This window comes from Peromyscus eremicus, chromosome 1, assembly GCF_949786415.1.
Source record: "Peromyscus eremicus chromosome 1, PerEre_H2_v1, whole genome shotgun sequence".
NCBI lineage: Eukaryota > Metazoa > Chordata > Mammalia > Rodentia > Cricetidae > Peromyscus > Peromyscus eremicus.
Genome location: NC_081416.1, coordinates 181,768,165 through 181,829,112, shown reverse-complemented (window position 1 = coordinate 181,829,112; position 60,948 = coordinate 181,768,165). Strand labels below are relative to the sequence as shown.

The 60,948-nt window shown below is 51.0% G+C and overlaps 4 protein-coding genes across 13 annotated transcripts; 2 read left to right on the top strand and 2 right to left on the bottom strand.

Moving 5' to 3' along the window:
• Positions 1–5,764: 5,764 nt before the first annotated feature.
• On the top strand, positions 5,765–24,533 carry Ttyh1 (tweety family member 1). 4 transcript variants are annotated; one of them, XM_059282375.1, is made up of 14 exons: positions 5,765–6,005; positions 8,842–9,020; positions 11,035–11,146; positions 11,922–12,142; positions 14,790–14,885; positions 16,001–16,073; positions 16,367–16,442; positions 17,696–17,751; positions 17,948–18,040; positions 18,446–18,538; positions 22,122–22,264; positions 22,398–22,443; positions 22,567–22,642; positions 23,349–24,533. In XM_059282375.1, the coding sequence occupies exons 1-13, from the start codon at positions 5,880–5,882 to the stop codon at positions 22,603–22,605; spliced, it is 1,353 nt and encodes a 450-aa protein (XP_059138358.1). In that variant the 5' UTR covers positions 5,765–5,879; the 3' UTR covers positions 22,606–22,642; positions 23,349–24,533. The 4 variants fall into 4 exon arrangements, with proteins under 4 accessions (XP_059138358.1, XP_059138350.1, XP_059138343.1 ...); XM_059282367.1 differs by lacking the exon at positions 23,349–24,533 and adding an exon at positions 22,765–23,135; XM_059282360.1 differs by having other exon boundaries at positions 5,766–6,005; positions 23,237–24,533.
• A 1,210-nt stretch (positions 24,534–25,743) lies between these two features.
• Positions 25,744–36,956, top strand: Leng8 (leukocyte receptor cluster member 8). 7 transcript variants are annotated; one of them, XM_059282308.1, is made up of 17 exons: positions 25,745–25,892; positions 27,503–27,595; positions 28,164–28,335; positions 28,664–28,771; positions 29,751–29,861; positions 30,606–30,858; positions 31,069–31,210; positions 31,430–31,633; positions 31,861–31,911; positions 32,021–32,299; positions 32,390–32,530; positions 32,649–32,934; positions 33,363–33,464; positions 33,549–33,617; positions 33,716–33,845; positions 33,927–34,134; positions 35,711–36,956. In XM_059282308.1, exons 2-17 carry the CDS (start codon positions 27,558–27,560, stop codon positions 35,871–35,873), a joined length of 2,457 nt encoding a protein of 818 aa, XP_059138291.1. In that variant the 5' UTR covers positions 25,745–25,892; positions 27,503–27,557; the 3' UTR covers positions 35,874–36,956. The 7 variants fall into 7 exon arrangements, with proteins under 7 accessions (XP_059138282.1, XP_059138291.1, XP_059138307.1 ...); XM_059282324.1 differs by lacking the exon at positions 31,861–31,911; XM_059282284.1 differs by having other exon boundaries at positions 33,927–35,828.
• A 1-nt stretch (position 36,957) lies between these two features.
• On the bottom strand, positions 36,958–39,085 carry Leng9 (leukocyte receptor cluster member 9). Its single transcript, XM_059282350.1, has one exon. The coding sequence runs from the start codon at positions 38,464–38,466 to the stop codon at positions 37,000–37,002; it is 1,467 nt and encodes a 488-aa protein (XP_059138333.1). The 5' UTR covers positions 38,467–39,085; the 3' UTR covers positions 36,958–36,999.
• Positions 39,086–40,321: 1,236 nt separating this feature from the next.
• Cdc42ep5 (CDC42 effector protein 5) lies at positions 40,322–40,777 on the bottom strand. Its single transcript, XM_059253780.1, has one exon. It carries the CDS (start codon positions 40,775–40,777, stop codon positions 40,322–40,324), a length of 456 nt encoding a protein of 151 aa, XP_059109763.1.
• Positions 40,778–60,948: the final 20,171 nt, after the last annotated feature.

The window sequence follows — 60,948 nt, the reverse complement described above, 5'->3', positions numbered from 1 at the left end:
TTTTTTTTTTTTTTTTTTTTTAATTCAGGTTGCTTTTTAAGTAATATTTTACTTTTAGAATTTCCGATGCAAGGCAAGTCGCCAAGGACTGAGTTCCTGTACTTCTTTCCCAGATCCCCTCCTGTTATCAACTTCACATTCCTAAGATACTTTGTCCCAGCTAAGGAGCCACATGGTCACATTGTTGCTAACTGTAGTTCACACTGTACTCGGATTCCCTTTGCTTTGACTTAATGTCACCCTTCTGACCCAGGATCCTGTTACATTTGTCCCTCCGATCTCCTTAGGCCCTTCTTGGCCTTGGTAGTTTCTCAGGCTTTTTTTGCTTTCACTAACCTTGACAGCTTGGAGAATTCTGGTTAAGGATTTTTGTAAAATGTTCTTCATTCAGTTGGAAGTGTGTGTGTGTGTGTGTGTGTGTGTGTGTGTGTATGAATGATGTGCATGAATGGCTGTATGCATGTTCACATATGTGAGGGTTCTTGTGCATGAATGTGCACATACATGTGGGGGGTCAGGGTTGACAACAGTTATCTTCCTCTATCTCTCTTCACTTTATTGAGGCAGGCAGGGTCTCTCACTTCATGCAGACTTTGAAGACTTCGTTAGCCACCTATTCCCAGAGATCCCCTGTCTCTGCTTCCCAAGACCTGATACTAGAGATGGGCCACCATTCTTCCATAGCTTACCAGAGACGTATTTCCCCCAAGGCTAAGCACCACCCCCAAACAGCGCCACCAACTGGAAACTCAGTATTCAAATGCCCAAGACTATGGATGATATTTATCGTTTAAATAACCACAGACATGGAGCCGCTCTCTTAATTACTGGTGACATTGACCTAGGTCACTGGTTGAGGAAGCACTTGTCAAGTTTCTCAACTTTAAAGTGATTTCTTTTCGTTTCTCCTTTCCAAAATTGTATACTTTAGAGAGGAGTCAATGAATTCAGCCCATTCTTTGGGGCTGGGGACTTTGTGTCGTCCATCTAGTCTTTGAATGGAGGCTTGTTATGGTGTATGGTCAGCTTGTCAGGGGCCACATCATTAAAGAAAATGGACTCTCCTTCTCTTAGCAGCCTTGAAATGTCAATAGCTGCTCAATGAGTGGTGGCAACATTCCCTCCTCCACACTGGGACTTTGTCTGGCTGGAGCTCTAACAGGTTTCATTCACGATGTCACAATCTCCATGGATTCATAAGTGCATCTGCCACATTGTGTCTGGGGAACAACATTTACTTAACTTATTCACCACATCTGGCTCTTAACAGTCTTCCTGCCTCTTCTGAAAAGACCCCTGAGCCTTTGAAGGAGGGGTGTGATATGAATATCCACAGTATTTTGCTCTCTGCACAATGACCATTTGAGGGTTTCTATGTTAATTGCTATCTACTGCAAGAAGAAGCTTCTCTGATGAGAGATGAGAGGTTCTCTGATCTACGGGTATGGTAATAAATCATTCTGTTAATATTATGCCCATTTGGCAGAACATTATTGGATTCTCCTTTGGAGCCTATGACCTATCTAGCACAGATTCTTGACCTCTTTAATAGTGCTAGGTATGGGTGACATGTCATCCGCTGTGGATAGACATGCACACTATTTCCAGCCCTGGATTATTTTATATATATATATATATATATATATATATATATATATATATATATATATACAGCTTTAGACACTCTTTCATAGTTCTTATGGTAGATGGATGTCCTCATTTTTCCTGAATAAATAAATACGTAAGAGTAGACTTGCCAGGTCCAGGTGTAGGAGTTCTGAAAAGAAACAGCACAAATGAGATGGATGAGTGGTGGATGGATAGGTAGGTAGATAGATACAGAAATAGGTAGAGAGACAGACCCCATTCCTGGTACCAAATTCTGTATTAGTTACATTTGTTGTTGTGATAAAATGCCATGTCCAAGGCAACTTACAGAAGGAAAAAGTTCTTTGAGCTTGGGATTCTAGAGGGAGAAACTATAACGCTGCAGGGGGCGGGGATGCACAGCAGCAGGAAGCTGGGGCAGGAAGCTGAGAGACTACATTTCAACTGCAAGCCTGGAACAGAGACAGCAAACTGAAAGTTGCATGAGGCTAAAACTCTCAACGTCTGGCCCCTGTGATGTACTACCTCCAACAAGGCACCACCTCCTAAAGGTTCCAGACCCTCCCCGAAACAGTACCACTAACTGGGACCAAGTGTTCAAGACCATGAACCTATGAGGGGACATTGCTCAAAGCATCACACAGATACACTAGATAGATAGATAGATAGATAGATAGATAGATAGATAGATACATACATACATACATACATACATACATACATACATACATACAAAAATAGATTGAAGGAAATTTATTTTGAGAATTGACTCAAACAACCACACACGCAAGTGAGAAGTGACAATTTGATGTCCTCTCTGGAGACCCAGGGAAGCCAGAGGTTGATTTCACCTTGAGTCTGAAGGCCAGAGAATCAGGTACTTAAGTGTTCTACAGCAGGAGAAGAGGATGTTACAGGTGTGGAAGAGAATGCGAATTTACTCTGTCCTAACCCTCAATAGATTTGGGGGTACACAAATCTTACATCTATATGATGGGTTAAAAATCTAATCTCCAACAACTGCTCTGAGACACACCTAACGTGAATAAAGAAATAAGGTTGTGCCAGCAATGTGTGTATCCCCCCAACCCAGTCAAGTTAGCACATAGAATTAACCACTCTGCCATCTGGACTCACACCAGGTAGCTCAGCTGTGAGGCCTGGTCCAAGCTGTCAGTCATTTGAGTCTGGGCTTGAAGGTCACCCACATGCAGGAAGAGCCATTTCCCCAGTGTCTTCTGTATCCATAGGCAACCATTCCTTTCCACCACACATTCAAATACAGTGTTTATTTAAATGGTTATTAGCGTTTATTCATTGTACACAGCAATGGGTTTCACAATATTTTAATTCACAAATATATACATACATATACAATTATGATCTAGGTCCACATATGACAGAAAAGATGCAATAATGGTCCTTGTAAGTCTGGCTTATTTCACTTAAAAAGATGATCTCCAGTTCCATATAATTTCTTGCAAATAATAACTTATTCTTCTTTACAGCTTTATAAGATTCTCTTGTGTACACAGATCACATTTTCTTTATTCGTTCATCTGCTGATGGACACCCAGGCTGATTCTGTCACTTGACAACTATACATAGTGCTGCACTAAACCCAGATGTGTAGGTATCTCTGTGGTACACTGACTTAAATTCCCCGCCCCCCCCCCCCTTTTTTTGTTTTTCGAGACAGGGTTTCTCTGTGTAGCTTTGCACCTTTCCTGGAACTCACTCTGTAGACCAGGCTGGCCTCAAACTCATAGAGATCCACCTGCCTCTGCCTCCCAAGTGCTGGGATTAAAGGCGTGCACCACCACCACCCAGCAAATTTTTCCCTTTTTCTAAAGTTACATACTATACTTACAGTCAGTTTCTTCTTTGCCTTACCTATTACATGAACTTGAGTAGCTACTATGCATATGAGACTGTGTCATTTGCTTTAGGACACAGAGCAGTGCCTGAACGCATAGCAGGCACCCTGTTCTGTGTATGAGGCATGTAAGAAAATGAATCATAGTTGATTCTATTTAGTGAGGACCTACTATGTGCCAGAAACAGGATGCAGAACTTTATGATATCTTCAGGAACCTGGTTAGCCAGCAAGGCTCCTAGAGTCTAGGTTGAGTTTCTCAGCCGAGACCTGCTCTCACCTTCTGTTAGGAAGGGCTGGGCAGGAGGGCTCCCTGGAGGAGGCACATGACTACCTCTCCCGGGCTTCTCTCCCACTTCTCTGGCTCAGCATTACCATGCCCCCCTCTTCCTCTGCTTGCCCCTTGCATGCCAGTGAGGCACAGCGTCTGGCTAGACCAGAGCTTGCAGACCAGCCAGCACCAACCCACAGACAGGTTTTATTTGGCCCACACAGTCATTTTTTTTATTTGAATTCATTTTAACATTTAAAAGCTGAGGGATTTTTGCTTTAAAAATATCCAGATTTCTGTCTTCGTTTGGAAATTTGGAACATCTGGTGAGGCTGGGTTCCTCTTCCCATATGGCCAGCATTGGCTGAAACTAAATGGCACTGACCACGTGGTCAAAGCCAGCTTCTCTACACCCAGCCTGAATTAACGCCTGTGGAACCCGAGGTCATTTGGGAATGGTGTCCCCATCTGGGGACTCTAGAATGTCACATGGACCATCTGGGAATAATCTCTCCATATCTCTTCCTGATGAAACAGACAGGGTACAATGCTAGGTAGAAGTCAGGCCAACAGACCTATAGCAGAAGGTACCACAAAACTCTGATATAGCCGGGCAGTGGTGGCGCACGCCTTTAATCCCAGCACTCGGGAGGCAGAGGCAGGCGGATCTCTGTGAGTTCGAGGCCAGGCTGGGCTACCAAGTGAGTTCCAGGAAAGGCGCAAAGCTACACAGAGAAACACTGTCTTGAAAAAACAAACAAACAAACAAAAAAAAACCACTCTGATATAATAGGACAGGTGTCTCGAGTTGAATCAATACAGGATAAAGCAATTCCCCAAAGAGGCTGCCTTCCGGGACCAAACCACACACTCAAGAGGCAGAGAGACGGAGGCAAATGGAGGAGAGAGGCAGACAGAGAAGCAATCCTCTCCCTCCCTCTCTCTCTCTCTCTCTCTCTCTCTCTCTCTCTCTCTCTCTCTCTCTCTCTCTCTCTCTCTCTCTCCCTCTCCTATTGCTACCCCTTTCCTACCAACTGGACCAAAATGTAGGGATGGGATAGGTGGATTACCTTTCACTCCCTCCATCTCATTCCCCTGACCAGAAAGAAACATTACTGGGTATTTCAGGGGCAAAGACTAGCCCTTTTCCACACCAAGAGGTACCCTTGAGTAGCACCCTGGGAATATTAGTTCTAGGTCACACAGTGAAGGCCTGGGTGATGATGTCATGGTGCTCAGGTCCCCTCCAGGGTCTCTATATCCCCTTCCTCGTCTATCTGTGTGACTTTAGTGACTTCCTATGAGACCCAAACAAGTATTTTGTCTAGAAGATACCTTATAAACTTTAAAGTGAATGGCAAGGGGTGAGGGTCACTGTATAGACTGAAACAGTTTGGAGGAAGTTTCAAAGACCTGGGAAGCCACCTAATACAGATGGGATGAGTTCCTATACGGATAACAGGAGTCCTTACAATTAGTCTTTACAGCATATGCAGGTCTTTAAACACATTCTGGAAGGGTCTGTCCACACAGGAAGGCTTCTATCTAAAGACGGTTCGTATACAGATTAGGACATAGTGGGAGGCGGGGGGAGAGGACTTTTATCCAAGCACAAGCGTTCTTTACAGCAGAGAATGTCTTTAGAAAAGTGAGAAATTGTCATTGGCGCGCCTGGCTATTACCTGCAAAATGCTGCTCAAATACTAATGACCTTTACACCAAGGTGAAGGTTTTACGTAAGGATAAAGAGCTTGTGTGCTTCAAAGAGAAATCACAGTATCCTGGCTCTTGCACGTACGGGGACAAGGAAGGCTAATCGGTTTTGTTCTCAGCACAACCCAGCCCCTGGATACCACTGACTTGAGCAAAGACCCTGCACCTGCTCAGGCAGCAGGTGGGAGCCCGGGAGAGGGCGGAGCAACGGGGCCCACTGCTCCCGCCGCATTGCCTCCGGTGGCCGCCAGGGGCAGCACCGAGACACCTGCCGCACCTCCCCCTCCCCAATCTCCACCCCCCGCCCTCCGGGCTCCTGCTCCCGGGAGCCCCGCAAACCCCGCTCCGCCCGCGCCCCGCACAGCACCGAGGCTCCCAGCCCGGTCCGCCCAGCTGCCCCACCCCGGGGCCATGGGGGCACCCCCGGGCTACCGACCCTCTGCATGGGTGCATCTCCTCCACCAGCTGCCCCGTGCCGACTTCCAGCTCCGACCGGTGCCCAGCGGTTTTGCGCCCCGCGACCAAGAGTACCAGCAGGTGGGATGACAAACAGGGGCCAGGTCCCCGGGGAGCAGGAGGCTGGGTCACAGTTCCTGCGTCTTGGGGGCTGGAGACCCGGCCTGCGTTTGGGGGTACAAGAGCAAGATTAGCGGTAGAGAGCTCATACCTTAAGGTTCCTCCCTCGGACGTGCGCTGGGGATGCAGACCCCTCTCTCCAGAAATAAGAGGAAGCCAGGAGCCTGGACCCCCAAGAGTCCTAAATGGGAGGAGATGAGGCCCCAGCATTTGGGTTCCTGAGACCTGCCTTGGAAGCCAGTCTCCAGGGTCATCTAAGGAAAGATCTGCTCCTGAGGTGCTAGGCGAGAAGGACCCCGCCCCCACAGGATCCCAGCTAGTAAATATGTCCCAGATAAGGGGGTACCCAAGAGAGAGGACCGAGAGCGGGAAGGCTGGGGCGGCAGCTGAGGTCTGGGACAGGGATTGATATCCTCAAATAGGGATGAGAGATTTTAGGGCTTGGGCTGGGGAATGAGGTGAGGTGAGATAAGGATTCAGGGTGCTTTCGGCCTGTCCCAGGACAGAAGACGCTGTCAGGGCGCCAGAGAGGATCGGGTGGAGATGAGGTTAGGTTTGGGGCTACTGAAGACGACAGGCCTGGGTCCCAGGAGGGTGAGGCTGGTGGTGGAACCTCACAGAAGCTGGGTCCCCAGGGAAAGGGGCCCAGCTGTAGCTCTGGGTTGGGGGGTGGCTGTCCCCTGACCCAGTTTAATTCAAGTCCTTGACTTTGAGATTAATGAGAAAAGCTTGGCTGAGCTGGGGCCTTGGGGGGGGGGGCTGGGGCTGGGAGTCAGCCCTGCCCTCCCCCCAAGTCCGAACCTCTGCGGCTGTTCAGGGTGGCTTCTGGGAAAGGGGCACAGGGTTGGGAGAGCTTCGAGGGAGGGGGGTGTTCCCAGAAAAGCAGCAAGGGGGAACGTGTGCTGTGTGCTTGCTATTTGGGTCATGGCTGGCAAAGCCTGAGCGCCTCCTCCCTGCCTACTCCACCCGCCCCCTCTCCCCTCCAAACGGGGACCGCCATCCCCTCGCCCACAGCCACTTACACAATCACAGCCTCCAGCCGGTGGGTCCACCCACTCCCAAACAGACTCACGGGGCTTATGGCTCTGGAGAGCTCCTCAGCCACGAGGATTCCCCCGTGGGCCCCCAGCACCACCACAGACGCTTAGAACAGTTTGCTCAACCTGATCCTCAGCAGCCAGAGTCAACGCTGGGGCACACACGGTCCCATCCCGGGGACATTCTTCTTCGTAGAAATGACACACTACGAGGGACTCTGGGACAGGACCTTCAGGATCACAGGCCCAGTCACATATACACAGCACCCTCATGTGTACACCACCACACACACAGGCACCTTCATACACACATACACATCTACCCCCCCACACACAAACTCAAACTCACCCCAAGTCACACATACACTCACATAGTCCACCCAACACCCCTCACTGATTGAAGAAGCTATGTTTAGAAAACATTAATGCCCACAAGCATTCTCTTGCACACAGACATGCAGCATGATATACACAAACACCTCATACTCACACTCCATATGCCCTCCTCTGGTGGAAGGCAAATTCACAGCCACATAAACACTGCACACACTTGTCACTTTCACAGGTGATGTGGAGGACAGGGAGATAGGCTATGGTTTAGGGACCGTAGTCCCTGGGATTGCAGGGCTGTGATTCCAGACCTCATACTGCCCCTGTCCTGCTGTGTGGCTCCAGGTAAATCCTGTCCAGCTCTGGGCCTCGGAGAAGACACGTGACGCAGGTCTCCTGAAAGACCCTACCACATGCAGAGGAGCCCACAATTCTATAATTGACTGAAACACGGCCTCGCTCTGTAGTCCAGGCTGGCTGGAGTTTATGTAACAGGGAATGGCCTGAAAATATGGCGATCTTCCTGCCATAGCCTCCAGAAGGCTGGGGTTACAGGGGTGTAGTACCATACCTAGCTCAGAGCCACTCTGTGCTGCAAGGTGTTCGCAGCTGTTAACATCCCTTTGCCTCTTTCCTTTCCTCCATTCTTTGGGTCTCAGTACACACTGCCCTGTCAGTCTCCTTTCTTCTATAGTTCTTTCTCTATATGGTTCTTGCTCTCTATGTGTCTCTTCATCTCTCTGTCTGTTTCTCTTTCTCCCGCTCTCTCCCCTGTCTCTGGTTTGATCCCTCTGGTGTTTTGTGTGTCTCATCTCTACCCCCCTCTTTCTTGTCTTTGACTCTGAGCCTTGTGTACATGTGTCACCACACACACACACACACACACACACACACACACACAGCTGTCACAGCACCCTGTCCCCAGCCCCAGCCCTCGGGTGACAGACTCAACTGCAGTGGGTGTGTGAGCTCAGCTCAGGAGCAGGAGGGAGAGGCGGTAAAGAAGGCAGCCTCTCCTGCTCTCCTGAAGTATGGAAATGGGAGCCTTCCTGCCCCTTCCTGCTGTACAGTTCAGAGGGAACCTCAGGAAGTCCTTGGGACGTGTTGCGTTCCGATTGCCTGGTCGCAGTGAGGAGGAAATCAAGGTTCAGAGAGAGGGGTCCCTTTTGAGGCCACACAACCTGGGAAGAACTGTCCAGGGCTGGAACCCAAAACCTGGGTCCCCTACTTGGATGCGGCCTCCAGCAACCTAGCCCTAAATTCTGGATGGGCTTCAGCTGTTAATCTGAGAGAGAATAGGTATCTCATCTTTTTCCACAACCTGAACACTATCAAGGACTGGGCTTTGCCCCCATCCGTGCAGCTGAGGAGGAACTTCTTGTCTGGGACATGAAAGTGCTCTCTGAGGCTTCTCATCACTCCCTCCTCAGGCCCTGCTGCTGGTGGCAGCCTTGGCTGGGCTGGGTTTGGGCCTGAGCCTCATCTTCATCGCTGTCTACCTCATCCGCTTCTGCTGCTGCAGGCCCCCGGAACCCCCTGGGGCCAAGAGTCCCCCACCAGGAGGAGGCTGTGTCATCTGGAGCTGCATTGCTGCCCTTCTCGTGGGCTGGTAATGGGGCCCCAGGGTGGGTGGGGAGCGCGGGGGGGGGGGGGCAGAGCTCTCTACACTTGCAGTCAGCCTTCCTCATGATACCTTGGGGTGTGGGTGCAGTCAGGGGAGAGAATCCCTGGGCACTGCCTGTCTGCTTGGTGAGTGGAGGGTTAGAGGATTAAGGAGGACTAAGCAGCCAGCCTGAGAGTAGAATTGAAAGCCTGGGACAGGTTTGGGGTTTTCAGTGGTTCCCTCACTACTCAGGGGAGTGAGATATTCTCTCTAGACTTCAGTTTCCACATCTTGAAAGTGGGTTTTGCAGTGCTGCCCGGACCCCAGTTACACGGAGAGAGTGCACAGCTCCTGGGTCCAGGGGGTGTCCTCTGTGTTAACACTGATCAAAGAGTTACTCATTCACTGAGCTCATTCACTCAACAACTGAGCATAACTCCCGTGTGCCAGACACTGACCATGCCAGCCTGGGCACTCTGCGACTGGAGCCACAGTTCCAGTCAGGGAAACAACAGGCCTTCCAGGGTCACCAGCAGCAGCAGCACCTGCTCAGCCCACACCCAAGCTAGGTCTGAGTCTGTCTCGTGATAAGAGCTGTGCTCAAGCTGGCCACACCTGGTTCTGAATGAGGGAAGCTCGGGGAGGAAGAGAAAATGACTTTTTAAGCCCACCCAGTTTAAGAGGCAAGTGGAGATTCAGGCTCATGGAGAAAGAAACCCTCCCTACCTGCACCCCCCACCCCAGGACCCTCCATAGGAACTTCAGTGAACTTGACAGCAAGATTGCTGACCCCGAGTCCAGCTCCTCCTAGGTCATGGCTAGTTAGCTGACTTATGTCACCTATGAGAGGACTAAGGATTTGAGGGGGTTGAGACCTGCTGGGGACCTCATGCGTGGTCATCAGGAGCCCTATAGGAATGTGGTGTCCCCTCCAGCCAGCTGGGGGTATGGCCTGGAGTAGTCACCCCAGTCTGGGCTCTGGGCCACTCTTCCTCGTTGTAGGAAGAAGAGGGTGTGTGTTTGGGAGGATACGGGGGCTGGGCGCCCTATATCCAAGATGTTTTCTCATCAGGCTTTCCAGAATGGGGGTGGATGGGGGAAGCTGACAAAGACCCAGTGGGGGAGAGACACAGCCCCAGCCCCCTCAGAGCCTGGGAACAAGAGGAGCTTTGTAGGGTTCTGAACAATGGGGCAGGGGCAGTAGGCTCCCATCCAAGGGATGGGGTGGGGGCCTGTTTAGCCCAAGGCTGGGAACTGTGAGGGCATCAGGCTCTCGCCCCCTCCAGTGCGAGGCACAGACTCAGGGAGGAAAGTGGGTCCCCATATTCAAGCTCCACAATGGAAGTCTGTGTGTTGGCTGGGCCGGGGCAGGGGCCCAGCTCCTGGCCTGGCCTCCAGCCCTCTCTCCCACATTCTCTTACTCCTCTTCCAGCTGGCCAGATGCCTGGATCCCTGGGCAGCATAGGGGAAGGCTGAGAGCTCCAGGCACAATGTCTTTTACAAAAGAATAGGGGCTAGGGACCTTGTGCTCCTAAGAACCCTGAGGAGGCAGGGGCAAGGACCACCTGGGCTAGGAAGAGACAGGTGTGGATGGCCTAATGACTCCTAAGACAAGGCTGTGAATGCGGGCTGTTTTGGCAAAGGATGCAGGAGTGGGTTGTGAGCTGATCGTAATTAGGAATTGATAACCTTTTATCCAGGGCTAGGCAGAAACCAGGGTTCCATTCTGGGGAGGTGCGAGTTAAATCTGGGGGGCTCCTTCTTTTCCTCCACTCCACCCACCATTAGCATCACAATGACGTCTCTCCAGCTGGGGGAGTGAGGTCTTCAGGTTACCTTGGCAACTGGTGGAGGCCAACCTTGAGCTGTTCTTTTTCCCACGGAGGGTGAACCAATAGGGTGGATGCAGAGATTGGATAGGCAAATGAAGCAAAGAGGAGGATGCGTGCCGTGTGGAGGCATGGTGCCTGCCCTCCAGGGTCTGAGACGGCTTGGTATTTCTTCTTCCTTCTTCTCTCAGTGCGGGCATTGGCATTGGTTTCTATGGCAACAGCGAGACCAGCGACGGGGTGTCCCAGCTCAGCTCAGCACTGCTGCATGCCAACCACACGCTCAGCACCATTGATGACTTGGTGAGGGGGCCAGCCACTGGCCAGACTGCAGACTCATACCCCAATTGGTCTCCCCATGGGATCGTGGTCCCCTGCTGAGGAACAAAAGGAGCCAAAATCAAAGCAGATCCCAGACCAGAAACCTAATCCCCAGATGCAGAACTTCAAACTCAGACCTGCAGACCTTAGGCCCTATGCTCAACCCCAATGCTGCCACCTGGAGCTGGATCTAGAAGATTCAGGCACAGAGAGTGAAGACTCAGATCAAGGCCTAGGCCTGCACTTCAGTTTATATCCCAAGCCAGAGACAAAACACCAAGGACACCAGTCCCTGTCTTCAGGCTAGAGCCAAGGCTACAGACCCTACACTTGGCCCAAATGCAAGCTCAGGGATCCCCCACTGGGAGATCTTGTACCCTAGGATTCCAGAGCTCAGGGCTGAGATGCATGCGCGTGTTGCAGTTTGGTGCCTACTTGTGGAGAGCCAAGGAATCAGATTTGAGACCCCAGACTCAAAAAGGCAGATGCAGACTTCAGACTTAAGACTCACTCTTCCATTTTGACCTAATTTCAATGCTGGGGTTAGAATCTTTACCTTGCCCTCAAGCCCCTGACCAACTAGAGCAGATGACAGGACCTGGGAGTCCTTTTCCCCAGTCTTCAGATGCCCCAGAACCCCAGATCTCTGGCAACTCACACTCCTCATCCCTGCTTCACCCCGAGACCCCATCCTTCAGCCTCAACCCCAGGCTGTGGAGAAGGTTACCCCGGGCCTGAGACCATGTCCTCTCCCCAGGTGCTGGAAACAGTGGAGAGGCTGGGTGAGGCAGTAAGGACCGAGCTGACCACCCTGGAGGAAGTACTGTCAGAACGCGTGGAGCTGGTGGCCGCCACCCGGGGAGCCCGGAGGCAGGCGGAGGCTGCAGCTCAGCACCTGCAAGGACTGGCCTTCTGGCAAGGAGTGTCCCTCAGCCCAGTGCAGGTGGCTGAAGATGTGACTTTTGTGGAGGAGTACAGGTAGGGAAAGGACTTCCCTGTTGTTTTAAGCATCATAGTCTCAACTAGGCCCTGGGGGTGTGTGTGTGGGACAGTATCTGGAGACAGTTTTATTTGTCCCACTAGTTGGAAGAGAAGCTACTGTCACTTGGCAGGTGGAGGCAGGGATGCTATTCAGCATCCTGTAGGCCAGCCCCACTGTGGAGAATTACCCAGTTGTGAATATAAGACCAGGCTGATAAACCCAGCTCTGTGGATGGGTCCAGAGATTGAGGGCCCATCCTCATACTTACATACCCCCTCAATGATCTCTCATTCATTCACTCACTCAGCCGTCCCTTGACTCATTCATTCAGCAAATCCATCACGTAACACACAGTAGTAACTAGACTAATCAAGTAGCAAACCTTAGATTTATCTAAAATGAGATTATCTGGGAGGCAATGTGTTCACTGTACTGTGTTCACTGTGCAACTACTTAACATCTGGAGAGAGACGGTGCAAATGATTAGGAACCTCAGCTTTAAGAGACCATTCTGTATATGTACAGGCTTAAACAGGTTTCTTTCCCTGCCTTGGCCTTGGTTTTCCCACCTTAAAGTGAGTCCTTTCATGCATAGCTCAAAATGCCCTGTGGAAAGTTAGTTGATAACCTTGAGTGTCTGAAACAAAGAACACACAGTGACTGATGAATTAGTCAAGTACAGATATGCCAAGCAGAGGAATGGCACAGGAAATGCCACCCAGGAAGGACTCTGCTTAGCCAGGAGAGCAATGGGAAACAGGCCTGTTATCTCAACTGCTCTGGAGGCTGAGCTAAAGGGTTGAAAACTCAAGGCCTGCTTGGGCTGCGGAGTAATTTCAAGGCCAGTCTGAATAACTTAGTGAGACATTGTTTCAAACCAAAGAGTCAAAACAAGGCGGAGGCTATGGATAATGGAAGAATATTTGCCTAGAATTGACTGGTGAGAGACTGAGAGTGTATCTCGGTGGTAAAACACCTGCCTGGAATCTCCCTGTGAGGGGCTGAGGGTGTGGCTCAGTGGTAGAGCCCCTGCCTGGAGTCCACCCGTGAGTAAAGCTCCGGTGGTAGAGTCCATGCCTAGAATTCCCCAATGAGGAGTTGTTTTTGTGGCTCTGGTAGAACATTTACCTAGAATCCAATCCTGAGGGGCTGGGAAACATGACTTGGTTAGAGCTGCCTGCCTAGCATGTGTGAGGTTTTACGTTCACAGAGGCATCAACAGGTCTCGGGGCCAGGGGTGGGGGTGGGGGTGGGGGTGGGGAGGAGTGACTAGAGAGATGGCTCAGTGGTTAAGGGTACTTGCTGCTCTTATAGAGGACCCAGGTTCGGTTCCCAGCACTCACATGGCAGCTCACAGCCATCTGTAACTCCAGTTCCCCGGGATCCAACACCCTCTTCTGACCTCTGCAGACACCAAGTAGACGCACATACATGTAGGTAAAGCAAACACATTTCCTGTGAGGTGGGTCTTGAGAGCTTTGGAGCAGATAAAATAGTAAGGGGCTTGTCTGGGGACAGGCAGGCAGTTGATGTCCGAGTGTTTGGAAGGGCCATGCTAAAAGGTGACACTGGAGGGCAAGAACAAGCTGTGAAGCCCTCTGAGGCCGCCATCGATCTCAGCAGCCCGCAAGACCAAGCTTTATCCACTCACAGTTATTTCATTACTTCTTGTGTTCAGCTAACAACCCCGAGTCTCCTGTTCCCAAGCAGGGAAGCTGGGCTCTTTGGTACCAGCACACTGGGGCTGAAACAATCCCAGCAGAGGGTGCATGCTGGGGATCAAACAGTGGGAGGCAGTCAGGCCTAGGTCCAAGGGCCACAGGTTCTATGTCAAGGTCAAACCTAGGATCCCAAGAGTCTGGTCGGGGAGGTGGAGGTGACTGTGAAAATGATGCTCAGCAGATGCTCTGTGAACGTGTCTGGTATTAGAGGGGCCCAGCAAATGCACTGGGGCCATGCATGGAGGCATGGCCAGGGGCAAGGTCTCAGAGAGTGCAAACCACAGTCCCATGGGGACTGCTGAGAACGGCACTTTATTGAGCATTTGCAATGTGCCGAGCACTGAGTTTGGGCCTTCCGTGCATCTCCCTCTGCAGTCCTGGTGTGTTACTTATTTAATTACATATTATGGAGCATTCAAAGCCTCCCCTGGATGGTGATTTAGCTAACATTAACTTCACCCACAAGCCCACTCTCCTAAGACCTTTACATGTGTCCATTCATTCACCTGATATCAGATTGTGAAGTTGATCCTGATATGCCACTCAGGTTACTAGTAGGGAAACTGAGGCAAATAGGTTACATGGCTAATTGAGTAATTGAGACCTAGACATCATACCTCTGAAGTGTGCAATAAGGTCCCAGGTAACTGACACCCTATAGTGCTGGCTCAAGGATCCTATTCAGAGAGGCCACTGCCCATGTCCACGACCACAGAACTTCTGTGTGATTTGGTCAGGGTAGGTCCCAGGTGCTTCAACTCCAGAACCTATGCAACAGAGCACTCCGAAGAGTCTTGTGAGCCATGTACCATTTCACCAATGAACTTCACGGAGCAGCAGAGAGGCTGCAGGATCAGGTTGGGGTGAACCTGAGGTCCTGCTGGCCTCCAGAGGTCCACAGCCTTGGCCCTTCTTCCTGCAGGTGGCTGGCCTACGTCCTCCTGCTGCTCTTGGTGCTTCTGGTTTGTCTCTTCACCCTCCTGGGCCTGGCGAAGCAGAGCAAGTGGCTGGTGGTTGTGTGAGTAGAGCGTGTTGCACAGGGGAGGGGAATGGCGGGTTTCCAGCATGCAACATTGCTAAAGTCATGGGAAAGACAAAGATTGTGTTTGCTGTAGGCTGGGGGTGAGTGGGAGCGGGGCGACATGCCAGATGCTTTCTCCCTTGGTTTCCACAACAAACCCACGGAGGGAGTGCCACCAGGTTGTCTATATGGCAGGTGAGGGACCTGAGCTAATGTGGGGACACCTAGGACCCACGTTCTTACTGAACAGTTCTCTGTGTGCCAGATACCATTCTTAGGACTTCATGGAACTCTCACATTGCGCCTCCCAGGGAGGTAGGCATTGACCTCTGTTAACAGTGGGAGGTGGTGGAAGTCCACTGGGGCTAGATCAGGGCCACACAACAGTCAGGATGCACTGTGGTAGGGCTCAAGTCCAGCCTGCCCATCATGGGAAGAGCCCATCCTCCTCCTCCTCCCTTGGTGCCTACTGTCTGTGGACTCCTCCTGGGAGAGATGCCCAACGACTGCATCTAAGCCCTCATCAAGGCTTGGAGACTGATAGATCACACCGTGTTGAGCAATATGTGACTGGGGGCCAGGTCTTCCAGTTTACAACAGCCGTCAACCTCCCCTACCATTCCATGACTCAGAATTATCTTACCCCTCACAACCCTGGACATAAGTCAAGACTTAAATAAGCTAAGCTCGGAATTTCAGAAATCAACTCTGGAACACTCCCCATACCTTGTGGCTTAGAGGTTGAGAAGATGGCTAAATAAAATGGGCTGTGGACGGGCCTGGGAGCTAGCTAAGTACCTACTGGACCCTGGACAATAACATCCCAGGAAATTCAGCCCATGGGTGGACAGCTGCCTCCTAGGGTCCAGGAACAGCTGGGATAATGGCTGCTGACCTGCCAACCAAGACCTTCCCCTCTCCTTTTCCAACTGAACAGATGTTCTATCTGACGTCAGTCTGGGCCTTACCCCACCCTTTACTCCCGTGCCTCTGCCTCTAATCCTCTAGGCTACAGAGGTTGGTGGGTACTGGGGAGGGCTGTGATTGGATGTGGGGTGTAGAAAGAGGCAAGGCTGATTGAGAGACCTGAGTCCAGCCACCTCCCCCTCTAGGATGACCGCCATGAGTCTCCTGGTGCTTGTCCTGAGCTGGGGTTCTATGGGCCTAGAGGCTGCCACAGCTGTGGTAAGTATGGGGCTCTGGATTCAGGTGTTTTGAATCCTGGGGTGGATGTGACCTAATTAATGCCACAAATCCTAAGGCTTGGGAAACATGATCACAGTTCTGAGGTTTCAGCCTTATTTGCTAGGTCCTGAGAGAGCGGAGGCTGGGGTCTGGATTAGACTCCTCAGTCTGAGGAGAGCTAGAATCTGGATCCCTGGGTTTGAGGGAGGAGGATTGGAGCCTGGACCTCTGAGTTTTGTGGAAATATGAAATTGGACATTTCTGGTCTGATCCCTTCCTGCTTCCTTCACCAGGGCCTCAGTGACTTCTGCTCCAACCCAGACACCTATGTGCTGAACCTGACCCAGGAGGAGACAGGGCTCAGCTCAGGTGATTCCCATAAATCCCTGCTGTCCTCTACACTCCCTGCCACCCACTAGTGCCTAGTGGTAGAGTGCAGAAGCATCTACCAATCCTGGCAGGATGGTAAAAGGGTAGGATCAAAATGCCTGTGAGTGTGAGGGGAGGGGGCCATGGGCCTCAGTGATAGGAGGGTGTGACTGTGGGAGAATGTGGGGGACCTGCCCCCACTTTTTCCCCTAGGGTACTCTTGAGCAGGGAGAAGTGAGAAATACTTAGATAGAAATATAGAGGAGAGAGACAGAAACACAGGATAGCCTTGGGAGAGCCTGGGTCAAAACCCACCAGCCCCTTCTTTCTCTTCTAAAGGGCTATTTATAGAAATGCCAAGGGGTGGAGCAAAAGACCTCCCCCCAGCACAGCCAAGTACAGACCCTTCCAAATACCTAGTGACCACGCATGTGGTCAAGCCACCCCCTAATGCAGCCCTGCTGTGTAAAGCAAGCTCAGATCTCACTAAGAAACCTCTGTGGACCCCAACAGGAGAACAGGGAAGCATAATTAGGTCAGTTGAATCTGCTCCCAGATGTGGGTGAAGCAGAAGGGATGAAAGTATGGGGTGTGACATTGCCCACCTATAATCCCAGCAATTAGGAGGCTGAGGCATAAGTTCAAGGGCAGCCTGAGCTATGTAGACCTTGTTGCACCCTGTTCTAAAACAAAGCAAAAACAGAATGGAGTTGGAGATGTCGCTCAGTTGGTAGAGTACTTGCCTTGCATGCCCAAAGCTTTACCTTTGATTCCCAGCAACACATAAAACTTAGCACAGCGGCTTGTGCCTAAAATCTCAGCACTCAGGAAGTGCAGGAAGAAAGGTCAGAAGTTCAAGGTGATCCTCAGCTACATAGCAAGTTCAAGGCTGCTTTGGGCTGCAGGACTCTTGTCTCAAAACAACAGCAGCAAACTGAACAACAACACAAGAAAGAAGAGGAGGAGGGAAGGAAAGGAAAGCGGGGAAGGGGAGAGAATGGAAGGAAGGGGGAGAGTAAGGGGAGGGAAGGAACGGAAGGGAAGAAGGGAGGGAAGGAAGGAGGGGGAAGAGGAGGGAGGGAGGGAGAAGGGAGGAAAAGGAACGGATAGGAGAGTGACTAGCAGGTCTTTGAGACCCCAAGAAAGTTCCAAACTGGGTGGGGAATGTCCCCTGGGCTATGGCCCTCCAGATTTGCCCAGGGAGAGCCTGGGCCCAGGCTCATAGCCTGCTCCTTTCTCTCCCCCCACTTCAGACATCCTCAACTATTATTTCCTGTGCAACCAGGCGGTCTCCAACCCCTTCCAACAGGTTAGGACTATGGGCAAAAGAAATGGGAATTGAGGAGATGGCTAACGTGAAGCCTCAAGGGCATATGATGGGCTGTACTCCTGGGTTCCATGGGAGGTGGAGGGTGCCACGGCCCAGAGTTGTGTATTCTAGTGGACAGACAGATGGCATCATGGATACCCTGACCTGAGTGTTCCTCTCTCTTATCTCCCTGCAGAGGCTGACCCTGTCCCAGCGAGCTCTAGCCAGCATCCACTCCCAGCTGCAGGGCCTGGAGCGGGAAGCTGTGCCTCAGTTTCCTGCAGCACAGGTTAGGTCAATGGATGGTACCAGCCCGAGGGGAGAGAGGGCTGAGCCTGGTGAACCTATGGGATGCTGGGCCTGCTCATATGACGGGACAGGTTGGCTTGGGTCAGATAGGCACTTGGAGCTGGCCCTTCTCCAGGTAGGCAGGGTCTCCTGTTGTGTGTAGAGTCTATGGAAAGGGGCGGGGCAATAGTGCTGAGCAGGTCTCTGGGCCAGAGCCTACAGGAAGGGGTGGAGGCAACCGAAGCGGACATGGAGGTGAGGGAGGCTCTGGAGTGCTGCTGAACCTCTGCAAAGGGGAGAGAGGGGATGGTCCCTTTGGGAAGTGGGGCTCCTGAGTTGAGGTCAGGGCATACTTTGCGGGGTAGCAAAAGGACTGTGTAACTGTGTTCGTTCCCTCCCACAACAGAAGCCCTTGTTATCCTTGGAGGAGACGCTGAATGTGACAGAGGGAAGCTTCCACCAGTTGGTGGCGCTGTTGCACTGCCGCAGTCTGCACAAGGTGCGCTCCTGTGTGCTTGCTGGCCTGCATGCTGTCTGTTCTCCCGCCCCTTCTTTCTCTCCTCTCCTTACCCCTCTCCCTCCCCTCTGCTGCTCTCTCTCTTTCTCATCCTCTCTCCTTCCTCCCATGTTTTTCATCTTTCACCTTCCCTTCTTCTCCTTGAAAGCTGCTCAGCCTCTTAAGCCCTGGAATGAGAGCCTGGGCAGGCTCCCAGTTCCCAGGGTTGAATGCTCGTTCATGGACCTCTGGATGTGAAAGGGGCAGGGGAAAAAAGGGCAGGGCCGCCTGTTCAAGGCCCCCCATGGGCTCAGCTGTGAGCTGTGTGGCCTCAAGGGCCAGCCAGTATCTCTGAGTCTCCGTTTTCCCACCTTTACACCTTTGAAGGAACGATCATGAGCACTGCAAAGACTCTCACCCTTATAACATCGAGTTGTTCTAAATAGACCTAACTGCTTTCCTTGCTCACAGTCTCCCACAGTGTGTGTGTGTGTGTGTGTGTGTGTGTGTGTGTGTGTGTGTGCGCGTGTGTGTGTAGGGGTTCATGTAGCCCAGGCTTGCTTCAGACTAGCTGTTATAGCAGAGGATGACCCTAAGTGTTGATCGTTTTGCCCACACCTCCCTCCTGAGTGCTGAGATTGCAGGTGTATGCCATCGCACACCTTAGGAAGTACTGAGAATGGAACTCAAGGCTTCGTGCATTTCAAGCCAGCACTCCCTCAACCTGGCTACGTCCCCAGCCTCCAGTCTTTTTAAAAGGTATTTTTCATTTTGAGGCAGAGTCTCATTAAATTACCCAGATACGGCTTGGATTCCCCATCTCCTGGCTTCAGCCTCCCCACTAGCTGGGATGGCAAGATCTTCCAGACCCAGCAGGGACTGTTATTAGATATACTTTTCAAACCCAGAGACTAGGAGAAGACACTAGAAGAAGTGGTTTGCCCAGAGGGCAAGGAGCTCATGGAAGGGTACTGAGCTGCTTCTGGTCTGCACTTCTAAGCATGGCCTGTCTGTCCCCTTCTGCTTTTGAAACATTTTGACCCATCCACCACCCAAGGGCTCACAGCAGATCAGATCTGCAGGACAGATGCTTCTTCACCACCTTCTGGTTATCTGTCTACCTTGGAGTTAGCATACAGATTCAGCAGAGAGATTCCTCTCTACAAGGAGACCCTAGCAACACCTGGGAGGTCCTTGTCCCAAAGCACTGTTTGCTGGGTATCCAAAGTCTGAAATTAATGTGGAATCCTGCCCCAGGGTACCAAAAAGCGAGCAATGGGGCACTGAGTAGGTGTCCGAGAAGGACCAGGGAAGGGTCCTTGCTTGTTTATACAGTGGCATGCTGGGACCCCAACCCTGTTTTATGACTCATGCAGATGCTGAGCTCCAACACTGGTTCCACGATGACTGTGAAGGGAGAGATGAGGAGTCGGAGTCTGTTCCCACCATCCATAAGCCACATGACCCTGGGCCTTGGTTTCCCATATAGGCCTTTTTTTTTTTTTTTTTTTTTTTTTTTTAACCACGTACTAAAATTAGGGGCAGGACTGAGAACATTGCTCCTCTATGAAGTACTTGTCTCACAATCATGAAAACCTGAGTTTGATCCCCAGAAACCATGGAAAAAGCAGGCCATCTGGTGCTGGTTTACAATCCCAGCACCGAGGAGGCAGAGATAGGTGGCTATGTGGGGCCTGCTGGCCAGCCAGCCAAGCCCAGTTGGTGAGCACCAGGTCCAAGTGAGAGAGCCTGTTTCAAAAACAAACAACACCTTGCTGACGGTGGTGGTTGCTTACACCTTTAATCCCAGCACTCGGGAGGCAGAGGCAGGCAGATCTCTGTGAGTTCGAGGCCAGCCTGGTCTATAGAATAAGTTCTAGGGCAGCCAGGTCTACACAGAGAAACTCTGTCTGGAAAAACAAGAATAAACAAACAAAAAAATGCAAAATATATTTGAACTTTAATCTTTGCCCCTACCCCACATGCACAGGCATCCAAACACCCCTTCCACTTGTACACACACACACACACACACACACACACACACACACACACACAAATAAAATAGGGACGAGAAACATTAGGATGAGAAAGAAAGGGCTGGGGGTGGTGGTGGTGGTGGTGCACACCTTTCATCCCAGCCCTTCCAGAGGCGGAGGCCAAGGCAGGTGGATCTCTGTGAATTTGAGGCCAGCCTGGTCTACAGAGTGAGTTCTAGGCCAGCTAGGCCTATAGGGAGAGACCCTGTCTAAATGAGAGACTTGGTTCCAGATTCAGCTCTGTACCTTCTAGGCTGTATGACCCTGTACGAGTAGATTGCCCACTCTCTGGGCTCAGCTTGCTTTCCATGACAGCCAAAGACAGCATTACCTGGGGCTGTTGCAAGGATGTGTGGGCATAGTATGTGCGTGCCTGTTGCAGACCTAGCTGGTCAGTGTCCTGGGGGGCTCCTTAACCCTAGCCCTTGAACTAGGACATCCTTCTAGCTCCCCAGCCTCACTTCCCACTGCATCTGCTGCTCACACAGCCACCACGGCTGCAGACCCTGGCCCTCCTTACCTCCTGCCCAAGACCACAGCCTCTTGCATGCCAGTCTTGCTCATTCCATCTGTCCAATGACAGCTGGTGATCCTTTCAAACACAATCGGATCAGAGTCTTCCTCTAAAAACCCTTGCGTGAATCCCCCTGCACATGGATTAAAGCCAGGGCTCCTGGCACTGACCTAGAAGAGCCCGTGTAGACGACAGCCCTACCAAAAGCTCTGTGGCCTCAGCCTTGGGGTTTCTACCCTTGTCTTCCACATCAGCCCAGCCACCTGCCTCTGTCTAGACCTAACCATCTGCCTGACTCCTTGTGCCCTTCTCAAATGGCCTCTGCTGGGCACTGTCCTAACATCTTACTGTCCTGCCAGCTTACCAGCCTCCGAAGTGGCCTCCTTGGTCCTATGTACTGAAGGTTGCCCGTGCTGGGGACATGCCTGGAGCAAAGATGGCTTAGTCCATTCCTGCAGAATGAATCAGCATGTTGGCTGTGCCACTGGGCATTGAGGTCACCGTGGTTCTGCTGGCCTCCAGGGTGGTAGTCACAGTCGCCAGCCTCTTCTGCATGTGTTCCGTGTGCCATGTCCAATCCTAAGTGTTATGTAAGCCAGCGATTTGTGGGTTCCCAGGGGCATTTGACAATGTGTGGGGGTGTGGCTTTCCCAACTGCAGGAAAGGGTGCTGGCATCCTCATCTGTCAATAGCACCTGGCTGGAGCAAGGACAGGCAGGGCTGGTGCTGGTGGGAGGTACCAGTGTAGAGTTCTCTGGGTGCTGAGTGATGATTCCCACTTCGCATGTGGGGTGGGGGCATGGGATAAAATAGGAATGGGTTGTGAGGCTATACCTCAGCAAAAAGGTGAACACATGGGTGACCATCGACGTTCAAAACAGTTCTCTAGTGGGAGACTGCACTTGGGCACAGAGTCTGGGTGACTGACTCATGCAATGCCACACAGCCAGGTGAATGGATGGTTGGACCTGCGTACAACTGGGTACAAAGTGCACGTGTGTGTGCACACTCTCAGGCTTACCCTCTGCCTCAGGACTACGGCTCGGCACTCCGAGGTCTGTGTGAAGATGCCCTGGAGGGCCTGCTGTTCCTGATGCTCTTCTCCCTCCTGTCTGCGGGGGCCCTGGCCACCACCCTTTGCAGCCTGCCCCGTGCCTGGGCCCTCTTCCCGCCCAGGTCAGCAGGGGAGAGAGGGCAGGGTCCCCAGGGAGGGGACAGGAGGCAGTACCCAGGGCCACTGGTGGGGATGGGGCAGCCTCCTGATGGGTTCCCATCCTGCTTCTCTGCTACTCCCCACATCGCACTTCAGTGATGACTACGATGACACAGATGACGACGACCCTTTCAACCCTCAGGTACAGACCCTGGTCTGAGGAGGAGGGCTGGGGGTGTCAACCCCTGGGTCTGAGGGAGGAGGAAGGGGCCCCACAGTAAATGACAGATCCTCACTGCACGTCTTCTCCCCATTATCCTGCTAGGAATCCAAGCGCTTTGTGCAGTGGCAGTCTTCCATCTGAGCCTCCCCTCCAGCCTGGAGCCTGCCTCTCCTCTTCGGTAAGCTTCAACGGCACCTTGGTATCCGCTGGGCCTTGGCTTATGGCACTCTGATGCTGGGTGGGTGTCCACGGGAGTGTCTCCGTCTTGTGTCAGCTCCTTCTCTCTCTCTCTCTCTCTAGCTCCTTTCCTGGCTGCTGGAGAAGGCCCCACTAACCTGACCCTGATTGGGTTCTGACCACTAACACTGCTGGCCATGGACACCTCACATAGGATGACATTCTGCTCTGGCTCCAATGTTTCTCCATCCCTATTTGTCCTTAACACCGGGGACTGCTGAGGTGGCAGAGCAGTGACCAGGGCTGACTGGGAAGGGGGCTGACCTACAGCTGGGTGTCCCTCACCTCTGGCTGGCTGCCAGTATTGTCCTTGGAGGGACTAAGCTGGAGGCGGGTATAAGGATGTCTCTGCTCATCTCCTAGCGATCTCAACTTGTGGCACTAACTTGGAAGAGGGTTGATTTGAAATAAAAGGGAAGACTATTTTACGAGTAGCTAGGTCCTTCTTATTTCTTCCCTCCTGAGAGAGGCAATCCTGACTGGGCTAGGGAGACCCCTTCCCTGGTGGTTGAAAGGCAACTCTCCTCTTGTCCAGGCTCAGCACCGCTCTGGTTCTGAAAGTCACATGCATATCCTGACAATGGAAGAGGCAGATCCCAGGAAGAGAACAAACCTAGCATTAGATCTAAACGTGCGTGCATCCACAGGAACAAAGTCGAGCTTCCAGTCACGTGGAATGTACAAGGCCTGGTGGGTTTCGGAACGGTGTGGAATCAACTCGCTTCCTGGCGGCTCAAATCCAGCACAAGACGTCAGAAAACCTAAGTGTGTGCCAGTCAAGGGGCAGAACTGTTCAAAGAGAAAGTAGAATATCTGTATGGAATGCGGCCAGGGTGATGTAGAAGGGGAGACCGGAAAGAAGATTAAATCTAGACAGGAAAAGATAAGGCAGCCTATGAGCTATGAAGTAAAAACAAACACGGCAGAGTAAAAAGGGAAATGTATTATCTGGGGAGTAACGCCTATGTAGTTCTCTTTTATAAAAAAAGGCAGCACATATGACAAATAACCCACAGAAGCTTCTATTTATTTAACAAAAAGACAACTCAATTTAAAAGCAAGCAACTGAGATGAACATAGGAAAAAACAAAAACCCCACGACAAACTCACAAAGTTGTTCAAATTCTAATGATTTCCAAACACGATGTCCTCCTACTCCCCAGCCCAGTACTTACTTATTGTGACATTAAAGTGGGGTGCTGTCTGGTGCTGGTCTAGAAGCCCAGGAAGAGGTGCTCAAAATATGCTGCCCAGAGGCTATGAATCCCTAGTTATGTGAAAAAAAAAACAAACCTGCCCATATGTGAAAGAATGAAAACTATACCTCCAACTGGTGATCCTTCGGGGACCGAGCTTCCAGAAAAAGACAACAAGCAACTAAAAATGTGTATGAAGAGACCTCTGTCCAGGCAACACTTGGCTCAGTTAAATGATGGAGACAAAAAGTCCACAAAAGGGAAAGAGAAGTAGCACTCTCTGGAGGACCAGCAGCTCTGTAGGGGAAGCCGGTAGAGCAGCATCCTCAAGTTGGGTGTGACAAACAGTGGCAGTAGGATGCACAAACACCAAGGGACATAAACCCTGAAGGGCCTCTCACAGTGGATGGATACCTCTGGGCCCAGTCCTGGCACCACTGTCCTGATGTGGGCAAGTTATCTGACTCCTTGAACCTCAGTTGCATCGTCAAGCAAATGGGTATCTTCAATCTAGACACGTCAGCTCTGACAGGACAGGTAGAAAGCAAAATAAACGCAACATGATGCTCTGGGTTACACTCCAGCACGCAGAAAACATTAATTAGAAAAGTATCGAAGGCTAAGTAAAGTCTGCGGCTTAGTTCAGAGTATTAAAGCAACATCAGTCAGTTTTATTACTTTTAACAAATAAACCATGGTGAATCCGAGGTGGTAGCAATAGGGGAAACTGGGCATACTATGCCCAACTCCCGTATTATCTTTGCAACTTTTTTTTTTCTGTAAACCCAAATTTACTCTAAAATAAAAGTTCATTATAAAAAAAAAAGATGGGAAGAAACCTATCATGCTAACAGTAACAAAATGATACAAAGTTAATCAAGTGTTGTGTAATTACCAAAAGTCGCTAGTACAAAGTGTGACCGGAAGCTGGGCTATAAGGTGCTGTTTCTTTGTTTATTAACAGGGATCCCTAACTGAATGGCACGGTTCAATCATTCGTGGTGTAAACAATGAGCTTTCAGAAAAGCCTGTTGTGGCCGGGCGTGACGGCTCACAACTTTAGTCCCATAGCGATCTCTTTAAGTTCCCCGTCAGCCTCATCTACAGACTCATGCACATACGCACATCTAGGTTCTGCAAGCCTCCTCTCCCTACACGTCCCTCTACCCCGGCTACCTTTCCAGCATCACAGCTCAATGGCTACTCCCATTCCTCAAGCGACGCGTGTTTCCTGCTTCCTTGGGTTTGCACTCACTGTTCTCCACGCCAGGTGAGCCACTCCAGGTTTGTTCACTAGGCAAGCCTACCAAGGGGAGAGTCATCCTTATCCCACTCCTTTCTTTTTTCGAGACAGGGTTTGTGTAGTTGTGGTGCCTGTCCTGGATCTCGCTCTGTAGACCAGGCTGACCTCGAACTCACACATATCTGCCTGCCTCTGCCTCCCGAGTGCTGGGGTTAAAGGCGTGCGCCAGGCTGACCTCGAACTCACAGAGAGCCTCCGGGCTCCGCCTCCAGAGTGCTGGGATTAAAGGCGTGCGCCACCGCCGCCCGGCTTCTTTTTTTTTTTGTTGTTGTTGTTGTTTTGGTTTTTGTTCTTTAACGTCACAGCGCTGTGCGCAGCCTCACAACTCCTGTCCCCATACTTTACATTTTAGGGCTAATGACTTCTGCAGACTTGAGTCAAAACTAGGCTGTTATAGGGGAGAGTTTACGGCGCTTGTCCCCATGGGGCCACCGTCCACGCCCTGCTTCCGGCTGGCTGACAACGCCCACACGCAATTGCGTAGGCGGGCGGGGTGGAGGGTGGCGCAAGCCCAGCGGTGACATCCATTGGCTGGGCGCGACACGGGGCGGGTACAGACGTCGGGTGACGTCATCACGCCGCGGCCAGGACGTTCCAGCCCCGGAGGAGCCAGCCGGTGACCGAGCGCTATCGCGGTTGTCTTGTAGCCGCCTTGGGCCGCCCGTAACGCCTCCCGGGAGTAAGCGGTCCTGGTGAGTGTGAGGAATGGTGGGGCCGGACTGGCAGTCGAGCACCGGGACTCCTTCGGGCCCCGCGCTCCGCGAGCCCGGGCCTGCTTGGGGAGGCTAACCGACGCCGCACCCAGCGTCTGCAAAGGGTGGGGCCGCCGGGGCGTCTTCGCGCATGCCCCGACCGGCGCCACTGCGCGTGCGCACGCGCTTCCGCCCTGCCGTGGGCCCTGGGAACGCCGCGGCCCCCAGAGCCCCAGACGCTCCCCTGGCGGCCCCATTGACCTGCTGTTACGCCGGCCGCTGTGTTGCCCAGGGCAACCCAGAGAGGCCACCCTCGCGGCGTGGTGCGCAGGCGCGGCCGAGCTGGTGGCTGGCCGCCGTGGGTCGGGGGGAAAGGAAGGTCGCTTGGGTTCAGGGCGACCACTGTTTCCACCTGGTGTCGTGGACCCCATGCCTGCGGGACAGCCAGGTGCTTCTGAGCTTAAGAGTCTGTGTTGCCCTCGTCCATCAGACCCCTGCTCCCTAGGCCAAACTCCTAATACCAGTTAGTACCCTCAGGCTCTCCCGCTTGCTTCCCTAATGTCGACCCCTTGACTCCACCCAGCGGCGGTCTGTCTGTTTTTTTTGTTTGTTTGTTTTTTTGTTTTAAAGGTCTTTGAGGCCTGTCAGTGCCCCTAAGGCTTCCTGTAAGATTTCGGGTTCTTCATTCGGCTTCTTTGCTGTAAACCCTGTTGTTTGGGCCCCTGGAGTCCTGTCCCAAGGCTGTCATGTTTCTTCCACCCCACCCTTCACCCTTAATGGTTTCTTAAGAGTGTTGTGGGTCTCCCACGGCATTCTGAAGCTTTATCTGCAGACAAACTACCCAAGGGAGTGTCTGTTATTTCTCCCAGACCAGCTCCTGCTCCTAGGAACATCCTATATAAGTCTCTTCTCTGTCCTCTGAGGACCCTGATGATTATTCAGGTTCTGACAGCGAGTGACTTCACATGCGGAGAGCCTCCCCTACCTCCACTCTCTGATGCTCCTCAGTGGGACACCCAGAGATGCCCTTTTTCTTTGGAAACTTTGCTCTGTTCGCTGATGTTCTCCAATCTCAGCTCTGTGCTCCTCAGTGTGTCCCCAGAAACTTCCCTCTTGCCAAACTTGTTGTTAGCTGATACTTTATTCACTGATAGTTAGGACTTTACTCGAACCTGTATCATACTCTAGGAATTCTCTTTAGATCCCCTGCCCAGGACTGAGGTCTCCCCATCCACCACCTCAGCCTGGTTCCCTCTCACATCCACTCTGCTAATGATAGTTTCATCATCTTGTCTGTCTTTCATTTTCACATCCTGCATTTTAGGGAGTCCAGTGTCTTCATTTCATGCTTAAGGGTCTTCACTCCACATTAGGAATTCCCTCTGATTCTTTTGGCTGTTTGTTTTAGAGACAGGATTTCAACATGCAGCGCAGGCAGGCCTTGAACTCCCAAAAGAGTGCTGGGATTGCAGTCATGAACCACTGTGCCTGGATTCTTTTCCATGCTTTACTAATGCTTCTATGAGATGCTCTCTTTCCTGCCTAGCCTTTTATGGGTCTGATCTACTTTCTTCTTCCTCCTTGGGTCTAACTCATCTTTTTTCTTATAGACAGTGAAAAAGCAGTCTGGCTCCCGAGGTCCACTCCCTACACCCCAAGGTCCAGATGGCGGCCAACGTGGGTGATCAGCGCAGCGCAGATTGGTTAGTAGGGCTAGGGGAACACAGCCGTTGTGACGGGAAAGAGGAGCAAGACACAATGGGACCTCACATGGCTTAGAAAAAGAAATCCAAATTCCGGGGGCTAGGGTGGAGGGGCAAGCTTCCCCTCTGAGCTTTGTGTGTGTGTGTGTGTGTGTGTCTGTCGTTCACACTCATGGAGGCCAGAAGAGGCATGACATTCCTTGGAGCTGGAGTTATAGGTGTCTTGAGCCACCTCACATAGGTGCTGGGAACTGAACTTGCAAAATCTGCAGGACCAGACATGCTCTTAAACACTGACCCATCTCTCAGCCTCCTTTTACTGTCTTTTTAATAATTCCTTTCTTTTTTTCCATAGTTGGCCATATCAGAATTCATTTACTTGTAGAAAATGAGTCTTCCTAAGGCCATAGGTCATGTAAAGTTTTGTACACACTGGTCAGCCTTCCGTTTGCTTGGCACTTGCTGTGTGCCAGCTTCAGCTAGGGCTCTGGTAGGTAGAGAGCTTAGCTGTGGAACTTGGGCCTTGTCTACCTGTGTGCAGTAGGAGACCTCTGTCTCACCTTTGCAGGTCTTCTCAGTATGGCATGGTGGCTGGGGCCAGCAGAGAGAATGGCATGGAGACTCCCATGCACGAGAACCCAGAGTGGGAGAAGGCCCGCCAGGCCCTGGCCAGCATCAGCAAAGCAGGGGCTGCCAGCAGCTCCAAAGCCAGCAGCAGTGGGCCTGTGGCCAGTGCGCAGGTGAGAAGGACTTGGGAACCACTGTGCTGGGGCGGGGCTGTTACTCAGGACGGGAAGGATGCTGGCTTCCAGAGGATGGCATGCCTTAGGGGACTGTGTTTTCCTATTAACTAAATCTGGTGGAGGGAAAGGTCAACAACTTGGAGTCAGCCAGGGCCTGAGTGATCTTAAGGAGGGAGGCCTGCCCCGTCTTCCATAAGCCTACTCTTACTGTCAGGCATGGACTCTGTTTCTTTTCTGCAGTAGAGGCCTTCCCTCTTGGGACTGTAGTTCCCATAGGCTCCTGTGGCTGGTACTGACTGACACATACATGCCTCTGTCTCCACAGTATGTCTCTCAGGCAGAAGCCTCAGCTTTACAGCAGCAGCAGCAACAATACTACCAGTGGTACCAGCAGTACAACTACGCCTATCCTTACAGCTACTACTACCCCATGGTGAGTACCCGGCTGCTGGGCGAGAGAGTCTTCTGTCGGTGTTGGGGAATGGTTAGTGGGAGTGAAGACAGACAGAGCGGTGTTCAGAAACCTGTCGGTAGCCCCAGTGTGAACCGGCTTCCTGCTCAGGTCTCAGGATCTGACCTGGCCATGGTCCATCCCAGCTGCTGATGCTGCCGTCCTCACTGCCTCCCTCCAGACCCCAGGACATTAGCATATCCCAGTAGTCACCTGTGCTTTGCCCTGCTGCAGCTCTCCACTTGACTGTGCTCGCTTGAGCGTTCCTTGCTGCCCAGAGAGCATCTTCAGAGGCTCCCATTGCCAAACTCCTCAAGTGATACTCCTGCTTCTCTGCTCTGCCTTCTTTCTTTCATGCTACTTACTGTGGGATGTCACCCACTTACACTGATGGCTGCGTAGCTGAAGCCTGGGATTTGTTTTTCTTCTTGGGTCAGAGTTCTCTATTTAGCTTAGGTTGGCTTCAAACTCCCCTCCTGCCTCCTGCATGCACACCACCACAACAAGCTTGCCTTTTATTTTTTATTTATTTATTTATTTTTTGAGATCAGTCTAAATGTGTCACCCTGGTTGGCCTGGGACAAGCTATGTAGATCAGGCTTGCCTCAAACTGCACAGAAACCCCACCTGTCTCCACCCTGCCTCCCAAGTCATGTGATCGAAGGGGTGAGCCACTGTCCCTGTCCGCTGCCTGCCTCTATCATAGAAATCATTAGAAATGTTGGCACTCACTACGTCTCACCACTTGTTAGCAGGAGCTCTGGGTGCCGGCATGAGTGGAATGAAGAGGTGGTTTTTTGTTGTTGTTTTGATTTTTTTGAAAATACATGATTTGGTAAATTTGTGTGGTGGAAAGAACAAGGGCCTGGCGTCTATAGCCTCTTGAGTTGAGCACAGTTCCAAGGGAGGCCGAAGGCATGAGCAGCCTTCACTAACTCCGGCTCTCCCTGTGCCTTGGCAGAGCATGTACCAGAGCTACAGCTCCCCCTCCCAGTATGGGATGGCCAGCTCCTACGGCTCAGCTACAGCCCAGCAGCCATCGGCTCCCCAGCACCAAGGGACTCTGAACCAGGTAATGCTGTGCCTAGCTGCTCCTGGTCAGCTGGGAGCAGGAGCCGGGGTTTTGAGAGGACTCGCAGTCAGGAATGGTCTGCACTGATCAGAGCTGCTGCTACCTCCCTGTTCTTTCTTGTTGAGCAGCTCCTGATCTAAAAGCTTAGCTTTTGAAACAAGAATGGGCTTGAGACTGGGCAAGGCCAAGGGGCTGTAGTGCTGGGGAGATAGCGGGAGTAGTTTGTAGCGGTGTGGTCTGTCTTCTCTTTTCCTCCAGCATGTGCACTCATAACTGCATTCAGGAGCAAGTGTGCCCCTACACACACAGCAAGTGGTGTACACACACTCACACCTACCCCATGCCGCCTTTGCATCTGGTGCAGCCTAGAGGAGTGGGCGTCCCTGGCGCATGGGACGTACATTGACCTGGGTTTGAGTGCTTGCTGCGCTTCCCTGACTTCTGCACCTTAGTGGCTCTTCAGATGAGAGGGTGCAGCCTCGTCAGAGGGAGGGTTCGGGCAGGTGTGCTGTCGTGAGTGTTGATGGGCTCGAGAGAACCCTAGTGACTGTCCCCTCAGTAGAGCCCGGCCCCAGAGTTGGCAGTGATGGTGGCTGCTGCTCGAGGTAGCTGAGGCTGTGGACAGTTGTAACCACAGAAGGTTGTATCATTTAGTGCTGAAGAGGGGGGCTGTAAGAACTGAGTACCACGTGATCCAGCCTCCGAATACTGCCTGCTGCCCTCGGCCTCTGCTTCTTCCCACAGCCTCCAGTCCCTGGCATGGAGGAGAGTATGGCCTACCAGGCTTCCCCTCAGCAGCTACCTGCAGCCCAGCCCCCTCAGCCCTCAAACCCTCAGCATGGGACACATGGTCTAAGCAACGGCCCTCAGTCTGGAACAGCCCCAGCCACTCAGCACAGTCAGGCAGGGGCACCTACCGGGCAGACCTATGGGCCGCACAACTACAGCGAGCCTGCCAAGCCCAAGAAGGGTCAGCAGCTGTGGACTCGCATGAAACGTGAGTGAACAGACCTTTGGTGGTCAGAAAGATGGGGCTTGGCTATGAGCCACAGAGTGGCTGGTCCTCTGTCAGGGTGTTGTGATGGGCCCTAGTCTAGGGGAAGGCTGTTCTGGAACGCATATGGTCATGCTAGGGACCTGGTCCAGAGCTTGGCCAGTTTGAATGACTGGGGAAGGCCTAACTCCAGTCTCTGCTGTCCTCCCACAGCAGCCCCTGGGACTGGAGGTCTCAAGTTCAACATCCAGAAGCGGCCCTTTGCTGTCACCAACCAGAACTTCAGCTCCAGTGCAGAGGGTCAACACAGCAGCTTCGGCCCCCAGCCCAACTCTGAGAAAGCTCAGAACCACAGGTGATTCTCATCCCCACCCCTGCCCACACATGCTCTGTGTTCAGCAGTGTCTGTACTCCAGGGTCCCTCTCTAGGGGCCACTCTGAGAGCCTCATGAGGCGAAGGGAACACTGGAAATGTACAGTGTAGGACTGCCATCTCAGATCACAGGAAAGGTTCTGCTGTGACGCGGGTCCTCCCACCTGAGTGCCCTCATCTGTCTTCTTCCCGTTCCCACAGTGGGCCTTCTGGCCGAGGAAACCTGTCTGGGAAGCCGGACGATTGGCCGCAGGATATGAAGGAATATGTGGAGCGGTGCTTCACCGCCTGCGAGTCGGAAGAGGACAAGGACCGCACAGAGAAGCTGCTCAAGGAGGTGCTGCAGGCCCGGCTCCAGGACGGTTCTGCCTACACCATCGACTGGAGCCGAGAGCCTCTGCCTGGGTCAGTCTGGGGGACGCAGTGGGGCTGCTGGGTGAGGGCTGGAGGCTGGGCCCTCAGAACCCAGCAGCTTCAGAGGAGATGAGCCAGAACACGGACAGCTCTATCTCAGGACCCTGTGGGGTGGGTGGATGGCCCAGGAGTGATCAGGGATGGCGTTTGGGGAGCAGGCAGGGCTTGCTGGGGAGGTACGGGGTGGCTTGATGGCTAAGAGCATCCCCTGGACACAGACAATCTTGGGCTTGGTCCCTTTCCTGCACCACAGTGGCTGAGTTGCCGGGGTAAGTGCCTCTCCTTTCTGAGGTTTTGTGGCCCTGGGCCGTAGGGTGGGGTCTGCAGTCCGGCAGGTTGGTGGCTGGTTGGTAATGCCCTGCCCTGCTATATCCTCAGGCTGACCAGGGAGCCTGTGGCTGAGAGCCCCAAGAAGAAGCGGTGGGAGGCCCCTAGCAGCCTTCACCCTCCCAGGGGGGCAGGCTCGGTGACCAGGGGCGGGGGTGCCCAATCCCAGCGAGGGACACCTGGGGCTGGGGGTGCTGGCCGAGCCCGGGGTAGCAGCTTCGCCAAGTTCGGCAACCGCAACGTCTTCATGAAGGACAACAGCTCTTCCTCCAGCACAGATTCGCGCTCCCGCTCTTCATCTAGGTCCCCCACCCGCCACTTCCGGAGAAGGTGTGCAGGCTTGTGGCTGGAGGGCAACTGGGAGGGGGCTGCTGCCTAACCCTTGTGTTCCAGGCCTGACTTTTCTGTTTTCTTACTCAGTGACTCCCACTCAGACTCTGACAGCTCCTACTCGGGGAATGAATGTCACCCTGTAGGCCGCAGGAACCCACCCCCCAAGGGTCGGGGTGGTCGTGGGGCCCACATGGATCGGGGCCGAGGCAGGGCGCAGCGTGGAAAGAGGTGAGGCTTGGAGTGGGATTTCTTCCTGGGCATAGGTGGAGTTTATTGGGTCTCGCAGGTGGGTAGATGGCCTTCTGAGTGGCTAAAGACATTGACCTTCTTTACACGTTCTCCCCAGACACGACCTAGCTCCCACCAAACGCAGCCGCAAGAAGATGGCAGCACTGGAGTGTGAGGACCCAGAGCGTGAGCTTAAGAAGCAGAAGAGGGCAGCCCGCTTCCAGCACGGGCACTCACGCCGCCTGCGCCTTGAACCTTTGGTGCTGCAGATGAGTAACCTGGAAAGCAGTGGAGCTGACCCTGACTGGCAGGAGCTACAGATTGTGGGCACCTGTCCTGACATCACAAAGCACTATCTACGACTGACCTGCGCCCCTGACCCATCCACTGTGCGACCTGTTTCTGTAAGTTCTGGGCAGTGTTAGCATTAGGCCAGGGAGCTAACATAGTGGGGGAGCAGGGAACATGTGGGGTGTCTGAGGTGGCAGCTCTGGCTATGAGAAGACCGTAGCATGCAGGCTCTTCACACTTGGGGCATAGCATGACCACTGTCAGCCTTACTACAAGCAAAGTTGAGGCAGACTTTGATGTGGGACCCTGGAGCCAGTGGCCTTGTGAAAGGTAGCTATTGTGCTTGCGGATGTGGGGATGGCACAGCACCGTGTGTCAACAGGAAGTCGTGGGGCACTCAGTCCTGCTGTGCTGGCTTGATCTTGTTTGTTCATAGTGGTGAGTCACTGGTGCAGACTGTATCGGCTCTCCTTGAGCGGCCACCCAGTGGCTTTGGCCTGTCGGCTGTCTCCGCACTCAGCCTTGATTCCATTCCCTGCAGGTTTTGAAGAAGTCTCTGTGCATGGTCAAGTCCCACTGGAAGGAGAAGCAGGACTACGCTTTCGCCTGCGAGCAGATGAAGTCTATTCGGCAGGACCTGACGGTAAGGCAGATGCCGAGAAGGCCCTGGAGTCGGGGCCATCTTGCCCTTCTCTGCTCAGCCTGACCGCTCTTTCCCACTGCCCAGGTGCAAGGCATCCGCACCGAGTTCACTGTGGAGGTGTATGAGACACACGCCCGCATTGCCTTGGAGAAGGTAGGGAGCTAGGCCGCTGCCGTGGGGCTCCCACCCCTCTCTTGAAATCACCTGTACTTGCCTGTTCCTCACACCCACCCTCCATGCCCTACTCTCAGGGTGACCATGAAGAATTCAACCAGTGCCAGACACAACTCAAGTCGCTGTACGCGGAAAACCTGGCAGGCAATGTAGGTGAATTTACTGCATACAGAATCCTCTACTACATCTTCACCAAGAACTCTGGAGGTGAGAGGCCCGTCCCAAGGTGGAGGGTGCCGTGCCCAAGGCGGTGCCCTGCCGCCTGACCCCCTCTTCTCTCCTGTGCAGACATCACTACGGAGCTGGCATACCTCACGAGGGAGCTGAAGGCGGACCCCTGTGTGTCCCACGCGTTAGCACTGAGGGCAGCTTGGGCCCTAGGCAACTACCACCGTTTCTTCCGGCTCTATTGCCATGCACCTTGTATGTCAGGCTACCTTGTGGACAAGTTTGCAGACCGGGAGCGCAAGGCCGCCCTCAAGGCCATGATCAAAACGTATGTGGCACTGCACTCTGCTGCATTCTGTGCTGTGGCTCTGCCACGCCCCCTCCACATCCTGGTCGTCCTTCAGCTGCTCTGCTGGAGTCCCTCCCTTGGCCCTCATTGCTTTCCTCCTCAGCCACCCTCCGTTCCGGGTTTTCTCCCACTCCTCTCACCTCACTGCTCCTGGTACCGTGCCCTCTCCTTCCCTGCACTCCTCTTCTGTCCATGTCAGCTTGGAAGCTGGTTTATCTGCCTCCTTTCCCGGCCTGTGCCTGCAGCTACTTGCTGCTCTTCTTCCTGACATCAGAAAGAGTAGCCTGGCTCATTTTGCAGCAGTCTCTTGAGATGAGGCCTTGTGCCCATTCCACTCTTGAGTACCAGAAGTCTTTTGGGACAGTGTGATTGGGGACCTGTGGCACGGAGGGTGGTATTGCAAGGCCCTCTGGTCATCAGACATGAGGCTTGTCCATGTGGGGAAGAGATGTGCCGCCTATTGCCCCCTGATATTTTTGCTTGTCACACGGGTGTGGATGATGCTGCCACCTAGTGGGTAAAGACCAGGGATGCTGTGCAACAGAAGGCCCACAGTAGTGTGTGCCAGTGTTGGCAAGGTTGAGAAACCCTGGTCAGGAGGTCTGTGAACAGTCTCGAGGGGCCTTGAATACCGAGCTAAACAGCAGCATTTTCTCATTAAGGTAGTAGTCCTGTTATGGTGGGACCTGCAACTTGTGCATCAGGAAACGTGTAGGATTTTGTTGTAGTCAGTTCAACCCAAGGGAGGGGCTATGGGGATATGATATGGCTCCAGATTTGACTGAGATGAGTGGGCATCGGGCTGTCAGCCTTTTGTGGTCCAGTGGGCCCCTCACTGAGCAGCTCTCAAGCCTCAGTGGTGCAAGTGATTCTTAACCTGTTCATAGTCAGCCTTGGCTGCACAGCGCAAATGGTCCTTGTGAGTGCTCAGGGCACTGTGTTGACCTCCCTGTACACTTGGCACAGCCATTCTTGGTACACAAGTCCCTGCCGTGGCCTGGAAGGCCACTTGAGAGAGAGGGAGGCTGCCCTGTCCCAGGGCCATAGGATGCCTGGTTCCAGATACTTGGTGAGACTTCCCAAGTGGCTAAAGGGCTGTGGTGGCCTGTAGTAGAATGTCCCCAGAACTAGTAGGACATGTACACTATTAGGACGTCTTAGTACCAACCAGAAGGCACTGCTGAGTATGATACTCTGTGCAAGTATCCTGGAGGGTGGGGCACCACTGTCCCTACCCTCTGAGCCCTGTACCACTTACTCTGTCTGGCTCCAGCCCCTCAGCCAGCAGAGGAGTCAGCTGGGCCCTTTCCCTCCTGCCCCCTCCTTCCTGGACAGGTAAGTGTGGGCAAGGGGGGGGCAGCTGGGCACTGGGGCTACCAACCCCATCCCTGGCCCCCCCCCAAGCCCCTGCTGTGGGGAGGTTGGGAGGGGCTGCAGAAGCCAGCAGGTTCCTTGCTGAGGAAAATTGTGGGAGCCCGGATGGGGAGCGTTGCTCCCTGCTCTTGGGCCCTCCCTTGTCTGCTTGCCTCATCATTTTCTCCTCTTGTCTCCGTAGCTTCCGCCCTGCGCTGCCTGTCTCCTACCTGCAGGCCGAGCTGGCCTTCGAGGGCGAGGCCGCCTGCCGGGCCTTCCTAGAGCCCTTGGGCCTGTCCTACACGGGCCCGGACAACTCCAGCGTGGACTGCCGCCTCAGCCTGGCGCAGCTGCCAGCCTTCTGAGCGCCCATCGAGCACGGGCGGGGTTAGGGCTGTGGCCCAGCGCCGCCTTTGCTGATTTTGTTTTTGAGCCATGGACATGGGTTGTAAATTAATTTGTGGGGAGTGGGCTCCAGGAAGAGCCAACATCCCTACCCCCGTTTCCCACCGGGGATCTGTACAGAGATTTTTCTACGTTTTTATTTTTTGTCTCAGAGGGGATAATTGGGAATATAGTGGAGGAGGGTGGGGTGGGGGCTACAGGTTCTGTGTCCACCTCTCACCTCCACTAATGCTGTCTCAGTGTTTTTTCTCTCTCTCTTTCGAGCTCGTACTCCAGCACCTGACCCTGCGTGCTGGCCCATCCCATGCTGGGGGGCCAGCAGAAGACAGGCCGTCCAGCCCGCACCCGCCTGCAGCGGGGCACCAGCCAGCCACATCCATTGCCTCGTCTGCCTCTTCATAGACTTTTGTTGCCCAGCCATTGGGGCCTCAGTGTTTGGGGTGAGGGGAGCTGCTTAAAGACTATGCCCCACCTTCGACCCCTCACCCCAGAAACGCCAGCCAGCACCACCAACACAGCCAGACCAGCACCACACCGCACTGAGGACTCCAAGGCCTTCGCGGGACCATGCCGGCAGGGCTGCCTCGTCTTACTCAAGTTGTATTAAGTTGTCTCCGTGTCCCTTCCTCCCTCTGCCCCAATGTTTCTTCTGATTTTTTTTTCCCTTCCCTCCCTCCTCTTCCTCTTCCCTCCCTGCTCCCTGGTTCAATACAGGTAAAATGGTTACCCTCCTTTCCTTCCTCCCTCTGCCTTCATGGATCACCAGCTCACGTCATGTTTCCTTCTCTTTTCTCTGTGTGTGTGTTTAAGTTATTTTCTTCTTTCTCCCCCTTTTCTTTTCACCCTCCCCCTCTTCTGCCATGTAACTGGAGGATGTGCTATGAGGTTGCAAACAGCTGGACTGTCAGGCTGCTTTTTTTCCAGATGCCTCCCTGCTTCCCCTCCCCACCTCTCCCCTCCCCTCCCTTCATTCTCCTTGAGCATTGAGTACAGTACATTTTGGAAGCTTGAAACCAAAATTAAAGAGAGAGAGAGAGAGAGAACTTGTTTCTGTTTGGCTTGTTTCTTCAAAGTTTGGAACCTTGGTCACTTGAGGGGAATCTCAGCCAGGGGCAGGTAGCTCTGCCCTGCTCTGCCCATACGGCACAGCCAGAGTTTCCCTAGGGCCTGCCTCCCCAGCTCCCGGTTCAGGATTGACCCAGGCTCAGGGATGCAAACCTGGGATCCGTGTGGCACCTTGGCCAGGGTGAGGTGTGGCTGTAGGCCCCCTGGGGGCTGCACCACTCTCAGCCCTTCAGCCTCTAGCCTCTGATTCAGAGTTTGGGCCATGCCTGCCAGTGTGGGGGAGGGTGTGGCACAGAGCACATGATGGCCCAGAAGAACCAAGTCCTTGAACTGCAGCTCAGACGGTGCCTGAAGCCCTGGTTTCAAGAGGGCCCTCCGCAGAGCCCCAGCTGCTGCGGCCTCCTCCCCAGGGCCTGTCAGCCTCAGCAAGGCCATCGTCAGGTGCAGGGCCTGCGCAGGTACAAGGAAAGCCGCACAAGAAGGGGCAATCCGGACCAGATGCTCTTGGGCCTTGACCACTTCCGCCCTCAGCCCAGGCTCTGTTACCATCATTGCCACAAAATGTGTGGGCCGGGGCTGGCGAGGGGGGTTCCTTTCATCAGGCCAAGCCCCTGGATCCCACTCATTTTCCATCTGTTCAGCAGAAAGCCCTGGAGCTTCCATGGCCTGTGCCTGCCACCGTGTTAGCAGTGTGGCTCCAGGTGCCTCCAGTGAGTTCAAGATCTCCTTTACTCCTGTGAAGCACTCCCTTGGGTCTGGTGTTCCTGACTCTGCCGTCCTATTCAGGACGGTCTCTCTGGTTGCCCCACCCTCTTTGGGTGTCTCCAGGCCCGAATCAAGCCCAGTTCTGCTCTCTTTGGTTGCCCCACCCTCTTTGGGTGTCTCCAAGCCCGAACCAAGCCCAGTTCTTGCCGCGTTTCCATCCTCTTCCCTAGAAGCATCCTGGGTGTCCTGAACCTCGGAAGCTGCCCCTGTCTTCTCGGTGTCAGGGATTTCTAGTGCAACCTCTGGCCAGTACTCGTCCCCGCCGTCCAGCGCGTCCAGGATGGTGGGTCCCCGTCCAGTCACAGAACCCGAGCCAAAAATGAGGTCAGTACGAGAGGCACGGTCCCACACTAGGCGGCCTCGGAAGCGGAAGTAGCGGATGCGGTGCTGCGGGACCGCCAACACGCCGGGCCCGAGCGCCGCCAGCGGTTCGTCCCAGCAGAAGGCGCAGAAGGGCTCTTCCTGCACGCCCAGGAAGCGGTCGGTGTAGCCCACCGAAAAGTCAGCGGGGTCCAGGCGCGGGTCCCAGCGGATGCGCTGGATGACGTCAGCGGCAGTACGCAGCGCCGGCTTCTTGGACCCAGCCTCGGGCGGCGCGACCTCGGGGGTGGGCGCTGGGGCCCCGGGGTGTGGCTGGCGGCAGCGCGCGCCGAAGCGACAGCGGCCCTCTAGGAAGAAGCGGCAGGCCGGGGGGACCTCGGAGGAATCGGCCACGGCCTCCATGGTACCGCAGCACCCTGGGCAGCCTCCGTCCACCGCGCTGAGCCCCAACTGTGACGCCCGGAGCCCCGCCTGCCTCACCTAGAGGGAGGCCGACAGCCTAGGCCCGACCTCGGAGTGTCCCGCTGGCTCTGGCGCTCCCGGCCCTGCCCGCCCAGCTTATTTACATGTAGCCGGCCTCTGATTCCCCCGGAACCTGGTCTTGCCCCGCCCCAGATGAGCTACATGTGTCCCGCCCCTCGGGGGCCTTGGCGGGCCTAGCCCTACCCAACCAGCCCATTAACTAGTGTGCAGATCCTCCCAGGCACTCAGGGGAGGCAGGTTCCATCCCGTCTAACCATTTTATGTGTGCTCCTCCCTTTCTGGGCTTTGGCGAGACAGTTTTACCCTTGCGAGTACTTGTGCATGTACTCCGCCGCTTTCAGAGCATCCAGGGAGCCTTGGAGCAAGGCCTCCTCCCCAGCCAGCTGATTCACATATATTTGACCCCTGAGGTTGGGGGTGGGGCTACGAGATGGCGGCCCTCGGCACCCAAATGCTTTGCTTGTACCCAGTCCCTCTCTCAAGACCTCTAGTGAGCCTGCCCTTCCTCCTCCCCCTACCACCCCGCAGCACAAGATTTACACGTACACCGCCCTTTGTGTGTGTTGCGGCGGGGGTGGGGGGGTGGGGGGTGGAGGTGGGGGAGGTGTTTCAGGTATCCTGGCCCCGCCCTCGACCCTCCTTAAAGTGTGTAGTCCCCATACCATTAATTGACTTACATCCGATCCCTCACTATGAGCAAAGCGACTCCTGCTCCTGCCCCGTGCCAAGTTATTTATAAGTGTCCCGTCCTGTCCCGGCAGCGTGGCTTACCTTGTCCCCAAACCCACCTGAATGATTTACATATGCCCCGTGTCTCCTTGGCCTTACCCTGGCTTCGCCAAGGTTCAGTGGTTTTACCTGAGTCTGGTTGTGGAGTACGGGTCTTGCTCCTATCCCCAGTCTAGGGGTTGACACATACGACCCACCCCTCTGGAAACTTCAAAAGACCATATTCTGCCTCCGGTCCGGTTAATTTAAGTTGGTTTCGCCCCCCAGGGACCTAAGATAAACCCTCCCCAAGCCGCGTGTTTAATACTAAATGTCCCTCCCCTCTGGGAACCTTCGAGAATCTGGCCCCATCCTCAGTCCACGATATAGGCCTAGGGAGCCCCGCACCTCTGGGATGTTGAAACATCTGGTCATCTGTGGGCTCAGGTTTAACTTTGTGCCCAGATTTGTGACGCAACAGCCACCCTCAGGGCGACACACCGTTTGGTACGACCAGAGGCTCTTCCCACGGGGGACCACACCCCTCGTGCTCCAAAGGTTCCTCAACGCTTCCCTTTGCAGCCATTCCTAGAAAAAAGAGCGGCACCGCCCGATCAAAGTGCACCTGGTGGGGATGCGGAGGGCCAGGCGGCCGTGGGTGGTGCTAAGCAAGTCATGGGGGCTGGACTTTATCCAGGTTAGCAGTGAGGCTGGGTCAATATTTGAAGAATGAATACGTCTGTGGGAGCGGCCAGGTGTGAGGCTCCGCCCTTGGGGAGGGGCATTACATTAATACACCTTCAGAGTCTTTTTTACCAGGCTGGTGACCTCACAGAGATCCGCCTGGTTCTGCCTCCAGAGCACTGGGATTACAGGCGTGCACCACCACCACCGCCCGGCCACCTTCAGACTCTTAAAGAGACACCACTAATGACAGACTTGGCTTTTAGTTGGTGGCACCCCACCGTCCTGCCTCTGCGCCCCTTCCCGTATAAAGTGAACAGACACAGTCATTTATGTGTACAAAAGTGGGATGTTGGGAGGGAGAAATGCAGGAATAAGGACACTACAGGCCTATGACATCGTCCAGCGGGAGGTCTGCATTGGAGCGGCAGCAGGCCTTCGGGTGCTGCATTCCAGGGTGGGCGTCCCCGACGGGCTTGGTTGTCTGGGCGCGCTCCGCGTCCATGACGCCTAGCACTGCGTCCAGCATAGAGGGGCCCAGGTCCAGATGGAAGGACAGCAGCGGGTCCGCAGGTGAAGGCACGAGGAGAGCAGGAGCAGGGGGCTGTGGGACTGCAGGTGGAGGCACGGAGTGTGGGGCCCCGACTGGCGGCGCGCGGGGCTCGGGGGGCGGGCCGCCCCCGTGGCGACTCAGGAACGAGGTGTCCCCGAAGGCGTCGCCACCGCGCCCCACGTGCAATGTGTGCCTGAAGTCTCCAAGGGGCGCCGAGATAGAGAGTGCTCCGCGCTCCAGTCGCTTCTTGGGCTGCGCGGGGCCCAGCTGCTTCAACACCGGCATCTGTGGGGGGCACAGGCATGTCAGAGCTGCCTCACCCTGGAGCCCCAACTCTATGTCCCAGACCTACCTAATCAGCCACAAGAATGCTCCGATAAGGCAGGACTGCGTCGGCACTATTATTCTCAGTTAACAAGTGAAGAAACTGAGGCTGTGAGAGGTTCCCAAGGTTACTACTGCTGGACTCAAATCTCAGATGACATGTTTAACTTTTCCCAAGTCTAACATGTCCATGACCATGACGCAATGTGGGTCACCTCAGTAACTAATGTTTGAGCTTTCCTGGAGGGTAAGTACCAAAAAATTACTTCCAGAGTGCTTCCCAACAAGGCTAGTAAAAAACTCCAGTTAGCATTAGTTATAGATGAAGATAGGGGAAGAATAGATGAAGATTATCAGTGTCTATCCTCAAAGACAGGGCAGACTGGCCAGTGAGTACCCCAGGCACTGGACTAAAACCAACCACACACGCTTAAGCACCCTTCCCTCCATACACACTGACGAAGTGGACCAGGAAGGCTCTACAGAACATGTGCAAAATTCACTGTACAGACCACATGAAGATTCTCGGCGGGTGGTGGTGGCGCACGCCTTTAATCCCAGCACTTGGGAGACAGAGGCAGGTGGATCTTTGTGAGTTCGAGGCCAGCCTGGTCTAGAGAGCAAGATCCAGGAAAGGTGCAAAGTTACACAGAGAAACCCTGTCTCAGAAAACCAAAAAAAAAAAAAAAAAAAAAAAAAAAAAAAAAAAAAAAAAAAAGCTCATTTGAGAGATTTAAGGTGGTCCAGGGGAGCTGTATGTTTACACAGAATTTTACAATTAAAATGATATACTTTGGGGGAAGACTTTGACTTAGGTTATAGCATCTCATTTTGTAAAACACAAATAATAAAGCAAATATCTCATGTTACAAATTGGCAGTAACGGGGGCCTGGAGAGATGGCTCAGAGGCTAATAGTGTTTGCTGCACTTCCAGGCGAGGGAAGTTCTGATCCCTGTACCCAAGTCCAGCAGCTTACAACTTCCTATAACTACAACTTCAAAAAGTCTGCTGGCCTCTGCTGGCCTCTGCAGGCACTGCACACACATGCATGCACAAAAATACACATTCCCAGCACCCAGGTGATGGTTCACAACCATCCATTACCATCAGTTCCAGGGGATCTGATGCCCTCTTCTGACCTCCATGGGCACCAAGCATGCATGTGGTATACATACACACATATGCAGGCAAAATACTCATAGATAAAATAAATAACTCAATCTACTACACAAATACTGGCAAGAATGGCACGTTTGCAGCTGCTAGCTAGTGAACTGTAAACCTGATGTGAAGTTGCTAGATTACTGTACCTGACTGGGTGGTAAACAGAAACCCAGCAAGCCTTGGCCCATATCCTAGAGCTTGGTCCTTTTCCATGGAAATTGTGGGAGGGACTTTGACAACTTTGTACTTTTAACGCTCACTACTATGATGAAATCTCTTGTTTCTATTTCCACCAAAACCCCACCCTTTTCCTGTTAAATGAATCTCCACAAATTAATTCTTCCTTTTCCTGTCTATACACCAGATAAAATGACACTGCCGATTCCCTGCAGAGCACACAGAGATAGTGACTCAAAGTGTGTTTTTAATATTAAGTGCTGCCAACTGGCTGTGCTGGTGTTGGGAGTAGAAAAGGCTGTGTCACCCAAACAATAACTGGGGAACAAAGATTAGATTTGGTAATACTATACAAGGAAGGCAAGGGAGCCAACATTGTTCTTTCAGCATTCAGCACCCTGGGAAGTATCAACGATGATGTGGACACAAAGTACAGCCAAAACTGTTCGAAATAATTTAGATGGACGTAGTCCAAGGACTATCAAATTCGTGCACACGTGTACACTTGCAGACTTCCCGTATTTTCCCCTCTGCTGGGCACTGAACCTAGAATCACATACATGTTAGGAAGGCACTCTACTGTTGAACTATATCCCCATCTCTCTTTAAAAAAATGCTTTATGTGTATGGGTGTTTTACCTGCATGTATGTCTGTGTACCACATGCATGCCTGGTTGGTGCCCACAGAGGACAGAAGAGGGTGTCAAATCCCTTGGAACTGGAATTACAGATAGACCAGAGTTGCCATGTGAGTGTGGGAATCAAACCCGGGTCCTCTGGAAGAGCAGTCACTGCTCCTAATGTCTGAGTCATGTTCCAACATTGCCATGCCCCTCTCTCAAACCCCTTTTTATTTTTCATTACGGGACAAGATCTTACTAAGTTGTCCTTGAACTCACTTTGTAGCCCAGGACTTGAATTTCATCATCCTGCCTCAGCTACCTGAGAAGTCTGATTACAGGCCTAGCCACCAGTGTTGGTGTTTGTTGTTGTTGGTTTTTGAGAAGATCTGTTTGTTGTTTGTTTTGGAGACAGCATACTACAAGCCAGATCTAGCTGGCTTCCAGTTCAGGGCAATGCTCCTGCCTCAGCCTCCCCGAGTGCCGAGCATACAAACCTGTGCCTCCTTGCCCATCTCTGAAACTACTCTTGCTATACCAGTTCTACTCTGCCCTTAACGTCGGCGAATAAACACATTTTTACTGTAACTCTACACACAATCACCACTCCCTCCTTCCACTGTAATGAAAACAAAAGTTTTGACAGACTAAGACTTGCCCTTAACGATTTAACAGGTACGCGGACTTTCCCTATTACAATTTCCCTGTTTTTTTTTTTTGTTTGTTTGTTTGTTTTTAATGCTGTGTTTGACTCACTAGTGAATACTGAGCCACAGTTAACCATAAAAATCCTCTCTGGGTGCAAGTCATGCCATTCATCTTAGTATTGGCTCTGCAGTGAGAAGTGAAAAGAGGTAGGATTCAGAAAACGAGTTGCCCAGGTTTGGATCTGGCTGGGGCTGTTGCTCTGTGGCTTTGGACAAGCAATGTGACCCTTCTGACTTTGTTTTCCCATCTGCAAGGTGGGATGCCAAGAGAATGCTCCATCTTGGCAAAGCAAATGGTAGGTGTTCACTGAGTAAACGCTACGTAGAATTCCAACCCCTTTTTGTTGTGCTGCTGAAGCTAGCCTAGAGTTAGCAACGACCCTGGGTGTTAGGCAAGCACTCTACCATTGAGCCACACCCCTAGTACCTTATTGGTGAATTCCGGGAAGGCACTCTTCCATTGAGCCACGCCCCTAGTACCTTATTGGTGAATTCCGGGAAGGCACTCTACCACTGAGCCACGCCCCTAGTACCTTATTGGTGAATTCCAGGCAGGCTCTCTACCCATTGAGCCACACCCCTAGGCCCTCACTGGGGGAATTCTAGGCAAACACTTTGCCATTGAGCCACACTATTAGCCTTTAAAAGGAAAAAAAAAAAATCAGTGGCATGTGTGGTGCACACCTTTAATCCCAGAATTTGGGAGACAGAGGCAGGCAGATCTCTGAGTCTGAGGCCAGCCTGGTCGGTCTACAGAGTAAGTTTCAGGACAGCCAGAGATATACAGAGAAATCCTGTCTTGAAAAACCAAAAAAAAAAAAAAAAAAAAAAAAAAGGTTTTTCATATGAGCCTCATGAGCTTGCCTAGACTGGTTTTGAATTCACTCTGTGATGAACGAAGACAGACTTTGAACTTGTGATCCTCCTGTCTCAGCTCGACTCCCTAGTACCTGGGGTTATAGGCCTGTACCTCTAGATTCAACTAGGCTCACATTTGTTATATTACATACACTGGGGCTCAAAATTTGCCCTTTCTTTCTTGTGGGACTCTGATCAGCTTCCTTATCCTTTTGCTCAGTTTATTCTCGAAAAACAAGAGTCAGACCCCTGCATGTTAAGGGATGGCAGGAAACACTTGCCTGACTCATTTTATTTCCCAAGCACCTTCTCAGGGCTGAGCACTGGCCTAGAGGCCTTGAAAGGATGCTCAAACTCGTTAGTCTTCAGAACAATCCAAGAAGTGGAAGATGATAATTAAAATTCTTTTTCAATGATGAAAAACAGAAAAATTCAGTAACTGGCCCTGGGTCACACAAGAACAAATGCTCCAGGCAGGGTTTAGAACAGGCTGATGAAGTGTGGAATGTATCGAAACTCTTACAGTTCACAGCCACTCACAGGAGGTGGACCACATGGAAGGAAAGAAAAAATATTTTAATTTCATACAAAGGCTAGAGCTTTCTTTGGTACCTTACCTGAGTTTGGTTTTCTTTTCTATTCTACATGAGGGAGGAAATGAGTTTAAAAAAGAGCTTTTGTGGGGCTAGAAAGCTGTTAAACTCTGGGGTCACAGTCCAAAAGAGCTTTTGGAGGTGGACACGGTGGCACATGCCTTTAATCTCACTGTTTAGAAGGCAGAGTAGGCGGAGATTCGTGAGTCCGAGGCCAGACTGGGCTATGTGAAGAGTTCCAGGACACCCAGGACGACACAGTGAGATCCAGTCTCAAAAATAAACAAAGGAAAAAGCTCTTTGGATTGGAAACATGGTTAATTGTTCTAAACCCGATGTTATAGAGGGCAAGGGCAGGAAGACAGCTCGGGCTCATTCAACTCCGGTTTGAATAAGCAACCCTCCACCATCTCAAGAATAAGGTGGCCAGCCGGGCGGTCCCAGCACTTGGGAGGCAAAGGCAGGTGAATCTCTGTGAGGTGGAGGCCAGTCTGGTCTACAAAGAAACCTGGCCCCGGGTGGTGGTGGTGGTGGTGGTGGTGGTGGTGGTGGTGGTGGTGGTGGTGGTGGTGGTGGTGAAGGAAGGTGGAGAATTATCTATCAGGACACCTGACTTCTCCTCTGACCTAGGCACTCACATCCCCTAGCATACACGTATGCACACAGTACATGTATTGCCTCTCACACACTCACGGGGAGATTTTAATGCTCCTGTAGCTCCTGGCTGGCTTTGAGACCTTGAGAGAGTCACTTCCCTCTTCAGCCTAGGTGTCCTTCTGCACACCCGGCTCTAAGCTCGAATATGCTTGTTGCAGGGCTGTTACACCCAAGGCAATGCGGTCATTCTTGGAAAAAGTTCGTCATCAGCCTAGGCTCTTACAGAGGGGCTGTTGTTAGGGATCAATGCAAAGCAGACTGGAGGCGAGCACACGCAGGGGACCCAGCCGGTCCGGACAGACGCGCTCTCAGATAAGCAGACCTCCTCTGGCCTCTTCCACACTCTTTCCTGCCTAGGCACTATGCCGCTCCAGCTGCAGGGGTGAGGGGCATAGTTGGTTCACCTCTGTCCTCTCTGAGCCCCAGCCCTGCCAGGACGCAAATAACCACCCGCTCCGGAGCTGGCCCAACTGGTTCTCCGGCTGGAGGAGGGTGGAGCCCAGACCTGGCAGGAGACCCCACCTGGAGACCCCTGGGATCTTAGGACTGGCAACCCTTTTCCTAAAGCTACGCGGCTGCAGCAGGGCCGTCAAAGGCCCCGATTTCTTTGGTAACGAGTCTGTACCTTTTTTCCCTCTGGTTGAAGACCCCTGCCCACCACAAGCCTTCTCACCTCGTGGTCCTGACTGAATTGGGTTCCGGCTCAAGCTGTGGTCCCTCCTGGCCTCGGAGGCTACCTCGCTGGCGCCCTTTTTCTTCTTTCTCCGGGCGGAATCTCACCTGGCAAAGAAACAACTGTCATGCCCCACCTGGAAGGGACTCCAGGACCCAGGCATATGGTCTGAATGCCACCACCTCAGGCCGGGTCCTGCGCTCTTGGGTCCCAGGAGCCCCACCCCCTAGCTCTCTGGTTTCACAGGCAGGGAGTTTCCTTGCTCTCCGCTCTCACATTCCAAGGGTCCAGGCTTCTGCACTCTTTATCGTTTATGGGGGTCCAGACCGGTGCCCTCCTCCCTGAGACTCAGGAGACTAGATCCCAGAGTTTGGCAAACCCTGGTTGTGGTTCCTTCTTACCTGCACCGGGAACTAAGCTTCAGCCCCTCTCGGGGGCCATGGTAGCCTACCAGGAGAGCGCGGAGTCAACGCCCAGTCAGCTTAGTTGGTCTTGGTTTCTTGTCCCGGATTGAGAGGGTTAAGCCATAGGCCCCTCCCAGCCTTCCTTATTCCCCCAAAGTTTGCCTCTAGGATTTAAAGGACTAGAAAGCGTGTATGGTGGAGAAGCTGAGAGCCCTTTGAGAGGATAGTGGGGGCAGGAGGAGACCAGGACTGGACATGCTGGAAGCAGGGGCAGAGCTAGGGGGATGGACGGGCGCGCCCCCAGCCCGGCCCCGGCCCCTCCCCCTGCCCAGCTTGGAATTTCCTGAAACTAGGGAAGTCTGGCTGTTTAGAAGAGTAATTTCTTCCAGACTCTGCAGCTGTTGGGGGAGTGGTGTGTGTGTGTGTGTGTGTGTGTGTGTGTGTGTGTGTGTGTGTGTGTGTGTGTGTGTGTGTGTCGAGAAAGAGAGGAGACAGGAAGAGAGGAAAGAAGGAAAACGAGAACTACTAAAAAGTCCTGGCTGGAGAAAGCAGTGGCCTGACAGCGCCCTGGAGAGTTCCCCAGAAGGATGTTCCTATTTCAGCCACCTTCCAGAGAAGAGTCATTGCTCTGAGTGCCGGGGTCTGTGGGGAAGACAACACACTGGTGTTGGAAACATCCTCCTGAAGCTGATGGGGCATGGCTGGAGTGGGGAGCTGGGGTTGGTGTGGGGTACCGAGTGTGCTGTCCTGAGGTGTGGCGTGGCTTAGGACAAAATCTGCTGAAATCTACTGAAAGTGGGCAGGTTCAAGGGGTGCAGGGGAGACCCAGTTACAGATCTAACAAGCAAGCCCCTTTGAGCTGCACGCTGAAGGACCACTGGGAACTTGCCTAGCCCACGGAGGAGGGAGCACGTTAAGAGAAAGGCAGAGGCTGGGCACAGTGGTACAGGCCTTTAGTCCCAGCACTCTGAAGGCAGAGGCAGGTGGATCTTTGTGAGTTCCAGGCCATCCTGGTCTACACAGAGAATTCCACAGGGTTCATAGGCACACTTTGTCTCAGAGGTCTGGGTTGAGGGAGAACAGGCAGAGACCACCTAGAACACAGGCACACAGGGAAGCAGATAGAAGTGACTGTGGCAGACCCTGAGAGGTCAGCTTGAAAACCACAAGGAGGAATCTAAGTCAGCAGCATGTCTCATACCTGCCACCCCACATACTGGTAAGTTTTTCACAGGAGCCAGGTTACTGGATTAGTCTGGATGTCCATCAACAGATAGATGAGTGGGTAAAGAAATTGTGATGTATATTCCCAATGGAGTGTGTGCAGCCACAAAGAAAAGCACAATTATGTCATTTTTTTAGGAAATGGATAGAACCTGGAGACTATTATGATTCATTTACATGATCTCTCTCTGTCTCTGTCTCTGTCTCTCTCTCTCTCTGTGTCTGTCTGTCTGTCTCTCTGTCTCTCATGCACACACACACACACACACACACACAGGAATGTGCACACATTCAAGCACACAGGTAAACATCGCGGTTGATGAATTGTTTTGTTGGTGACAGTGGGGCTTGAACCCAGGGCTTCCTGCAGGTTCGTTAAGCCCTCTTCCACTGAGCTATACAGCACACCCTCCTCTACCCTTCACAGTGTTTTCCAGGCAGGGTCTGTCATTAAGTTGCCCAGGCTGAACTCAAGTTTTACTTCCTCCCACTTCAGTATCCTGTATAGCTGAGATGACAGTGTCTCACTATGTAGCCCTGGAACTTGCTGTGTAGACCAGGCTGGCCTCACAGTGACAGAGATCTGCTTGGCTCTGCCTCCAGAGTCCCAGATTAAAGGTGTGCTATCATGCCTGGCTGTTTAATGATTTTATTGAGTTATCTATTCTCGGTGTGCATGCTTTTACATTTCATTAACATTGCAGCGAATATATTACTAAGATATATAATGTAATATATGACACATACACAAGTTAAGGGGGGCAGTGTACACATGTAACTCCGTCTGTCACATGAGGTGAAGTGACCCATGCATGGGCTGGGGTGGGACGGGGTGGGGCTAGTGTGAGGATGTCTTTGAATCAGTTCACTCTGTCCACGCCAATGACCCTCAGAGATCATCCTAGAGCAGCAATGCTCAACCTACAGGTCTCATCGCCTTTGGGATTGAATGACCCTTTCACAAGGTTGAATATCAGACTCTTGCATATCAGATATTTACATTATGATTCATAACAGCAAAATTACAGTTATGAAGTGGCAGTGAAAATTATTTATTTATCATTTATTTGTTTATTTTTTAATTTGTTTTTTTCAAGACAATTTCTCTGTGTAATAGCTCTGGCTGCCCTGGAACATCGTTGGTAGAGCAAGCTGGCCTGGAACTCACAGAGACCCTCCTGCCTCTGCCTCCTGAGTGCAGAAGTGCTGACATTAAAGGCATGTGCCACCACCGCCTGGCAACAAAAATAATTTTATGGTTGGGGGTCACTACAACATGAGGAACTGTATTAAAGGGTCGAAGCATTATGTTGAGAACAGCCAGGCAGTGGTGGCGTACGCCTTTAACCCCAGCACTCGGGAGGCAGAGGCAGGTGGATCACTGTGAGTTCGAGGCCAGCTTAGTCTACAAAGAGAGTTCCAGGAAAGGCACAAAGCTGCACAGAGAAACCCTGTCTCGAAAAATCAAAAAAAGAAAAAGAAAAAAAAAAAAAAGGTTGAGAATAGCTGGTCTTAGGCGATGCTGTGGGCTGGAGCAGGGCCAGCTTCATGAACAGGCATTTTGTGAAGACACCCAGGGTTCCATGCTCAGAAGTGCCTGGTGCTTGACTTAGTGCCCAGCAGTCCCCCAGGTGCAACTCACTATTTTTAGAGAAGAGGTTCCTAACACTACCCCATCCATTATGAAACCTATGGAAAGGAAAAGCGAGAAGGTAAGGCTTGGGGCAATATCTCCTTGAAGTGCAAAGTCTGAGTGATAAGAGGAGAGAATGATCCCCAGGGGCAAGGCTGCTGTGGAACTGGGAGAAAGGGGAGGAGGAGGGTTGAGAGGGGACAACAAACCCTCCTGGGACGAGGAAGCAGCCTAGGACAGTAAATTAAAACACAACAGAATAGCCGGGCAGTGGTGGCGCATGCCTTTAATCCCAGCACACGGGAGGCAGAGCCAGAAGGATCTCTGTGAGTTCGAGGCCAGCCTGGGCTACCAAGTGAGTTCCAGGAAAGGCGCAAAGCTACACAGAGAAACCCTGTCTCGAAAAACCAAAAAAAAAAAAAAAAAAACAAAAAAACAAAAACAAAAACAAAAAACAAAACCAAAACAAAACAAAACAAAAAAACAAAACAGAATAAACAGGGTTGCTGGATTTAATAGCAATCCAAAGACTGCTGGGGGCATGGGTGGGAGCCAGCTTTAGAGGGCAGAGTGGGAGGCGAAAGCCAGGCTGGGATCAGGAGTGAAGAAGGGTGTCTCTGAGGAGGGCAGGGTATCCACTGGGAGGATTAGAGTCCCAGAAAGGTTTCCTCTTCTTTGGTTGGTTTAGACACATTCGCTACTATTTTATTTCATTTCAAAAAATAGTTTTATTTCTTATTTTTTTAAAAGTAATTTTCAGTGACATTGGGGATGGACAGACACATCTTTCTCTTGTGGGGGAATCTTTAACTAATAAAGCTTTAGTGACCTTCAATCTAGTTTCCGTCTTATTATTATTAAAATTATTTATAGTCAAATTTGAAATTTATAATGTAATCTCATTATTTCCCACCTCTTCCCTTTCCTCCTGTAACGTCTTTCATGCACCACCCTTTTAAAATTCATGGCCTCTTTTTTTCTTTCAGTGGTTGTTACATACTTACATACATACATATGTATATGTATATATATATTCTTAAATACATAAATACAACCTGTTTAGTCCCAGTAAGGTTACCTGTATGGATATCATCTTAGGGCTGACCAACTGGTACTGGGTAACCAGTTGGGGCGTTCTTCCGCAAGGCATTCTCCTGCTCCTGGCATTTGCCATCTTATGTATCTCTTGAAGTTAGTTTGGAGGGGTAGGGGGGATAGAGCTCCTGACTTTGGCAGGGACTCTTACAAATTGACCTAAGCTTTTTCACTCTCAAATGTTTTTATTAGGGATAATTTTCTTTTTGTTTTTTATTCTCTCTCTCTCTCTCTCTCTCTCTCTCTCTCTCTCTCTCTCTCTCTGTGTGTGTGTGTGTGTGTGTGCATGTGTGTTCCTTGCATATGTGTGCACCTGTGCTACCTGTGTATGCTCCTTTGGAGGTCAGAGGTTGATGTCAGGTATCTCTATGGTTATCCACATTATTATTGTTGTTGTTATTGTTACTATTATTTTGTTGTTGTTGTTTTAAATTTTAAAGATTTACTTATTTTCTTTTTATTCATATGTGTGTTTTGTCTGCATACATGCCTGGTGCTCGTGGAAGACAGAAAAAGGCATTGGATTCCCTGGAACTGGAGTTCCAGACAGTTGTTAGCCACCATATGGGTGCTGGGAGTTGATCAGGTCCCCTGAAAGAGCAACAAATGCTTTTAACTGCTGAGCTATCTCTCCAGACCCTTGGTATTTTTTCAGACATGGTCTCTTACAGAATGAACTCAGAGCTCACACATTTGGATAGGTTGGCTGGCCAGCAAACCCTTGGGATCCATCGATTTCTACTCTCTTAATGCTAGGCTCATAGGCACATGTTATTTCTGCATGGCTTTTTGAAAAGCTTTATATATTTATGTATTTATTTATTCATTTGTTTGTTTGTTTATCATTTATTTTTATAGTGGCTAGAGAGGTGGCTTAGTGGTTAAGAGATGTACCATTGTAGCAGAGGACCCAAGTTTTCTTCCTAGTAGCCAAGTCAGGTGGGTCACAACCACCTGTAACTCCAGCTACAGGGAATCCAGTGTTCACTCTTATGGCCTCTGTGGGTACCCAGAATCAAGTGCATAGACTCATGCACAGATGCACATGCACACACATAATAAAAACTAAGAACACATCTTAAAATTTATTTATTTGTGTGTATGGTGTATGTGTGTGTGGGGGGGCATGTGTATGGAGGTCAGAGGACAGTCCTATATATTTGGTTCTCTCCATCCACATTTGTGTGGGGCTGGATACTTTTTTTGTCATGAAGGTCACCCTTCATGTGTGCTATGGAAGCTGAGCAGCTATGGGCTCTGACTATGAGATTCTCCTCCATATTTCCCACATTTCTCATTTGAAAGGTCAAAAGTGTTCCTAGGCTTACTCTGTTTATATTTCTATAATAAAGTATCACAAACTGGGCCTTAAACTCACAATCCTCCTGTCTCAGCCTCCCCAGTGGTAGGTTCACTGATGTGTGACACCATAGACGCCCAAAGCACTTATTTTTTTCAGTGTTCTGGAATCATGAAGTCCAAGATCAGAACAGATCTGGGGTGTGATGGCAGGCTGCTGCTCACACACAGCCTCTTGGTGCTGGGTCCTTAAAAGGTGCGAGGGGCAATGGTCTCTTTTCCAAAGACACAAATTCCAAGCATTTTGTCATCCACTCTCTCAGTATCCCTGGGGGTGAGGATTTCAGTGTCTGGGGGATAGAGACATTCAGATCATAACACAGACGCTGGTGCCAAATACTCCTGGGTAAGAAAATCACCTTTGTGATAATTGATACCCATATTGATTGTGCTCAAAGGCACCTGCAGTGTTCTTTAAATACGCCTAAATCCTATGAGATGACTTTGGAAAAGCAGGTGTGGTGGCACAAGCCTCGAATCTCAGCACTCAGGTGGCAAGAGGATCAGGAGTTCAGAGTCATCCTCAGCCCATAGCAAGTTCAAGGCCAGTCTGGGGCATAAATCAAGAGGTGGGGGGAGAGGGAGGGAGGGAGAGAGAGGAGACTGTGGCTCACTATACTTCTTTCCTCCATTTTATTTAATTTTTTCATCATTCATCATACGTAGAAACAGATCTAAGAAGAAAGAGAGAGCCGGGCGGTGGTGGCTCACGCCTTTAATCCCAGCACTCGGGAGGCAGAGCCAGGCGGATCTCTGTGAGTTCGAGGCCAGCCTGGGCTACCAAGTGAGTTCCAGGAAAAGGCGCAAAGCTACACAGAGAAACCCTGTCTCGAAAAACCAAAAAAAAAAAAAAAAAAAAAAAAAAAAAAAAAAAAAAAAAAAAAAAAAAGAAGAAGAAAGAGAGAATAAACTTTAGTGTTACAAAAGTAAGGAATAAAAAAGAAACAAACCCAAACTAAAACCCACAATAGCACCTAAGAGTTATCCAAGACTCAAAAGCTCCCAGGAATATCTTAGGTCCCTTTCTTATAATTATAGCAACGGTGAGAGTTGGACCAGTTACTGCGAAAGTAGCTGCTTTATTGTTGTTATTTGCCATTTGATACTGGAATGCATCATTTATTTTATATCCATTCCTTTATTGTGTGTGTGCACACACAAATGCACATGCCACAGCACATGTATGGAGGCTCAAGGACCACTTGAGGGAGTTGGTTCTTCTTCCACCATCTGGGTCCTGGGCATGGAACTCATGTTGTCAGACTTGGCACCAAGCACCTGCACACTGAGCCATCTTGCTAGCCCTGGAATTCATTCTTAATAATGCTGTTATTAAAAACAACTAAACTAATATATATATATATATATATATATATGATTACATCATACATAATTTTATCATTTTCTGATTACTATTAAACCGTTTGTGTGTGCAGGCACATGCATGCCACAATCCACATGTGGAGATAAAGGGAGTCAAGGTCTCTCTTGCTGCTATGGGATGTGGAGACTGAACTCAGGTTTTGCCTCATCTATCACCTCTTATCAACATCAACTCTCTACTGCGTATTCAAGCTTCCCAATCACTTTACAGGGAAAACACTTCCAGAAACAACAGGTTGCAGAAAACCAGGAGATTGTCAAGTCCCAAAACCACAGGAATAAACAGACTTCCCATTGGCAAAAATGCGTGGACCATCCCGGCTTTTAGGCTGATTAATAAAGATGTCTTTGAGCCCAGTTATAATAATTTAAAACTTCAGATCTGAAGCTGCTCTTCCTTTAGCCTGACCCTATTGATGGAAACAAAACCACGAGTCTCAAAATCAGGCCAAGGACAACAAAACAACCAGACAAAATGTTCAAAGGATTTGGTAACAGCCCAGAGACTGCTGTGGTTGTGAGTAGGAGCTGGGACCTGAGGGCTGTGTGGGTGGATACGATTGGTGTCAGGAGAGGAAAGGGAGTACAGAGAAGAGGACACAGGGCACCATGCAGGACCGGAAGGGCTGGGCAGGGAGATAGGATATCTACAGGGGTAGGTAAGATTAGGAAAGGTTGTTCTTTTCTCTCTTCCGTAGTTTGGATACATTAGCTACTGTTCTGTTCCTTTCCCTTCCTTCTCTTAGGTTTCAAACCTGGGACAAAGGGCTGAGGTGAGGTGCCTTTTTAACATTTCAAAGTGGGTGCTCCTGCCAGGTTCTCCCAGCACCCCTCAGTCCTTACCTGTTATGGGGGTCCTCCAGGTTTGCACAACCCGCCCCCTACCCTGAGCTCTCCACCCCAGGGGACTGGGCTGCTCTTCCCTTTATAATCCAACCGTTTTGGTTCTCGCTCTCTGTACCTTTGGGCCTCCTGACTACTAAACCTGGTTCCCCCTCTCTCCCTTCGCTCTCCTGCGCCCCCTCTCCACACGTGGCTCAGGGTCATGTCCACTCTGGACTCTCCTAGATGTCCCCGTCTCTGGCTATGCTCTCCACACATCTATAATAGACTTTCTCCCCCACCATACCTAGGAGCAGTCATGTTCCTTTCTTTTTTATCTCTTTTTTCCATTCACCTCCCTTCCTGTCTCCTTTATGTCATTTTAAAAAACAAGTTTAAGGTACATACACTGTATATTGTGTGACAATTCCAAAGAGTAAAGGAAAAAGATTATTCAGCTATAACCTTGAAAAAATGAGCGTCTTTCAAAATTTTATTTTTAACATATTTATTTATTTATTGCATGGGAGAGGACTAGGGGTGGGCATGAGATTGACTTTTAACACTGTAAGATGATGGTCACCCGTGGCTGGCAGGGCTGAGAAAATGGAATTTTAGATTGATTTAGTTATTTTAATTTATTCAAATTGAAACAGTCACTACTGGCTTGGGCCCCATCCTACAGTGACTGTTTCAGGCCCAGAGAATTTAGAGAGGGTTTGGCTGGGAACAAGGAGTCAGTCTCCTCTGGAAATAGGCAAGGAGGGAGGAGGAGAGGGTTAGGACACAACCCTAAGCCACTTGCTGTCTGGGCTGGTCTCAGAGAAGAAGGGACTCTGCCTCAGCTGGAGGGAGGAAACAGAAGCAGGTCCACCCTAGCCCTGGACGACTGAAGGGCAGCATCTACTGAGCTTTTGCTGAATGCAAGGCTAGGTATGGTGGTCCATGCCTATAATCCCAGTATTCTGAGCAGGAAGCAGGAGGAGGGCAGATTTGAGGCCAGCCTGGGTTACACAGCAAGACTCTGACTCAAAAAACAAGCAAGCAAACAGGAAACACGGAAATATGCTTCTTAGGTGTGTTATGCACATGGTATGTTATCTCTTTCCATCATATCAGCCTAGCTGAGTCATCTAGGGAGAGCCTGTACCAAAGTCCATAAAGCCAGGGGCCGTAAGTCTGCAGTGACTGGCGCCTGGGGCTTCCAGAATTTGTACAACTCACTGTTAGGTGTGGGCCACCCACAGCCAGAGTACCTCGGGATTGCAGTGCCCAGCAACAAAGGGACTTTGTGAGAACACTGTCTAGGTTCAGAGAGGACAGAGAGAGGTATAAGGAAGGAAGGAAAAAGGTAATGGAGAGAGAGGAAGAGAGAGTCGGGGAGGAGAGAGTCAATGCTCTGGGGTCAGTGATCTATGTCTGGAACACTCTGTTCTAATGGAGGTGCTTTACTCGTTCAGCTGAGGCTTCTGCCCCAAAGCACAGGCAGCCTGAAGTTGTCCCCCCACCCCCCTCCACCTTTTACATCAGGAAGACTTCCCGAAAGCCCACTGAGGACCTGGAAAGAGCATTGGATGCCTTGGTAATGAGTGGGAAATTTGAGGAAGTAGGGAATCCTCAAGAGACAATGGCTACAGCCCCTGACAGAGGGTTGTCTGAGGTCTCCCCATTTCACCAGGGTCTTCCTGCCTGACTCTAAATTCAAGCGGATGGGGTTATAGCGAGAGCCCTGCATGCCTGGGTGCAGAGTGGCTGGCTCCACCCCACACAAGTATCCGTGTTTCTCGGTTAAGCAAAAAACAAACTTAGCAACAACAACAACCCTGTGGTTAAAAACAGTATTGACCATTTAAGCCACTTTTAATAACTTCCACTCCTCCCTCTCCCCATCCCTGATAATCACTTCTCTCTCTCTCTCTCTCTCTCTCTCTCTGTCTCTCTCATTGACACAGCATCTCCCTATTTAGTCCAAGTTGGCCTTGAACTTGTGGCAATACTCATGCTTCAGCAGTCTGAGCACCTGGGGATTGCAACCTGGCTGTCTCTATGGTTCTAACACATTTAAACATATTGTATGAGTGGAATCTTATGGTATTTGATTTTTGGGGGAGGGACATGGAGCTGGCTTGTTTTCTTTTTAGCACAATGTCCTTGAGGTTTGTCCATTACAGTGCATAACAGGATCTTCTCCTTCTCCTCCTTCTCCTTCTTCTTCTAAGACAGTCTCACAATGCAGCTCAGACAATCCTGGAACTCATTATGTAGATGAGGCTGGCCTTGAACTCACAGAGATCTGCCTGACTCCCCAGTACTGGGATTAAAGGTGTGCATCACTGTATCTGATTTGGCAAGTTGATTCTTAATTTTCGAAGATTTGTTATGTTTTTTCTTAGTGTTCTAAATTATTTTTCTCTTCCTCCTCTCTCTCACTTCCTTTTTTTTTTTTTTTTTTTTTTTTTTTTTTTTTTTTTTTTTTTTTGAGACAGTGTTACTCTATGTACCTCTGACTGTCCTGGAACTCACTATGTAGACCAGGCTGGCCTCCAACTCATAGAGGTCTGCCGGTCTCTGCTTCCCTTGTGCTGATGTTACGGGCGTGAGCCACCACACCCAGTTCAGGATTCTGATTTCGTCATCTCTGGGGAGGCATTCCGCCTCACCAACCACTGTTAATATTTGTTCTTTGGTAGCAAATGTAGTGCGGCTTCTCATCATGGCTTTGAGTTGGAAAATAAATGTCTGAAATAATTTTAAGTGTCTCCAGCACCCCTCCAGGATTAGAGACTCAAAATTGAAGAAGGCTTTGTGAATATCTGCAACAGAGAACTAACTGGTATCCGGTATAACGATGCTGCCCTCTAGTGGACTGAAAAAGAGATATTCTCTGTCTCTCTACTGGGTGACATCACAGACCACATCACCATGGTGCTAGGATGTCTTTTGAAAGCCTTATGTACGATCTCACCTTATTATAGGGGATTCCTCATCCAGTCTAATGTGCCACATCACCAACTCCCAAACTAATGCCTCATGTGGGTGTATCCGACCTATGGTGTCCAGGTTGCCTATCTGCATCTTTCCTGAAGGGGCCTTGAGCTTCTGTTTTTACCCTGAGGGGTTGTAGACTCAGTTGGTGACTTCCCAGACACCAACATGTTCAGAAATATTGAGAGTCAAGAGCATTGAGGGGCCTGGAGAGATGACTCAGTGGTTAAGGTCAAGAGTTCAATTCCCAGCAATCACATGGTGACTCACAGCCATCTCTAAAGGGATCTGACTCCCTCTTTGGTGTGCATGATGACAGGGCACACATACACATGAATTTAAAAAAAGAGTGTCAAGGAGAGGCAGTTGTGCTGGTTGGTTTTGTGTCAACTCGACACAAGCTAAAATAATCTGGGAGGGGACTCTTAATTGAGGAATCAATTCCATTAGAGTGGCCTGTAGGCAAAATCTATGAGACATTTTTTGATTAGTGATTGATTCGGGAAGGGCCAACCCACTGTGGGAGGTGCTACCCCTGGCAGGTAGTCCTGGGAGTTATAAAAAAGTGGCCTGAGCAAGGCATAAGGAGGAAGTTGGTAATCAGCACTCTCCTCCATGGCCTCTGAATCAGTTCCTGCCTCCAGGCTCTGCTTGAGTTACTGTCCTGACTTCCCTGAATGATGGACTACAATCCTTAATGGAATAAACTCTTGCCTTCCCAACTTGCTTTTAGTTATTGTCTTAGGTACTGCTCTGTTGCTGTGAAGAAATACCATGACTAAGGCAATTCTCACAAAAGAAAGCATTTAGTTAGGGGCTTGCTTACAGTTTCAGAGGATTAGTCCATGGCGAGGAGTGTGGCAGTAGGCATGGTGCTGGAGAAGTAGCTGGGAGTTCACATCTGATCCACAAGTTGCAGACAGATATCTCTCTCTCTCTCTCTCTCTCTCTCTCTCTCTCTCTCTCTCTCTTTCTCTATCTCTATCTCTATCTCTATCTATCTATCATCTCTCTCTCTCTCTCTCTCTATCTATCTATAGAGAGAGACACACACAGAGAGAGAGAGAGAGAGAGAGAGAGAGAGACAGACAGACAGACAGACAGAGACAGAGAGAGACAGAGAGAGACAGAGAGAGACTGGGCCTGGACTGGGATTGACTTGGCTTTTGAAACCTCAAAGCCCACCTTCAGGGACACACCTCCTTCAACAAGGTCACGCTTCCTAATCCTTTCCCAATAGTTCTAGTAACTGGGGACCAAGCACTCAAGTATATGAGCCTATGGGGGGCATTTTCATTCAAATCACCACAGTCATAGTGTTTGTCACATCAATAAAAATAAAACAATGACAGCAGTAATTCTAGATATGTTAGGACTCACCTTTTTGTACCTGTTCATCTTCTGTTGGACTCTGTCTTGTCCATTCCAAATACTCTTTGTCCCTTGAAGAATTCCATGCAGGACCCTCTTACCATATCCACAGTAGAAGGTAATATCCATTTTCCCAAGTCTCTTCTGTCTCTTGGATCTCATACCTTAAAACAGGTTTAGCAAACTACCTCTAAAATTGACTTATTTTCCTCCTCTTCTCTTCCTTTTTTCATTTAAACTTTTTATTACATTTATTTATTTTTGTGTATGTATTTGTGTGACACACACACACACACACACACACACACTCACACTTTGAGCTCATGCCCATGCCACAGTGTATATATGGAGGTCAAAAGACAACCAGAAGGAGTTAGTTATTTCCTTCCACCATGAGGGTCCTGGGGATCAAAATCAGCTTGTAGGGCTGTAATACAAGTGTCTTTACTCATCTCACAATCTCACCACTCCATCTCTCTTCCTTCCTTCCTTCCTTCCTTCCTTCCTTCCTTCCTTCCTTCCTTCTAGTGGGAGAAATTCACGGAGTCTGCTTTAAGGGCAAAGGAATTTATTTGGGGAAGAAAACTCACAATGCAGAATAGAGAAATTTGTTGCAGGATCCTAGAAGGGTGAGGCACGGTCTCACATTGTTTTTCTGCCTGAGATCTGACTGGTCCATTACAGCATCTCAAACCCCAATGGAGTGAAGAGAGAGCCACAAAGGAACAGGCATCCCAGGTCTTAAGGGTCCAAGTGGCCATGCCCCAGGGGCATGTACTTCAAGGCCATAGGCAGGTATAACAGCTACCTGCCACCTCACTAGGGGCAGTGCTTCAAGGTCATAGCTAGAACAGTTATCTACTTTTTTCCTTCCTTCTTTCCTCCCTTGCTTCCATTCCTCCTTCCCTCCTTTCTTTTGTCTTTGTCTCTTTCTCTGTCTCTGTCTTCTCTCTCTCTCTCTCTCTCTCTCTCTCTCTCTCTCTCTCTCTCTTTTTTGGTTTTTCGAGACAGGGTTTCTCTGTGTAGCTTTGCGCCTTTCCTGGGACTCACTTGGTAGCCCAGGCTGGCCTCGAACTCACAGAGATCCGCCTGGCTCTGCCTCCCGAGTGCTGGGATTAAAGGCGTGCGCCACCACCGCCCGGCCCTGTCTTCTCTCTTTTATTTTCAATTTCTGAGACAGGGTCTCATGTATTCTAGGCTGCTCTTAAACTTGCTATAAGCAGAAGATGGCACTAGTCTGCAAATCCTCCTACATACACCTCCCAAATTCTGGGATTTCAGATGTGCACCACCCTATCTAGCTGGTTTGGCTAGGTCTGTCAGGTGTTCCTTGTCTGTCACCACTTGATGTCAAATGTTACGTCAAGACTCTGACATCAAGAGAGTTGTCTCCAAATGTGGACTTAATATTACACTGGAAAAATGAGCCCCCCAAACCCATCTTTATAGATCATCAGGTCTGTGGTATTGTGTAATTAACAAAAGAAGATATTTTGAGGCATAAGGGGACAACTGAACTTCTAAATTCTTCCTCTAGTCAGAATCCATGGAGTGTGAAGATAATTTAAATTGATGCTAAAGATGGACATTTCTTTGCACATTTCAAGCTTATGCCATGACTCTCTCTTTTTCTCCCTCCCTCCCTTCCTCACTCCCTTCCTTCCCTCCCTCCCCCCACATTCCTTCCCTCCATTCAAGGTCTTGGGTAACCCAGACTGACCTAGAACTCACTATGTAGTAGTGATGTAGTAGTGACCTTGAATTTCTGATTCTCTCACTTTCACTTTATGAGTGCTGGGATTACAGGTACGTACAACCCTGATGTTTCTGTGAGTAAGATGCTAGAACCCCAGAATTCATGCATGATAGGCATGATAGGCAGACACTTTGATAATTTTGCTATATCCTCAATCCAATTGCATATTTCTTATGATAGTCCTTCAGGAAGACTATGTGTATGAAAAACACCTAGTTTAGTCTGTGTGACTCTTCCAACACAGACAGCAGAACTTGGAAGAAGCTGCATGAACCTATAGATTCTGACCATGGTGCTGAACTCAGAGCAGAATGTCAACATCTCAATCAGCACTGTGGACAGCAACCAGGAAAGCCATTCTCTTGAGGCTGCACCTGAAGAGAAAACTACAAGGGAAGGCATCCAGACTCTGGGTACATCCAGGGATGGACTCAGAGTTTAGCAGGAGGTGAAGAACTTAAGACATGGATGAAGTTCAGATCAATCATAAGATATTGCTCTGCTCCAGGCCAAGTGAGAGAAGGCTAACAGGGAAGATGTGGGCTTTGATTAGTCTAGACAGTAAATCTTCTCTCATTGTCTATGAGTGTATATTACAGGTAATAAGAAAGTTTATAACACATCAGAATTTTGTCAGCTTGTAATTTTG

Bases quoted from the DNA above. Each gene is read 5' to 3' on its own strand.
- Ttyh1 (XM_059282383.1), top strand. From the start codon at position 5,880: ATGGGGGCACCCCCGGGCTACCGACCCTCTGCATGGGTGCATCTCCTC. The intron at 16,074-16,366 runs GTAAGTATGGGG...TTCCTTCACCAG, and splicing joins TAGAGGCTGCCACAGCTGTG to GGCCTCAGTGACTTCTGCTC. The intron at 16,443-17,695 runs GTGATTCCCATA...CCCCCACTTCAG, and splicing joins GGAGACAGGGCTCAGCTCAG to ACATCCTCAACTATTATTTC.
- Leng8 (XM_059282284.1), top strand. From the start codon at position 27,558: ATGGCGGCCAACGTGGGTGATCAGCGCAGCGCAGATTG. The intron at 28,772-29,750 runs GTGAGTACCCGG...GTGCCTTGGCAG, and splicing joins ACAGCTACTACTACCCCATG to AGCATGTACCAGAGCTACAG. The intron at 33,465-33,548 runs GTAAGGCAGATG...CCCACTGCCCAG, and splicing joins CTATTCGGCAGGACCTGACG to GTGCAAGGCATCCGCACCGA.
- Leng9 (XM_059282350.1), bottom strand. From the start codon at position 38,466: ATGGAGGCCGTGGCCGATTCCTCCGAGGTCCCCCCGGCCTGCCGCTTC.
- Cdc42ep5 (XM_059253780.1), bottom strand. From the start codon at position 40,777: ATGCCGGTGTTGAAGCAGCTGGGCCCCGCGCAGCCCAAGAAGCGACTG.